A 72,089-nucleotide genomic window follows, 5' to 3' on the forward strand; every position below is an offset into this window, starting at 1 on the left:
TTTTCTTACAAAAATTTGGATGTGTCCACGTTGCGCTTTGGTGCGTTTCCTGTCGCGGGCGCTAGGCCTACCCACACAAGTGAGGTATCATTTTTATCGGGAGACTTGGGGGAACGCTGGGTGGAAGGAAATTTGTGGCTCCTCTCAGATTCCGGAACTTTCTGCTACAGAAATGTGAGGAACATGGGTTTTTTAGCCAAATTTTGAGGTTCGCAAAGGATTCTGGGTAACAGAACCTGGTCCGAGCCCCACAAATCACCCCATCTTGGATTCCCCTAGATCTTTAGTTTTCAGAAATGTTTTGGGGCGTTTCCTGTCGCGGGCGCTAGGCCTACCCACATAAGTGAGGTATCATTTTTATCGGGAGACTTGGGGGAACATAGATTTGCAAAACAAGTGTTATTGCCCCTTGTCTTTCTCTACATTTTTTCCTTCCAAATATAGGAGAGTGTGTAAAAAAGACATCTGTTTGAGAAATGCCCTGTAATTCACATGCTAGTATGGTCACACAGGAATTCAGAGATGTGCAAATAACCACTGCTCCTCAACACCTTATCTTGTGCCCTTTTTGGAAATACAAAGGTTTTCTTGATAGCAATTTTTTACTCTTTATATTTCAGCAAATGAATTGCTGTATACCCGGTATAGAATGAAAACGCACTGCAGGGTACAGCTCATTTATTGGCTCTGGGTTCCTCGGGTTCTTGATGAACCTACAAGCCCTATATATCCCCGCAACCAGAGGAGTCCAGCAGACGTAACGGTATATTGCTTTCGATAATCTGACATTGCAGGGAAAAGTTACAGAGTAAAACGTGGAGAAAAATTTATGTTTTTTTCACCTCAATTTCAATATTTTTCTTTTTCAGCTGTTATTTTCTGTAGGAAACCCTTGTAGGATCTACACAAATGACCCCTTGCTGAATTCAATATTTTGTTTACTTTTCAGAAATGTTTAGGTTTCTGGGATCCAGCATTGGTTTCATGCCCATTTCTGTCACTGACTGGAAGGAGGCTGAAAGCACAAAAAATTGCAAAAATGGGGTATGTCCCAGTAAAATGCCAGAATTGTGTTGCAAAATTGGGTTTTCTGATTCAAGTCTGCCTGTTCCTGAAAGCTGGGAAGCTGCTGAGTTTAGCACCGCAAACCCTTTGTTGATGCCATTTTCAGGGGAAAAACCACAAGCCTTCTTCTGCAGCCACTTTTTCCAATTTTTTTGAAAAAAATGAAATTTTCACTGTATTTTGGCTAATTTCTTGGCCTCCTTCAGGGGAACCCACAAAGTCTGGGTACCTCTAGAATCCCTAGGATGTTGGAAAAAAAGGACGCATATTTGGCTTGGTTAGCTTATGTGGACAAAAAGTTATGAGGGCCTAAGCGCGAACTGCCCCAAATAGGCAAAAAAAGGCCTGGCACAGGAGGGGGAAAAGGCCTGGCAGCGAAGGGGTTAACATTGGGTCCTGCCTTTGAACCAGACCCCCCAGCATACGGAAACATGCTACATTCTCAGGAGCGCCCGGGGCTGCTCCCCTGTGTCCTCAGGCTCCTCCTCTACTGCTAGGGTGTCTCCTGGCTGAAAAAACTCTTCCCCTCAACTAACTTCTCTTTAAACAACAACGACTTAAGGTGGTTTTCGAAAACAATCAACAACTGCAACAGGCAAGGGTGACAAACCTCAGATAAAAAGCGGAGCCCTAGATCGTCAAGGGAGATTCTCTGCCTGTGTTCTTGGAATGTAAATGGCCTTCTTTCTAAAGCTTTGGACCATGATGCCATCCAATACATCAGCACCTTTGACATTATACTAATGCAGGAAACTTGGCTGGATGAACCATTCCACTTGCAAGGCTATATGTGCTTCATCACCCCAGCAACCAGGAAGGCGAAGTATGGTCACCCACAAGGTGGCCTGGCCACTTGGTCTCTTTAGCACTATAGGTCAAAGTCACCCCCTTGCTCTCCACCTGCTCCTCTACCAATATCGTGACAATTGCTGCCATAAAGAGTGTGCCTACAGCAGAGCTAGTTCTCGTAAACACTTACCTTCACCCCAAACTAAAATCTAGTGAGGCTCTACTCGACTACTTATATAAGTACCAGTGGTATAGCTGATACGGCCAATGTCATAGTCTCTGGCAACTTCAATCTGCATCTACTAGGATCCTCCACAGATGAAACCTCAAATGCCCTTTCCAGCACTTGGGACCTTCCTACACAGGGGGCCAATAAACACGGCAATCCCACACAGATCAGCAGGTCTTTGCTCAATGGCTTAGAATTGTTACAGCTAAGAGCCCTGAATGGTAGATTTATTGAGGACTCGCCTCCAGCAGCAACATTTTTTCCACCACAACCTCTACCACAATTGACTACACGTTTGTCACCCTGCCACTGTTCAAACAAGTAGCGTTCTACCATCTAGTCAACAGGAGTGAGAGTGACCACTGCCCACAGGAAAAATCCATCAACCTGGAGATAACCAGAATGGAGGAAACGAGTGCTGGACAAATAACAACTTTCACCACAAACTGCGAATGGGTCAAAGGTGGGCAATCAAACATGGATCTTGTCACCGAAGCAGCAATGGATCTTGCACTTGAACTAGGAATAAACAATGATAGCGAAGTGCAGAAATGGGAACAACTCACAACCAGGCTTAGTGGAAGTTTTGCGGATACAATCATGGACAGGCGACTGGCACCTCCCTCAGCCTTAACACACTTGGCACATGCCCACAGGACAGAACTATGATACGCAAAGAGAAAAATGAACTCCAGTATGAGGTGTCTCTGTGGCAGCCCTGACAAGTATAAATATCTTGGAGTCGTTATTGACAAATCAGGGAACTTTGGGCATTAAAAAAAAAGCCTAATGGGAAAAAGTCTGGCCATAGCACTATCCTTAAAAAGGCTCAAAACATACATGAATGGGCCTTCATACACCACCCTCCTACAAGTGCTAAAAGCCAAGCTCCTGCCCACAATAACATACGGGAGCGAAGTACAAAGAGGCAGGCATCTAGACATCTTAAACCACGCTGTGAGCAAAGTCTACCAGATGATATTCACCATCCCTAGATTCAGCTCCCCCGCACAAATGAGACTGGAGTTTGGCCTACTGAACCAATCCCCGGCACGACGCAGTGCATATATAAACTTCTAGAGCAAAGCCCATGGTGCCACCACAGTCACTCTCAATTACTATATGTGGCAAGAGCTCGAACTAAGAACATTTCCCTGTTCAGAATCCACTTAGACGATTCGCTTAAGAAGACCGGGCTTACTGACCTTTGGAGGATCCCAATCCCATTCAGCGCTTTTAAGAAAGCAGTTAGGAAATCAATTAGGCTTCAGTCACTACTGGAGGACAAAGCAGCCTTCTCACCGAGGTCTCATGCATGGATGACTTTGCACCCCTACACGTCTCTGGCACCACAGTCATACCTAGGTCAAGGGTTTCTCTAGACAAACAAAGGAGCAATTCTTAAAGTATCGCTGTGGTCTATTACCACTTGCTTCAAATTCAGCCCCTTGGCTGAGGGACATAACCAATTCTATCTGCCGTCTGTGTGGTGAGGACAAGGAAGATCTCCTGCATGTCCTCTGCCCATGCAACCGTCTTGCACTGGAACGAAAAGCCCAACTAAAGAAAAAAATTAACAAAAAAGGCACATGGACACGGAGACAAGCAGTGATGGCATGCTTCGCACCTGGGGACCTGCAGCTGAACTGTGCCTTAGTGAAGGTTCTATCACTGTGGATACATAAGCCACATTTAACAATATAGCACTATCCTTCCTGTGACTCCCAAGCTCAAAAGGGAGCGCATATTGAAACGACTGAAGAATGCTCATAACACCTTGATGATGATTAGCAATGCATTTTAAAAGTGTCTGCTTCTTTTATCTTTTTTACTCTTGTTATGGTTTTAAGTAACTAAACAATAAATTAATTACTACTACTACATATTTGTGAATAACCAACTTAGCTTCACAATATAAAAAGGGTATTGGCATGTGTAACTGAAACTTAGACATGCAGATGACTTTATGAATCGGTCCATTGGTGTAGTCACACCAAGGTTGCACACCTTTTCCAGGCTTTTTAAAACAAAACCCAGGTGCACAAATGTGGTAGGGTAGGCTTGTGACCACCCTTTGAGAGAAACCACGTATTTTGTCACAGCTTCTTATTAGCTCAAAATCTAGTAATACATGTGCACAGAGTTCTTCTTTACTATGTGCATTGTTAAACAGAGGTGTAAAACACAGACCTAGCGCTCCATAAATGATTATTGATTTGAAGCAAAATCTCCTACTTGAACTTGAACAGGGGGTGAAAGTTGAGAACCACTACTGTTGGATTTAATTCCCCAAGGTTATAAATTCATTTTTAAGACTAGAAGGGAAAAACAAGATGGTGGCTTTCCCTTTTTGACAAGAGGATGTTATTTGCTGAGAGAAAGAGGGGCAAGTGATCAAGGCTCGACAGAAATTCTGTTTTCTAATTGGAAATATCTCAGATCTGAACATTTTCTAGTTTAAAATATGTCGGCTGCCGATAAAACATTTTAAAATCCTTTGCAGACAACCTAACATCTGGAGATTTCAGATTCAGATGGCTGCTGTTTACCAGGCACAACAATAATGTGACCATAGAGTCTATTATGCCCACTATTTGGTCAGACCTTATTTAATCACATTGTATGCATGGAACTGCCTCTCAATTTAAAGAACAGTAACTATGGGTAAAAAAACACAACTAGAAAGCCCTCTTTCCGTATCTACCTGGATAAATTCCAAGAGGTCTTCAATCAACTAAGCAATGAAAGACCCTATGGGGGTCATTACGACCCCGGCAGTCGGTGTACTAGTGGCGGTAGTACCGCCAACTGTCTGGCAGTACATACCGCCACTATTATGACATTGGCGGTATGGCCAAAGGCAAACCGCCAAGTTAACACACCGACCGCCACAGTACTAATGACCACCGGGTCTCCAGCCCAGCGGCCGTCACTAGGCTGCCCATGGCATTTTGACCCTGCCCACCACCATGGTTTCCGTGGTTTCTGTACAGCCACGAAAACCTGGGCAGTAGGCACTATCAGTGCCAGGGTCTTCCTTCCCTGGCACTGATAGGCGTCTCCTCTGCCCCCTCCCTAAACTCCTATCCGTCCTCCCCTCCTCCTCCCAACCCCCGACATATATACAATACACTCACATACATACACACTCATACACACACGCATTCACACATTCACACATGCATGCATACATTCATACACACTCATAGCAACACTCACTAAAATACATCCAGGCACACACGCAATCATGTGACACAACATGCACGTACACACACCCATTCATGCACACACACATTACACACGCATGCACGCATTCAAACACAGTCACACACACGCACACAACACCCCCCTCTCCTGTCGGAGAACCCGACTTACCGGCTTGCAGGGGGGTCCTCCGGTAGGAGAGGGGATACGGCGCTGCTGCCAGCAGCAGCATCAGCCAGCAAAACACCGCCAGGCCGTATCATTGCCCATGATAAGGTCGGCGGCGTTCTGCTGGTGTGGCGCTGCTGCTGGCAGCAGCGCCACATTACCGCTATCCGCTGTCATGACCGTAGCTCAAATTCCACCAGCCTTCTAGCGAAATTCCGGCTACTGTCATAATTTGGTGAATGGTCAGTAGCCACGGCGACGGTATGTTGGTGGCCATCGTCGTGGCGGTAGGCGGCATTTGCCACCAATCTTATAATGAGGGCCTTTGTGTTTTTATCTGAACTACTGGGAAAAAAATCCTACAGCCTTGATAAACTTCCTGAATCCAAGCAACATGTTAAGCCTTACAGATGTAAAACAAGCATCTGCAGTGCAATAGGTCTCGCATTTGCTTGAGTTAGAGCTATTGGCGTTGTAAATGCATAACTGGACTTTTCTTGGTCAACCCTGCTGCATAATTTGGTCCTCTCTGCCACATAATTGCAGTTGCCCTGAATATTAAGCTATAACACTTCCATTTATCTTCTTCCCCTATCTGCAGCAAAAAATGAAAATATTGCTATAATTTATTATATTTCATTATTTTGGGGTACCCCCCCACCCTATTTTGGGGACCCAGCGATGAACTAGACAGAAAGAGCATGTTGTGCTGAATGTTTTAATGGTAGTCCCATTGTCCTAGGACCACCACAAGGTGAGTTATGGGCAAAATGTTTTGATAAAGGAATGCCCTGCAAAGCATTATGAGCTGAGTTTCAAAGTCTAGGGAATATTGTAGTATCATGACTGTAATGCTCACAAGAGCCCCTAGAGGGCACCACAATAAAAATAGCATTTGGAAGAAACATGGTCATGTAACCATATAGTCAGCTCCTAGAGAACATAACCACATGGAAACAGAATGGCAGAGTGTAATGCAGTGTAACCATATATTTAGTCTCTAGAGTGTAGTGTATTACACATTTTCAAGCCTATCGGGCCTATTAAAATAATATTACAAGCAAGGCCCTTACAAAAAACTACTCCTAGCTGTAAAAGAAAAGTTCCAGCCAGAAGAGACACTGAATGGTGGGAGGGGTTATTATTTTTCCCCCCAACTTACTGTGGGGACTCAAAGATCCAAAGAGCGTGTCATGCTGAACATTTTGTTGGTGGTCCCTTTGTCCTAGCACCACCACACGTTGAGGTATGGGCAAAAATGTTTTGTAAGAGGAATGGCCTGCAAAGCATTATGGGGCGAGTTTCCGAGTGAAGCGAATATTGTAATATTCTGGACTAGACTGTAGTGGGGAGGATTGGGGTGAGGTGGATGGGGTGGATTTGATTTGGGTTGATTAGATTTGATTGGGTGGGTGGTTTGGATTGAGTGATAGGGTTGGGGTGGGTTGGATTGGAGTGGGGTGGATTGGATTGCAGTGGATTGGAGTGTAGAGGGAGGATTGGAGTAGAGTGCATTGTGTTGAGTGAGGTGGATTGGAGTGGGGTAGGCTGGATGAATTGGATTGGAGTGGTGTGGATTTCATGGGGGTAGGGTGGATTGGAGTGTGGTGGGGTGGATGGATTGGATTTAAGTGGGGTGGACTGAACTTGGATAGGGTGGGTGGATTGGATTGGGCTGGATTGGAGTGTAGAGGGAGGATTGGAGTGGAGTGCATTGTGTTGAGTGAGGTGGATTGGAGTGGGGTAGGCTGGATGAATTGGATTGGAGTGTGATGGACTGAACTGGCATGCAGTGGGATGTATTGGGTTAGACTGTGGTGGATTGGAGTGGAGTAAGATGGATTGGAGTGGGGTAGAGTGGAGTGGATTGAAAGGGGGGTGGATTGTGGTGGGGTGGACTGGGCTGGAATTGAATGGACTTTGGTGGATTGCATTGAGGTGAGGTAGATTGGATTAACATATTGTGAATTGGACTGCAGTGGGGTGGACTGGAGTGGGGTGTATCGGATTTGGGTGGAGTGGAGTGAGGTGGATTGGACTGAGTGGGGTGGATTAGACTGGGATGGGGTGGATTAGATTGAGTGTAGTGGATTAGAATGGATTGGATAGGGGTGGAGTGGGTTGGACTCGATTGAGGTGGGGTGGATTGGATTGGGGTGGATTGGGTTGGAGTGGATTGGAGTGGAGAGGATTGCAGTGGATTGGACTGGATTAGGGTGGATTGGATTGGAGTGGGGTGGATTAGATTAGTGTGAGGGTGGATTGATTGGAGAGCTGTGTACTCCAATTCAATCCACTGCAATCCAATCCACCCCACTCCAATCCAACCCACCCCAACCCTATCACTCAATCCAAACCACCCACCCAATCCAATCTAATCAACCCCAATCAAATCCACCCCATCCACCTCACCCCAATCCACCCCACTGCAGTCTAGTCCAGTCCACCCCACTCCATTCAAGACACTCCAAGCTGTGTACTGGACTGAAGTGAAGTACAATAAGGTGGTTTGGAGTGGGGTGGATTTGATTGGAGTAGGGTGGATTAATGTGGACTGGAATGGACTGAGTGGGGTATTGGAGTGGGGTGGATTGTCTTGGAGTGAGGTGGATTGGGTTGCGGTGGCGAGTTGGGTTGCGGTGGACTTGATTGGAATGGGGTGGATTGGAGTGGAGTGGGGTGGATTGAGTTGGAGTGAGGTGGGTTGGATTGGAGTAGGATGGGTTGGGTTGGACTGGGGTGAGATGATTAGAGTGGGTGGGATAAATGAAGAGGGGTGGGTTGGGTTGGAGTGGGCTAGGGTGGGTTGCTTTGGGGGAGAGTGGGTTGGATTGGAGGAGGGTGGGTTGGACTGGAGTAGGGTGGATCGGACTGCAGTGGGGGGATTGAACTGGATTGGGGTGGATTGGGGTGGGGTGGACTGGAGTGGAGTGGATTGAGGTGTGGTGGATTGGGGTGAGGTGCACTGGATTGAAGTGGGGTAGATTGGACTGGGCTGGATTAGGGTAGATTGGACTGCTGTGGGGTGGATTGGATTGGTGTGGGGTGAACTGTGTTGTAGCAGGTGAATTGTGGTGGACTGGAGTGAGGTGAATTGGGATGGAGTGGGTTGGATTGGGGTGATGTGTATTGGATTGGAGTAGGGCAGATTGTTTTGGATTGGAGTAAGCTGTTTGGCATTGTAGTAAGGCAGGTTGGAGTGGGACAGATTGGAGTGGGCAGGTTGAAATGTATGGGAGTGGAGCAGGTTGTTTTGGATTGAAGTGGAGCAGATTAAAGTGGGGCACACTGTTTTGGATTGGAGTGGGGCAGATTGTTTTGGATTGGAATGGGCCGAATGGTTTGGACTGGAGTGTGGGCAGATTGGAGGGGGAAGATTGTTTTTGATTGGAATAGGGTAAATTGGAGTGGGCCAGACTGGAGTGGGGCAGATTGTTTTGTATAGGCATGGGCAGATTGTTTTGGATTGGAGTGGGGCAGATTGTATTCAGGTGGATTGGCGTGGGGTTGACTAGGTTGGTGAGGGGTTGATTGGATGGGAATGGGTGGATTGGATTGGGGTGGATTGGGATGGATTGGGGTGAGGTGATGTGGATCGGAGTGGGACATATTGTTTTGGATTGGAGTGGGGCAGATTGGAGCGGGCAGACTATTTTTGATTAGAGTTGGTCAGACTGGAGTGTGGCGCATCCGAGAGGGGCAGATTGTTTTGGATTGGAGTGGGGCAGATTGGAGTGGGGCGAATTCAAGTGGGACAGATTGTTTTGTATTGAAGTGAGCCAGATGCGAATGGGATGGATTGGAGTGGGACAGATTGTTTTGGATCGCAGTGGGGTAGATTTGGACTGGAGTGGATGTTTGGCATTGTAGTGGGGGGAGGTTGAAATGTATGACAGTGGGGCAGGTTGTTTTGGAATGAATTGGATCAGATTGAAGTGGGCAGATTGTTTTGGATTGGAGTGGGGCAGATTGTTTTGGATTGGAGTGGGACAGATCAGTTTGGATTGGAGAGTGGGCAGATTGGAGTTGGGCAGATTGTTTTGGATTGGAATGGGGAAAATTGGAGTGGGCCAGATTGGAGTGGTGCACATTGTTTTGGATTGGAGTGGGAAGATTGTTTTAGATTGGAGTGGGGCAGATTGTACTCAGTGGATTGGAGTGTGGTGGATTAGGTTGGCATGGGGTTGATTGGATGGGAGTGAAGTGGATTGGAGTGAAGTGAATTGGGATGGAGTGGGGTGAGGCAGATTGGATCGGAGTGGGGCATATTGTTTAGGATTGGAGTGGTGCAGATTGGAGGAGTGCAGACTATTTTTCATTGGAGTGGGGCAGATTGGAGTGTGGCACATTAGAGAGGGGCAGACTGTTTTGGATTGGAGTGGGGCGGATTAGAGAGGGCTGGATTTGAGTGGGACATATTGTTTTAGATTGAAGTGAGGCAGATGCGAATGGGGTGGATTCAAGTGGGGCAGATTGTTTTGGATTGCAGTGGGGCAGATTGTTTTGGATTGTAGTGGGGCATTTCTGAGTGGGGTGGGTCAGAGTTGGGCAGATTGTTTTGGATTGGAGTCGTGCAGATTAGAGTAGGGCGGACTATTTTTCATTGGACTGGGGCAGATTGGAGTGTGGCACATTAGAGAGGGGCAGATTGTTTTGGATTGGAGTGGGGCAGATTGGAGTGGGGTGGGTTCGAGTGGGACATATTGTTTTGGATTGAAGTGGGGCAGATACAAGTGGGGTGGATTGAAGTGGGGCAGATTGTTTTGGATTGCAGTGGTACAGATTGTTTTGGATTGTAATGGGGCATTTCTGAGTGGGTGGATTGGAGTTGGGCAGATTATTTTGGATTGCAGTGGGCAGATTGTTTTGGATTGCAGTGGGGCAGATTGGAGTGGGGCAGATTGTTTTGGATTGGAGTGCAGCAGATTTCAGTGGGGCAGATTGTTTTCGATTGAAACAGATTGGAGTGGAGCATATTGTTTTGGATTAGAGTGCTGGAGATTGGAGTGGGGCCGATTGTTTTGATTGGAGTGAGGCAGATTGCTTTGGAGTGCTGCAGGTTGTTTTTGATTAGAGGGGGCGAATTGGAGTGGGGCAGATTAGATTCGGTGGGTTGGGAGGATTGAAGTGGTGTGTGTTGGAATTGACTAGATTGGAGTGGCATGGATTGGTGTGGGGTGAAGTGGGTTGGATTGGCATGGATAGTAATGGGGCGCATTTGAGTTGGGTGGATTGGGGTGTACTGCATGATTATCTGTTAAAACATCATTTCGTAGATTACGCATATGAAAAAAACACTGTCGCTTTGCAATATTTCAAACAAGTTAACTCTCATCTTTTGATAACAGCATCCAGGAGCAAAAACAAAAAACAAAACATGAGTGGAAACTGGGAAAAGACGATTTGGCAAAATAAAAGAAAGTTAGCTTTAAAAAATAAAATTTAGCAATTGTGTTTGTCATGCTGGACACGTTTTTGCCAGTCACAAGCCTTCTGTTTGCAGGGCACTAGAAGTTAAAAAGAACAAATAGTACCTCGATCACGTCGGGAGCAGCGGATGGGCGCTAATTAAGTTGAATCAATTTGTGCTTGATCCCTGCTCCACACAGAGGAAGGGAAATGATGCCAGCTGTGCTTTGACACATTACGGGCTGTAAAGAAGAGTTGCATGCAAACCAACAAACGGTGAGAGACAGGCGGGTTTCAAGCACTTTACAGAAAACAATAGTCTTGCAATTGAGACGCATGCGCTAGCGCATGCTCTCGCAGGCTCTACCCTAAAAGAGGCTGATTTTAATCAAATAGCTGTTATCAAATAGATCAAGAAAATAAAAGAAAGGGAATGCAGAATGCACTACGACTATATAAATATAATGGATTTGCAATTCAGCCTTAGATTTGCCATCAGTGTCTGCCTGTCAAGAACTTTTTATTAAAGTCACAAGTTACTTTAAGAGTAAAACGTAAAAAATATATGTGTTCTGTACTTCAAGCAGGAAGCAACTGTGAGGACGGTACCAAATGCAAGTGTTCCATTTTAGCAAGTTCCACTCGTCTCAGACAATGAGATGAAGGTTATGATCACTATACTGTTGCTGTTCACTCTTTCTACGGTGTCTGCTGTCATTAATCACTCACTGCATAAAGGCAGTGCCCCTGTGGATGTAAAACGTGCATACATAACATTGCTACTGAAAAAGCCACAGATACGCCCAATGGAGCTAAAAATCAATTTCTAATCTATCCTATCGTAGATTTTAGAGCAAACTGTTAGATCGCAGTTCTAGACATATATCTAGATTATAATCAGGGCACTGTTCATTCTCAACATAGTAATGAGGTGGTAACCGCCATCATGGGCAACATATGTATGATAGCAGATGGCGGTGGTGGCAGAGCCCTGCTTTTCTCAAATCGATCAGTATCTTTTAATACCGGAAACCACATCATGCTACTTCAAAGATTGACTGACTGTGTGATTTGGAATACCCCTTCAGCCTGTTTTGCTCATTCATTTCCATAAGAAAAGAGATAAATAGGTAGGAACCGTTCTCATGCAATGGAGTTTGTCTGAGCCGTCCCACAAGAGGCAGGTATGTTCTCTCTTCTGTTTAACATATAAGTGCAAAGCAGATGAGATGCTCAAAATCTTGAAACATCCTAATTTATTACTAAGCCACTACATCACAACTCATCTTCAAATTGGTTCCATCCTATGATGAGACAGGCAGTTATTTTGTCTCTGGTTTCTTGAAAGTGAGCAATGGACGACTCTTATCTATCTGATGTATAATCTGACCAAGACGAAGGTCACAGTGGTGGATGGCTTCTCATCTGCAATACCTCAAGAGCTACGGCACAATCATCTGGGCCACTTTTCGGAACCCACTGACAAAGTTAATCACGTAGGAATCATGGTGTCACACAGGCTTAAAAGGAGATATCAAGTATTGGCTATCATACAAACCAGCTTTTATTATCTTTGTCTGTTCAGGAGAATTTTCAAATGTATTGCCTACCATAGAACATTCAAGCAATCCTAGGCAGAGTGATGCCTCTGCTAGATTGTGCTAAAAGCACTTATCTGGGAACCCAGAACTATTTGTGACGCAAACTGCACCATTGGCAAAATACAGTAGTGCCCATAATATGCAATCTCAAGTGAAAAGATGAAATCATCTTGCCTCAGAAAATTCTGCACCTGAGGCGGAGTGAATAGATTTAAGTCATTCTGTATGGTGCACTGAGCTTAACAACTTCCTAAAACACACAAACCAACACGAAATTCACTCTCAGCTAGAAAGTCTATTGAGTCCCCTTGCTGATTGCCTAAGGAAAGGGCCAGTAGCCATGGCTCTACCTTGCACAGAATGGTATATGCGAAATGGTATATGTGAAAGGTGCCAGGCGTCTATATAGGGGAGTTCTTACAAGTAGAAAAACATCACGTAGCACAAAAAACTTTGGCTGTCTTGATTGGATATAAAAGTTATTACTGAAGTGACTAGCAAGCGACAAAACTACCCCTGAATTCAGGGAAGAGAAAAGATCCTGACACAATACATAAGATTAGAATTCAGTAGAAGTTAAAAAAAATAGGAACAATAGTAGTATCAAAGAGGTGAAAAATGAAATGAAAAGTCAAGCAATAACTGTGTTGGGATGCATCTTCCTCTTGTGATTGCCTCCTCTGTAGATGATTCAAACAGGAAAAGGCTCTGTTTCATCCTGGATTAGGAACCGTGAAATAGGGTGCTATTTCGTCAAACCTTTAAAACATTGACAAGAACTGCCATTACTGTCAATACTCAAAATGGAGTGCTCCACATTTTAATCTTGAGATTGTAAATCTGCATCCAAACTTGTCTAAACACCTCATAGATGAAAACGTGCTGAGTCATGACTCATTTTCATCACGTTCAATTACATTTCTTAAGTTCGCCCAAAAATAGCTTGTTGACTGCACATCACGTCGTTCTAGAGGGATTTAAGAAAAATGTATTTTAATTCCTTTGAATTAATCTTCTCGTAAGCCATCTTGGATTTGTTTAAGAAAGACTCAACTAGGCATACAACACAATGAGGAGGAATTACGGGCTCATCATAAGTGAACAATGGCTCGGGAAATTGGGGGGCCAGGGCATGTGCTAACTAGGATTATATGCAACAGTAAAATAATTGTGTGCAAAGAAAAATGCCCATCTAGCTTGATGACTATAAATGCATTAATGATTTCTCAAATTCGAAGTTTGCGCCGCTTTTGCGTCAAAAAGCGGCGCAAATACGGCGCTAAAAAGTATAAATATTGGCCGAAGTACTTAGGTCTTTATTTTGCTCTCAGCACTGTACTCGGCACAGGACATGGCACATAACTCAGCAGAGACATAACACAGCATGGCTTTAAATGTAGCCACTTTTATTTTAGGATGTCATCCACTTTGGACTGACGTGTCATTTAAACCGTGTGTTTTCTGAGCGAGGTCCTCATCCCCTTTGCACAGCCACCAAACGCAAATGTAAAGCCTAGAAAGGGACTGGTGCTTTAGCAATCGTACACTCTGTAAAGGGAGCTATCTTTGTGCCATTAAGGTATACAAAAGTATAAAAAACATATTTTCTGTATTTTATGCTTCCAACCTCTCCAATTCCAGCAAGTCTTCTTGAATAGTGAAGGATCTCATGGGAGCTCAACCACCGTCCATTCTACAACTGATTTGTGCAACTCTCTCACTGATTTTCTTAAACACTAAAATGTAGTAGATTTGTCTTTCTTTTGACTTCCCTCATTTCAAGGTTCTCTTTCCTTCTAACTTAATCATTTATCCTTCTCACTATCTCTTTGACTTTGTGATAGAACCACACGTTTCTAGCCCACCAATAAATTTGGTGCCCAACTTAACCCTTGCCCAGTCCCTGTTCTTGCTCTTGCTGTTGATCATATTGGCTTACCTTCATTAATGACTCCAGAGTCTCTATTATATCAGCCATGGTTACCACTGATTTGAAACAAACCCTTGCAGAACCACATGTGTGTCTATTTCTAAAGAAAAACTCGTCACCCTATTTCTATTCTTCCTCTACCTTTTAATGTTCAAGGAAATCAATCAACAAGTCTCAGAGCTTTTTAAAATGTTTTGGAGTCAGTACAGCCTAGATTGTATCAACTAAAAGAACCATAGTCACCCTCTTAGCTGTGTAGAACAAGTTTAGAATGACTAGGTATGCTGCCATGATGCTCCTGGATCTCTCCCTGGTTGTCATCACCATGGACATTCCATTCTTCTATTTTACCTGTGTCATTCTGGCATTTGTGTCAATACTCTTGCTTGGTTCAACTTGTTCCTTGCCAATGCTAAGATATCCAAATTGTCATTAGACTTAGTGATATAGCGGAAGAAGCACATTTATACTTTTGCACATGTGCTTCTGGAGTTGCAACGTGGATTAAAGCTAATTCTCTTAAACTTCACTCTGAAAAGACACATTTCCGGCATGTTGGTGGTCCCTCTACTTTTAATTGACACTCCTTCAAATCCTTCAGCGTGTTTTAAAACAAGCATGGCTTCTTCTTTGACCAGCCCCTCCTCTCTTTTTTCACTCAAATGAACTGTGTTCGTCTGTGAAAAGTTTCTTCTGTTTAAGGATGCTACACAAAATCATCCTCATTCTTCCTCTTGATTGCTTCAAACTTCAATTTTTTTTTTCTGTCATTCTAGTTTATGAAATCTCATTGTATGTCGTTCTTCCAAATTTCTTAAACTTTTAGATGGAGATTGTCCAAAATGTCTTTATTGTAGCAGCTCATTTGACAGCAATCTTCCCAACCTGCACTGGTTTCCAGCTGCCAAACATTTAATCTTGAAAGCTCTATGGAGTTGTCTCAGAGCCTTTCATAAAACACTGGGGCCATAATTATCATGGTGTTGTGTTGCCCTTGGGCCACACAAGGGGGTGCAAGGGTGACACAAAACCTAAGTCAGATTTATCAAGCCACACATGGCCACTTTGCATGGCCCTGAGTGACTTGAGAAAACATGGATTTAGGCAAGGCAGCGCAAATTGTGTCTTTTGTAACTGCCTCAGGGAGGCGTTCCATAGATGTGGCATGGGTATTGCAAGGATTTTGTCACATTCTCCGATTTACCAACAGCTGAAATGCCTTTTGCAAGCGTTAATAATATTTGTATAAACTGACCTTGAAAATTACAAATAGTGGGCATTTTATTGAAATTTCACCTCTTTTACCCCACTAATTTCATTGGATTTCTGTATCCTGCTCCTGTGGCATTAGGTACAATAGTTATCAATTAATTCTTCTGTAGCTGAAGAATATCTTTCAGTGGTGGCTGGTGAGGTTTGAGAGTGGTGGGGCTGGACTTGGTCCCGCGGGGGAGGGGTATAAGGGCATTAGGGGGGATTTCTGCTTTTTTACTGCCTAGCCACTTCTTTGCATTGGGGTCCATGCCAGCCTTGCTGCCACACCGACTACTGTGGAGGATCAACATAACTATGCTCCTGCACCAGTCATGTCTGCGACCGCCTCCACCCATGTACCAGCACCCCTTGTGCACTTTCTTGTGAAGCATGAGGCTGCTGCAAACTATGCCTACAACACTTGTAGCCCAGCAGTGTGCACTTGCAGTTATGAGTGCAACAGTGACTAATACATTCCATTGAAAAATGCACAGTGGCTCCTCTTTCGTTCTGATCCGTTGTGATTGGCATCAGCTTCTGTCATAATTTCTGCAAATTGCAATATAACTTCTATTAAAATGATGTCAATGTCACATTTAAATGGCATCACCAAATATCCAGTGTGTAAGGAAAACACGGTGAAATAGAGTATAAAGGTGAAAGGCAGAGGGGACAAAGTGCAATAGAGAACAAAAGCACACCATAGGAGCGGCCAGAGGGCGACAGCCAAGACACCAAAGGAACTACAGCGGGAAGAGAAAATACTGGCTTAACAGAGAACAGCAGGAAACTCAAAGATGATGCGTGAAGCCAGTCAACCAACCCCAACCCCCCACTTGGTTCCCCTAACTCTGTCAGCAGGTTTACAGCTTTACTAGCGGTAGCTTCTGTCTCCCTCTTGTATGCTCTGTTATGCTCCAAGTCCACCCCTACCTCATCCACCCCTGGGTGCAACAGGACAGGAACATGACCTGGCCAGCACCACCAGACAGATTACCTCCATGTAGGTCCACCGGGAGTGGAATGAAGGGGGTGGACTTGGGGCAAAAAGAGTAACAGGGTTAAAGATGCTGTGAATTTGGCACCTACCCTCTAACCCCCTGACCCTGACCTCAGAGTAGGGGAGCACGGCAGCATAACCCACAAGCAGGATATGTGGGTTCAGCACTCTCCTTCTTCATGCTCCCTGCACTCTGTCCCAATACTGCCCTTTTGGGGTCACTGCCTCCAGTGTGCTGCCCCTCTAAGTGCCCCTGACTCCTCATGCACATGACGTACGTGAGAGATGAAGGAGAGAGGGATGTGAGAGAAAGAGGCCTGGCAGGGGAGGAAGAGTGACAGGATATAGGACAGGAATTAGGAAGTGATACAGGAGAGTGAGATTCAGGGGACAACCTGGTGAGGGACATATGAGCGAGAAGTGTGTTCGTTCATTAGGTACTGGGAGCGAGTTAAGGGACATGGGAAAGGACAGAAAAGACAGGAGATCGAAAGAAAGTTCATGGAAAATGAATGAGATGTGAAAGGGGAGAGAGGAATCAAGAGAAGTGGAGAGAGGCAAACCATGGGAAATGCGAAGAGCAAATAAGTGGAAAAGAAAGTACTAAAGAACAAAGAGACACATGGGGCACAGTAAAAACAAAATAGTCCCTCCAGTGAAATGGAATGGGAAGGGTACTTGCCATCCCTTTCAAGTTCTTTAAGTTAGTTTAATACAAGTTAATATGTTTTTACTGCCAAGCTAATATCTTTTTACTGCCAGTTTAAGATCACACCCATTTCATGGCAGGCACAGAATTGGTTCAAACAAATCATTAAGCCACAATAATAACCTCAGACCATCATTCCAGCCATGTTAGCGGAGACCTGAATGTGACAAAAGTATCTTATAAATTGCCAGAGATGCCAGTGCCAGGGATCTCAAGCTCCTCCATGTTGCACATTCAATCCTAGCTATTGTTTAGTTTGCATTCTGGTACTTGTAGTTTTTGTTTTTCTCATATTAAACGCAGATCTGCGGTTTGAATTAATTAAAGAGTGAAGGGCTGGAAATCATTTATTAGTTCTGGTGACATGTTAACATTTACACAGATGTGTGTGCTTGTGCATGTATGAGTGGATGTGCGTGTGTTTAAGCAGCATGGAACAGTTTTGTACAGTCAGTAGTGTAGCCACAATGATGGTGGAGAGGCTAGTTGACCGGTGCCAAGTGTGGCACCCACAGCTTTTGTAATTTGTATACATTCTGCTAAAGGGAACCATTCTATGATGTGTGTAACATCCCCTGGAGCCACTCTTGCCATCTCCACATGGGGTTCTCAGCACTGCCCAGTGCAATATCCCAGTGTCCGAGCTGAGCTCCTCATCATCACCAGAGCTTCTTGGGACAGAGGGCCTGTTCCGTCCCTGGCACTGCCAACATGTCCCCTTCATGGACTTCGCTGGAACGAACCCCAGCTGGGCATCTCGCTTCACACTCTGGGCAGCTGGGCCAAGATGAGGCACACATCCTTTTCCATCCTGTGTCTGTGCGTCAGCATTCAACCAGAGCAGGGCAGCCTGTTTGGTAGCCTTGCTAGTCTGGGCACATGTCCCTGCCCCCTGCAGTCTCAGACCGGGCTGTATTACACCAAACCTGCCGCCAGTGCAGCTGCTCTGCCTCTTGGGTGGCTCCTCCATGCCCATAAGATTAAAAAAACATATTTATATAGCTGAGAACTAAGATGGGTGTCAGGACGTTTTTAAATATGTCTGAGAGCCCAAATATGTGCCTCATATGAAGGAAGCAGGAAACATTCATTAGGGTTGTCTCTGCGCAGCGCTTTCACTCAGCTGCTCTATGCCAACAGCAGAACCAGACCCTGAAACTGTCAACAAACAAAATGGACCTGGGCCCGGAAGGTGTCACTTTGTTTTACCTTACTCTGCCGCAGTTCCCGGTCTGTCGATTCCTTCACAGACACGACACACAACATCGGAGTCGAAGTAGAGTCACCACACAAACTTACAGTGCTTTATACAAGGACACTGCTGACTCTGCAAACTGCAGTAAATATCCAGCCATGTGTCTGAACACTCAGCCGCACACCGGAGCTAAAAGGCATCCAGCTCCAAATCATGTGCGCAAAGCAGTGTTTCTCACTCACACCACATATTGACTCAAGTCTGCGCAGACTCGATTTCTTGCCTTCCAGCCTGCAGCCAGTCTACCACACCCATTCCCATCTCGTCACAGGGTGTGGTTCCCACCCCACCATGTGACAAGTTGGGAAAGGGTGGGGTGACAATGTTTTTCAGACCCTGATTGACGTGGAGGCTTAGAGCTACAGGACTTGCATATGAAACGCCCGTGGCTAACTTTACCTCCACGTCATCAGGGGGTGGAGGCTGGGCCTTGATACTCAGTCTTTGCTGAGCTGATGACCTCACAGGCCTCAGGGCTGTGAGACTGTCAGCCTAGCAAATACTTTTGGAGAAACGCTGTGAAAGAGCGTGAGTAAGTGTCCCCACTACGATTATCAACAATCATAGCAGTAACACATCGAGTGGGACAGACAGTGCCCCAAAGCAATTTAAAATGCAGATTTTGCATTCCTCTGTTTGCCACATTTTTACTGTAAATGTAAGGAGGGCGGAGCCCCGACGCCCTTATACAGAAACCGCCACTGATATCTTTCCTATCTTCTGAGGAACATATGTCATCTTATAACACAAATGTGTTCTTGTTGGATTTACAATGTCATTCCCATCTTATATGCATGATTGTCCTCCTAGTGAGGTTTTTCGGTTGCATACTTGCTCTCTTAGTTTTATGGGATAACAAAGTAAACTAAAGCATTTGGCAAATTAACCTCTGCCCCTAATAAACTGGACTTGCCTAATCCAAGCACTGTCTCTTCTCTGAAGACTAAGGGCCTGATTTAGATCTAGGCAGTTTTACCTCCAAACCGCCGTGGTGGCAGACTTGAAAACACCGTCAAATTGACAGTGTTCTCCCTGCCATATTTAGATTATTGTGGCTATGCCGCAGACCACCACAAAGGATTTATCTTCCTGGCTGTCAAGCTGTCGCTTTTTCCTCTGACTCTAATTAGATGTTACAATCCTGCAGGTGGTGTACTGGCGGTGGATTGCTGATGTAGGAAGCCCGTTGCTGGACCCAGCGGACATCATATAATGGCAGTGGCAATGGAATAGAAGTAAGTCACACACACACTGTACCTTACCATATGTGTCCCCCTGCACAACACACTACACAACATGCCACATACACACTATACTCCATTGCCATTCCAACATCACACAAGATGTACATGCTGAAAACACACATTGCCATACATCTGATAACGCGTCCCTTTATGTTGATTTATACACATTAGGACTCGTTTTAAGCCAATTAATCTTGTGACCCAGTGGTGAGACACCGTAGGACGAGATAACTGATCAATATGTTGAGCAATATATCAATAATGTCATCAATATTCACCACCACAATAAACTTTACTTTAGTTATAGACATTAATCAAATTGTCAACGCAAACATGACCTTTCAGCCATGAAGAACCACACCTTTGATAGTATTTTATGAATTTTATTCCCTATTGATTACAATCTACTAGCAAAAGCATCAATCTCAAAACCAAGAAGCATAAGAGCATAGTCACAATATGGCAACTGTGATAACATTTCAGTAATGCAAGAATCACAAACATAAGAACATAGCACGGCGTGAACATAAATCAGAATACAAAGAATATCAGGTAAGTCTCAGTTCAGCATAGCGCAACATCAGTCTTTGTCTATTTGCATCAGTCAGAGTGATCACCTGTCCTAACCACTAATAAGCATCAGCATGTTGGGCTTCATGCAAAATAATTTAGAACATGAATTTAGAAAACATCTAACTATGGCCTCTATTCAAAAATGAGCAGTTGGTACCTAGAAAGGAAAAGCAAACAGACAAATTACAAATCGAATTGTCATAATTATCCAGCCCACAGGATCAGTCTTCGTCTTCAGGACATCAGTCGAATCGCCATCAGTCTAACCTTGTCTAAAGGACAGGGGACACTTCCCTCATAAGGAGGAGAAGTGTAAAGGGGCAGTCTATGGGTGAGGATGGTTTGTTAAGTCTCAAAGTCACCAAACAGAGTGACAGAGTTCCTGGATAAAATCAACAGCATTCCCTACCTAGTTCTATCGACCATTCTGTGACATGGGTTTTTATCCCTTTTTCGTAATACCTTCCCCCAAAATTCTATTGGACATTTACTATACCCCACTATCTTTAACCTATCAAATTAAGCATTAGGTAATTCCAATTGTCACCCCATGATAATCCATAACATTTTGATTGGTCTTCGTAATTGACGCCTTCGGAGGTGGCACATCCGGATTTTTACTTCACCATTTGGCACGTCTTCTCGGGTCATGAGTTTCCTTTGTCCATGGTTGAACGTCCTTGTACATTACATTAATCTACTTTTGTTTCAACTTTGTATTTAATTTATACTACAAAAAGAGCATGCGTGTGAGAACAGAATCTGGGTTGATACATGAAATGAAGAAAAGGAACAAATGCAGGGTCATGGCCCTTTGCGAGTCAGCACACTGAAAAACTGAGAAAAATGCTTTAATATGAGAGCTAGGCAGCTAAATCTACAACTCACGCTAACTTAAGGCCTATGAGATTTTAATACAAATGCGATTTTGTAAATGTTAATGTAAAACCATAGCATGAACAGTTTTACTCATCATTGTTAGTTCACGTATATATTGGTGACCACACACGTTATAGTCGTAATTCAGATGCGTGTTTAAGCAAAACACTAATTATTGTCATTTTCTATGCAGCATCGTTAAGCATTGATATAAGCATTTCACTTTTAGTATATGTAATATTTAAACTACGCTCTCTCAGTCCCTCCTCTGATGACGCTCGTCATCACACCAACCTTTCCCTTTGACCTTTCACTTTTAATTTTTCACCTTGCGCATAATGCGCATTTCAACATCTTGCCCTTTATGTGAACTTTCCCAAATTTCATTGAACATTTTCTCTCTTTCACTTTCTTCGTTTCTTCTGGTTCTTTTAGTCCAATTTTTCTTGATTTTGCCATTAATTTTGCATGCCCCCCACAATCCTAATAGACAGGCCAAAACAATTAATAGACCCATTAATATTTTTGCAAGCACCCCATTCCAAATATTGGTAAACCAGCTCCCAACTCTGGCAATTCCTTTTCCAAACTTTTCCCAGACCCCAAGTTCCTTCAAATCCTTCAAATCTGTACTGTCTCTAGTAAGGTTAGTAAGCATACTTCTAATCTTTTTACTATTGTCCGGAATGAACAAGTAACAATGACACTCGTTGAGCATCTTGCAGACCCCTCCACTCTTTGCTAAAAGAATGTCTAAAGCAAGCCGATTTTGAAGAGTCATAGCTCTTTCTGCAGCAAGTTCAGTATCCATCAGGAGTATAGCCCCTGTGAAATTTGTCACCATGTTATCCACAACAGTAGACAACTTTTACATTTTCATGGAATTCAAGATAACCCCCACTGAAGGGATTATAGCTCCAAATATGTCACCAATGACAGCAGCCACTGATTCTCGTTTTTGTCTAGGATGTTAATTCAGACGGTTTAAGTATTTGTTTTAAATCATCAATCTGGTAAATCTTTGGGAAAACTATTCCCAAATAACATATCCCATACCATCCCTTAGGGCAGTGGTTCCCAAACTGTGCGCCGCAGCACCCTGGTGCGCCGTTAAAAGTTGCCAGGGGCGCCACGCACATTTTGGAAACATGATATAAACATTTTTAAAAGATTTATGCGTGCAGTTTATAAATGACCTGTTTATGACGAGTTAAAAGTATTTTGCGGCCGAGTAACTCTTTAGCATTTTATGTGGGGGAGTTACATAAGCCCCACCTGTCAAGGTCTTGGCCTCTGCAGCATGGTTTCACCAAACGTGATTAGTTCTTAAATAAAAGCCTTCGTCATTGCCAGCCGGTCGGAAATTCAGAAGAGAGCACTGGAATGTTATTGCTCCCGTGGGATCCTCTTGAAGTGCGCACATCGGACGTGTTCCTTGTTGAATTTACAATAATCAGGTAATTATAGTTATTATTATTAGTATTTCTAATCTAGGGTGAGAGAGAGGGCACAGCAGGACCGGAGATCACAGGAATGTGCAGGAAATTCTCCTAAGCAGCACCGATATAGTAATTAATTATTAATAACTAATGTTCTCCCAAGGGTAGGTCGCTCCCCCTGCCGCTGCAGCTCCTCCAGGTTCCTGAGTTCCTGAGACCCACCTCACAGTAAGTATCCCCCACCTCCCAGCCCCTCGCCCTGCCCCGCGCTACTCACCCTCTCTCCTGCTCCTGCTTCTTTTCTTCTTTTCTTCTTCTCTGTTCTTCCTCCTCGCTCCTCGCCTGTAATCTTCTTCTCCCCGTCTTCTCTCTTCTTCTGTGTGCTTCTCTGCCTCTCCCGTCGCCTCTCTTCTTCTTCATCTTCTTCTGAGGTCTTCTGCCTGTCTTCTGCCTTCTGTTCTTCGTATCTTCATCTGTGATCTTCTGCTCTTCTGTGAACTTCTGCTCTTCTGAGTTCTTCTGGACTCCTGTTCTTCTGTTCTCCTGTTCTTGCGGTCTTCTGTTCTTCCGGTCTTCTGTTCTTCTGTTCTTCCGGTCTTCTGTTCTTCTGTTCTTCCGGTCTTCTGTTCTTCTGTCTTCTGTTCCTCTGTCTTCTGTTCTTCTGTCTTCTATCTTCTGTCTTCGGCTCCTCTGCCCCCTCCGTCTTCTTCTCCCCGCGCCTGCCCTCCTGCTCCTGCCTCATCCCCCTCCCTCACTCGCCTCCCCCTCTCTATCACCCCTATCTAACCCATTCGCTATCTACCTCCCTCTCTCCTCCTATCCACCTATCTCCCTATCTCACTATCTAACTCCCTCACTCTCCACCTCCTCCTATCTACCTATCTCTCTATCTATCTATTTCTCTATTGATTTCTCTATCTATCCATTTTCTCTATTTCTCTTTCTCTCCCCCCTTCCCGCCACCCCCTCTATTACCTATTCTTCCTATCCTCTCACTCTACCTCTCACCCTCACCCACCTCCACAACCCCCCTCCCCTATCTTCACAACCCTACTCCTATCTTTCTTCCTAATCTCCCAAACCTCCTAACACTCTCCCCCCTCCACCCTTAAACCCCACTCCCCCAGCTCTTCTCACTCTACCTGTCCCCCCTCCGTCGCGCTTTCCCGCCGCGACCTCCTGCACGCCCGCCCCCTCAGCTCCCATTCGCCCCCAGCTGACCCCTCCCCCCCTCTTACCTCATATGGCGGCCGCTGCGCGGCAGTGGTAGCGACCCTTGACCCAAGGGTAGGTCGCTCCCCCTGCCGCTGCAGCTCCTCCAGCTCCTCCAGGTTCCTGAGTTCCTGAGACCCACCTCACAGTAAGTACCCCCCACCTCCCAGCCCCTCGCCCTGCCCCGCGCTACTCACCCTCTCTCCTGCTCCTGCTTCTTTTCTTCTTTTCTTCTTTTCTTCTTCTCTGTTCTTCCTCCTCGCTCCTCGCCTGTAATCTTCTTCTCCCCGTCTTTTCTCTTCTTCTGTGTGCTTCTCTGCCTCTCCCGTCGCCTCTCTTCTTCTTCATCTTCTTCTGAGGTCTTCTGCCTGTCTTCTGCCTTCTGTTCTTCATATCTTCATCTGTGATCTTCTGCTCTTCTGTGAACTTCTGCTCTTCTGAGTTCTTCTGGACTTCTGTTCTCCTGTTCTTCTGTTCTCCCGGTCTTCTGTTCTTCTGTTCTTCCGGTCTTCTGTTCTTCTGTTCTTCCGGTCTTCTGTTCTTCTGTCTTCTGTTCTTCTGTCTTCTATCTTCTGTCTTCGGCTCCTCTGCCCCCTCCGTCTTCTTCTCCCCGCGCCTGCCCTCCTGCTCCTGCCTCATCCCCCTCCCTCACTCGCCTCCCCCTCTCTATCACCCCTATCTAACCCATTCGCTATCTACCTCCCTCTCTCCTCCTATCCACCTATCACTCTATCTCACTATCTAACTCCCTCACTCTCCACCTCCTCCTATCTACCTATCTCTCTATCTCTCTATTTCTCTATCGATTTCTCTATCTATCCATTTTCTCTATCTATTTCTCTATCTCTCCCCCCTTCCCGCCACCCCCTCTATTACCTATTCTTCCTATCCTCTCACTCTACCTCTCACCCTCACCCACCTCTACAACCCCCCCTCCCCTATCTTCACAACCCTACTCCTATCTCTCTTCCTAATCTCCCAAATCTCCTAACACTCTCCCCCTCCACCCTTAAACTCCCCTCCCCAGCTCTTCTCACTCTACCTGTCCCCCCCCTCCCTCACGCTTTCCCGCCGCGACCTCCTGCACGCCCCACCCCCCAGCTCCCATTCGCCCCCAGCTGACCCCTCCCCCCTCCTACCTCATATGGCGGCCGCTGCGCGACTGCGCCGCTGGCAAGCCCGTCTGCGCCCGTCCGCGCCCGTCCGCACCTGGCCCGCGCCCAGCGCCACAACCCCTGGTCCCCAGCTCTCCCAAACTCCGCTGATCCGCTACGACCCCACCACCCTCCTCGCCCTCAACCCAGGATGCTCCAACACCTGCTTCCAAGCTCACCCCAAACGCACCCATGGACCCTTCGCCTGCAACTCCTGCAAACGCATCTTCCACCACGCAGCTACCACGACCACAAGCCCACGCGCCATCAACCACCTCAAGTGCATCCTGGTCAACGCTCGATCCGTCCACAAGCACGCCGTTGAACTCTGGGACCTCCTGGACTCCACAGCACCGGACGTCGCCTTCATCACGGAGACCTGGATGAACGCCTCCTCTGCTCCAGACATCGCCACCGCCATTCCCGAAGGCTACAAGATCTCCAGAAAAGACCGCACCAACCAAGTAGGAGGAGGTATCGCCATCGTCTTCAAAGACTCCATCAGCGTCACCACCTCCACCGAAGACACCCCTCTCGCCGCTGAACACCTGCATTTTCAGATTCGCACCGACCCGAGGACCACCCTCAGAGGATCCCTCGTCTACCATCCTCCCGGACCGCACGCCCCCTTCAGCGACGCCATAGCCGACTTCATCTCCCCGCACGCCCTCGCCTCACCAGACTACATCCTCCTAGGCGACCTCAACTTCCATTTGGAACAAAACAACGACCCCAACACCACCACCCTGCTCGACAACCTCGCCAACCTCAGCCTCAAACAACTGGTGAACACCGCCACCCACATCGCCGGACACACGCTTGACCCTATCTTCTCCGCCAGCAAACAAGTCTTCTTCAGCCACACCTCCGCTCTACACTGGACCGACCACAGCTGTGTCCACTTCACATTCCGACATGAGACCCGCCACCTCCGCACTCAACCCATCCCTCGTCGACAATAGAACAAGATCCCCGAAGAGCAACTCTTCTCAGCACTCGCCGCCAACCAACCCACCCTCACCACCGACCCCAACGACGCAGCCCTCGGCCTCACAAACTGGATCTCCAACTGCGCAGACAACCTTGCTCCCCTCAAACGCACGCATCGACAGACCAACACCAAAAAACCTCTCTGGTTCTCTGACACCCTCAAAGAATCAAAGAAAACTTGTCGCGCCCTCGAGAAGGCCTGGTGCAAGGACCACACCGCTGACAACATGACCGCCCTCAAGAACGCTACCCGCGAACACCACCGCCTGATCCGCGCTGCTAAAAAGAACTTTTTCACCGACAGACTGGACAAAAACAGCCACAACAGCAGAGAACTCTTCAGCATCGTCAAGGAGTTCTCCAACCCCAACGCCGTGACGCCCTCACAGGATTTGTGCGAATCCCTCGCCACTTTCTTCCATCGCAAGATCAGCGACCTCCATGACAGCTTCGGACACCAGACCCAACATAACACCACCGAACCCGCACCCCCGGCCATTACCCTCAACAACTGGACCCACATCAACACTGAAGAAACCAAATCCATCATGAACTCTATCCACTCCGGCGCCCCTTCGGATCCCTGCCCTCACTTCATCTTTAACAAAGCCGACGACATCATCGCCCCACACCTCCAGACCGTCATCAACTCTTCTTTTTCTTCTGCTACCTTCCCCGAATGCTGGAAACACGCCGAAGTCAACGCCCTACTAAAGAAACCTACGGCTGACCCGAGCGACCTGAAAAACTTCCGCCCCATCTCTCTTCTGCCTTTCCCAGCCAAGGTAATAGAGAAGACCGTCAACAAACAGCTGACCACCTTCCTGGAAAACAACAACCTGCTTGACCCTTCACAAACCGGATTCCGAACCAACCACAGCACAGAAACCGCCCTCATCTCAGTCACTGACAACATCAGAACCCTGATGGACAACGGTGAAACAGTCGCCCTCATTCTCCTCGACCTCTCGGCTGCCTTCGACACCGTCTGTCACCGCACCCTAATCACCCGCCTCCGCTCCACCGGGATCCAAGGCCAGACCCTGGACTGGATCGCCTCCTTCCTCTCAAACCATTCCCAAAGAGTTTACCTCCCTCCGTTTCACTCAGAACCCACTGAGATCATCTGCGGCGTACCTCAAGGCTCATCGCTCAGCCCGACACTCTTCAATGTCTACATGAGCCCCCTCGCCAACATCGTTAGCAAGCACAACATCATCATCACCTCCTACGCCGACGACACCCAACTTATACTCTCCCTCACCAAGGACCCCGCCAGCGCCAAGACCAACCTACAAGAGGGTATGAAGGATGTCGCAGATTGGATGAGGCTCAGCCGCCTAAAGCTGAACTCTGAAAAAACGGAAGTCCTCATCCTCGGCAACACCCCGTCCGCCTGGGACGACTCCTGGTGGCCCACGGCCCTCGGCACCGCACCGACCCCCACAGACCACGCCCGCAACCTCGGCTTCATCTTGGACCCTCTTCTCACCATGACCAAGCAAGTCAACGCCGTGTCCTCCGCCTGCTTCCTCACCCTCCGCATACTCCGCAAGATCTTCCGCTGGATCCCCGCCGACACTAGAAAAACCGTGACCCACGCCCTCGTCACGAGCCGTCTGGACTACGGCAACACCCTCTACGCCGGGACCACAGCCAAACTCCAAAATCGCCTGCAACGCATTCAAAACGCATCGGCACGCCTCATCCTCGACGTACCCCGCAACAGCTACATCTCCGCACACCTAAGACACCTGCATTGGCTCCCAGTCAGCAAAAGGATCACCTTTCGACTTCTCACCCACGCACACAAAGCCCTCCACAACAAGGGACCGGAATACCTCAACCGACGCCTCAGCTTCTACGTCCCCACCCGCCTCCTCCGTTCCTCTGGTCTCGCACTCGCTGCCGTCCCTCGCATCCGCCGCTCCACCGCAGGTGGGAGATCTTTTTCCTTCCTGGCGGCCAAGACCTGGAACTCCCTCCCCACCAGCCTCAGGACCACCCCACTTTCCGGAGACTCCTAAAAACCTGGCTATTCGAGCAGCAGTAGCCCCCCCCTTTCCCCTAGCACCTTGAGACCCGCACGGGTGAGTAGCGCGCTTTATAAATGTTAATGATTTGATTTGATTTGAATGTTCTGTTTTTAAAACAGATGGATATTTTCCAGGGGCGAGCACAAGGCCCCTGTGTAGTTTCCGGACAGGAGAAAACTGCTAAATGCTTGATTCAGCACACACACAGAAGTTGAGTTTGTTTATTTAGGTTAGAAGACATTATTAGAATTATTAGTTCCTTGTTGATGATAAGTCCAGGGGGAAAATTTCTGCATTTCTGCTTTGTGAAAGATTAACCTTCCACCCTTTTCTTATTATTAAGCACACCTTTCCTTTTTTCCCCATTTGTGTTTACTAAATGCTAGTAAATTGTTAAAAATAAATTATAGGACCACAGTCCTCCCTCACTTGCATGCCCAAATCAGATTACTTACTGAGTCTTACTGCCAGGGGAAGGCAATTTTCGTTGGGATGCCAGAAAAACGGCTATGGGAGGTACAGACCAAGTGGAACTTGGAAAGCACAGTTATCAAAAGCTGAAGCCTTTGAAATAATTTAAGGCAGCGGTGCCTCCTAAATTCTCAAGAAACTGCAGAGTGGGAGTGTGAACGGCAGTGCTTAATTTGTAAATAAAAACGTGCCAGTGCCCAAAGTCCTCCTTTTAAACATGTGGCTGCTGCAATTAAATGTGCGAAAATGGAATACTGAGGCAGTGTAATACTGAAGCCATCTCAGGCCTCTTCAATGATTTTAAAGCCACTCCCTGCCCCTTCAGCTCACTCTTGCAGCTTTCTGTTTTCTCCCATTGTGACACTATTTCGTTTTTCTCTTCCTTGCTTAGCACCGGAAACAACAAGCACAAATTAAGCACTGGTGAATGATCAAGTATTGTTAAGTAGTTTTAGAGGAGAAAGTGTCCAGATTGAAGGCAGAATGTGTGCACCAAAGGTGAGGTGTGAGATGTGTGTGCGGTCAAGGCAATGTAATGACGTTGAAAATACGTGCATGGAGGACAGCAAGTGTGACACAGGGGGGAGATGTGGCTAAATTTTTTAGACGTTTAAGAATGAGAGGTTGAATTGGAGGAGATGTGGTCTAGCAGGGAGGAGGAAACATACAAAACATCCATGTTATGCTCGTTGATATAATTAAAGTACTCCCGAGGCTGGGCTTACATCGCCCACCCGAAAAAAAAAAAGTAACATAATGGGGAGCCGCGGGCAATGGCAAATATAGGTGAAGGGAGCCGCGGGTCGAAAAAGTTTGGGAACTACTGCCTTAAGGAGACGGTAATAAGCATTTAGCCCACAGATGTAATAGATCCCAGGGATCACTGGATCCTGTCCATTCAACATAAATGTCCATTTACTCTGAAACAAAAACACATGTCTGCATTCACTCGTTCCCACAAACAAATTGTCTTGCTCAGATTTCGGTCTATATATACAAAGCCTACCTACATGTAATGCATCTATATCTAGTTTGCCTTGTGTTTTGATTGCAGTGTAAGCATAATCATTTGCATACATGCGTTTTTCTAACCCTTTTTCTAATCTCTCCTTCAATGCTTTGCGTCTATCATCAGTATGATCTAAAAAGCTTTTCTCTACAGGTGATAGCAAGCAAGTCAAATTATTGCGATGTGCGTAAGCAGTTCCAAATGTAAGCGTTGGCTCAAAGAATCCTCTAACTACTTTTATATCGTATTCCTTAGCTAGTTTGTTCAAAAATTCAATCACAGGCACAAAAGAAAACACAACATCCAGATTTGAATAAAAGTATTGCACGTGCTCTTGATTATAGAACCTTGTTAGTAGCAAGCTGCAACTAATCCCATAAGTTAGAAGGAGGCTATGATAAGTAACTCCCTCCTGCACAGATGAAGGAATCTTAATACACACATAACAATCTTTCGCATCCATGGTTTCCACATACTCATTTAGCAAGCGATAGAAGACATTAGTAGTAAGTTCCCCTTTTGAATTAGTTCCCTCACGCAAGTGTCTTGCATCCTGCTCAAATCTTTCCCACGGTATTAGTGTTGTAGTTTCAGGTTTTGAAGTAGCATTAATGGTCTCTTTCTCTATCCATGGAATTCCCACAATCACTCCCACAATTATTATTGCACACACAACACCTATTATAAGTCCTAGCCAACCACACACCTTACTTCCCTTGTTACTACTTCTATTATAAGCCATGTCTGTATAGAATCAGATAGTAGATCAACAATCAACGTAAGGATGATTTAGAATATTCTCTTGCTTTCTGCGTACATTTACAGCGTCTCCACTTACTCCAGGACCCCCTTGTCAAATCAGGTTAGCAGCTTGTCATAATCAGGTTTCTTTAAAAGTCAATCCGGTTCTAGTGTCACTTTCGGTAATTTATAGAGTCTCTCTTTCAGTTTTCAGATTTTCAATTTTAACCAAGTTTTCTTTGGATTTGTTCAGGTACCGTAGTATTGGCCAGGTACTTCTCGATCAAAACAGAATGCTAGGAATTCTTGTTGCCATTCAGATGTTGTAGCATACGCCCATTCAGGACCTGTATATCTTCTGTTTGCGACTCTCTTTCTTTTCAGCCTTCGTTCACCTTGTTGTTCTCCTTCACTTAGGTCTTCCACTCGAGATGTATCGTTCTCCTCTGTTATTGTTTCACTTGACATGTCTCTTATCTTAAAGAGTGTTTTTTCTGGCCAGTTATCACCTATATGCGTCTTTTTTCGATGTGTCTTTTCAGGACGTTGGACAGCACCCTCCTCTTGTGATATGGTGTTTTCACTTGATGGACCTGCAGCTGGCAAAGGAGACTCTGGCGCGCTCTTATTTCTCTCTACAATTTCTCCTTCTTCTTCTTCTCCTTCTTCGTCTGGGTCTGTGCCGGGTTCGAGTTCTAACCCGTATCTGTCAACTTCTGGGAGAACCTCTCCTTGATTTAGTTCTCCTGCTGCCTCTAATGAGATAGACACTCTATCACCTCTCTCGAACTCATTCCCTCTTTGAGGGACGAGGCTGTTCTCAGTGGGCCCTCCGGCAGTCTCAGTTCCTTCTTGACTGTTTTCTGGCCCTGAGACTTCTCTTCCTGAAGCTGTTGTGCCGGAAACTTCAAGTTCCTCTTCAGCAGGACACGTTACCTTTTTTGTGTGACTGGCATGTATCCAATTTGGAACTCCGGCACACTTTACAGCAGTAGTAGTTGTCAAGATTACTTGATATGGCCCTTTCCAACGTGGTTCCAGGCACAACTTTCTCACGTACTTCTTGACAACCACCCAGTCACCAGCTTGTAGAGAGTAGCCTGGATCGCCAATCGGTGGCAATGTGTTAGCTTCCACCTGGTGAGAGAAAGAGCGAATCACATCAGCCAAACCCTTGCAGTAGTCCAACACCATATCATCTATAATATTCACTAGAGCATTTGCAGGTACTGCTGGTAATCTCATAGCTCTACCCATGAGGATTTCATGGGGGGATAATCCCGTTTTCTTGTCTGGGGTGTTTCTCATTGACATCAGCACTAAAGGCAATGCATCTGGCCATTTCATATTGGTAGCTGTGCACATTTTTGCCATTCTCGATTTTAAAGTACCGTTCATTTGCACCACTAGTCCTGATGCTTCAGGGCGGTAGCTACAATGCAGCTTTTGTTCGATGTCAAGTGCGACACACAGGAGTTTAATCACCTCATTGTCAAAGTGTCTGCCCCTATCTGACTCTACAGAGACCGGAAACCCAAACCTTGGTATCAGTTCCCTAAGTAGTAATTTTGCAACTGTAAGAATGTCATTCCTACGTGTGGGCTATGCCTCAATCCAGTGACTGAAAACACACACAATCACCAACACGTACTTCAATCCTCCACAAACAGGCATTTCAATGAAGTCCATTTGCATCTTGCTGAATGGACCGCCAGCTCTCCCAATGTGGCTCAAAGTTACCACAGTTCCTTTTCCGGCATTCATCTGTTGACAGATGATGCACCTGTGACAATGTCTGAATTTTGGATTAAACCAGTCGATTTTAAATGACCTGATCATTGCATCCCTCCCAAAGTGAGCCTGTCCATGATAAAGTCTGGCAAACTGAGATAGAAGACTGTTTGGCAAGACTAGTCTTCCTTCCTCTGAGACCCACAAATCATCGGCCCTTTGTACACATTGCATTCTTTGCCAAGAGCGTTTTTCCTCTTTGCTTGCACGACTCTGTAATGTTTTTAACTCATCTAATGTGTCAACCACCCGTAATGCAAGGTTCAGACATGTGTCATTTTCAGTTTGCGGTAACAGTTCCCATTGCTCTTTGAACGATATACAGTTCAATGCGCAAAACCTTGCGACTTGATCTGCATAACCGTTTCCCATAGACACAAAGGGGGTCATTACGACCCTGGCGGCCAGCGGTAAGCTGGCGGTAACACCGCCAATAGGCTGGCGGTGTTCCGCCAGCTATTATGACCGTGGCGCAATAGCCATGGCCATACCGCCGCCCACTCCACTATACCGCCAGGCGGTCATAATCCCCAGGGCAGCGGTGCAAGCACCGATGCCCTGGGGATTATGAGTCCCCGACCGCCAGCCTGTCCGTGGCGGTAAACACCGCCATGGAAAGGCTGGCGGTAAGGGGACTTGAGGTGCCCCTGGGGGCCCCTGCACTGTCCATGCCAAGTGCATGGGCATGGGCAGTGCAGGGGCCCCCAGGCATAGCCCCGTCGTGCATTTCACTGCCCGAATTTCAGGCAGTGAAATGCGCGACGGGTGCTACTGCACCCGCAGCACATCAGCATTGCCGCCGGCTCTATTATGAGCCGGCAGCAATGTTGATGTGACTTTTCCGCTGGGCCAGCGGACGGTAACGCTGTTACCGTCCGCTGGGCCAGCGGAAAAGTCATAATAGGGAGCCAGGAATACCGACGGCAATGGCGGTATTCTGGCTCCCGCAGCCTCGGCGGTCTTTTTGAAAGACCGCTGAGGTTGTAATGAGGCCAAAAGTCTTGTGATCTAATATGAGCACTGCATTTCACCACGGCAATTTCAAGAGGTAACTGAATTGCATGTAACAAATCCTTTATTTGTTCACCATTTTTCACAGGAGAACCAGAAGAGGTCATGAAACCTCTCTGTGACCAAAGTTGGCCAAAATCATGTACGATTCCGAATCTGTATCTGCTATCGGTGTAGATAGTGACCCTTAGATTCACAGCTGCGTGGCATGCCTTAGTAAGGGCAATTAATTCTGCCACTTGAGCGGAAAACACTCTCTCGAGCCAGGATGCTTCAACGATACCAGCTATGGTGCATACCGCATAGCCAGCTCTCAGTGTTCCAGCAGAATCTCTTAGACAGGACCCATCGACAAACATGATACAGTCATTTTCTTTCAACTGTGTGTCCTGAATGTCTGGACGAGGTTTGGTACATAGCTCAGTTACCTCAAGACAGTCATGTTCAAATTCTTCCTCATTTTTGATTTAAGTGTTTTCAACAGGAAGTAAAGTTGCCGGGTTCAATATAGTACACCGCTTGAGTGAAACATTTGGTGACCCCAATATGATTGTCTCATACCTAGTGAGACGAGCATTTGTCATGTGCTGAGATTTAGTTTGAGTCAACAGAATTTCAACTGAATGCGGAACCATTACTGTTAGGGGGTATTCCATGACTATGCCTTCACATTGTGTAAGGCTCTGACCAACTGCTGCAACTGCGCGCAAACAACCCGGTAAGGCTGCTGCAACAGGGTGCAAGGTAGCTGAAAAATATGCTACAGGGCGATTTGCATCTCCATGGACCTGTGTTAAGACAGACAAAGAACAAGCATCATGACAGAACAACAGAAAAGGTTTCGTATAGTCAGGCATTCCTAACGCTGGTGCCTTGCACATGCATTCTCTTAACTCCATAAATGACTCAAGTTCTTCCTTAGGCAAAGTTATGGTATATGGCTCATCCTTGATCTCTTTACCTGTCAGTTTTATCAAAGGTTTTGAAATGATCGAGAAGTTGGGTATCCACTGGCGACAGTAGCCCACCATTCCCAAAAACATCCTTACATCTCTTTTTGTCGTTGGAGGGTTCATTTGCAAGATGGCTGTTATTCTTTCCTTTGATATTCTCCTGGAACCTCTTTGGATCAAATGCCCTAAGTATTTCACCTCTTTCTGACAGTATTGTAGCTTCCTGGATGACACCTTATGCCCATTTTTTCCCAGATGATTCAGTAATGCAATGGTATCGTATTTACAACTGTCCCTAGTTTTGGATGCAATCAGCAAATCGTCAATGTACTGCACAAGAGTCGAATTAAAAGGCAGTACCAGGGACTCCAAATCCCTTTCAATATCTGATTGAAGATGGACGGTGATTCAGAAAACCCTTGAGGAATTCTGCACCAACTGTACACCTTATCCAGAAATTTGAAACTGAACAAAAATTGGCTATCCTCATAAAGAGGTATCGAAAAGAAGGCCTGTGACAGATCTATGACAGTAAACCATTCAGCATCACAGGGAACCTGGAACATTATTACTGCTGGATTGGGTACCACAGGGCAACACTTTACCACAATTTCATTTATTTTTCTCAAATCCTGTACAATTCGAACTTTCCCACAGGGCTTCTTTAAACCCATTATGGGAGAGTTTCATGGACTGCTCAAAACTTCTTTCAGGACTCCCTGTCTGAGAAAATCTGCAATTATTTGTGACACTTCGATGGGAACGTCTTGGGTCATAAGATATTGTGGCACTTGAGGGAATTCCGTATTTGGGGCCAGATGTATCAAGCGATTTTGCATTCGCAAACGGTGCGAATCGCAAAATTCGGCCGTTTGCAAATGCAAAAATGCTTTTCAGAATGTATGAAAGGCATTCGCAGTGCATTTTAAGAAATCGCTAAAATAGCGATTCCTTAAAATTGCGACCCCATTTAGAGAATCGCAAATTGCGATTCTCTAAATAGGAAATCGCAAATAAGGAATCCTTATTTGCGATTTCTTAAGCACATGTATCAAGCATTTCCTAAATGCGAATTGGGCATTTAGGAAATGCAATTACCACCAACAAAAGTTTGGTGGTAACCATGTGCAAATTTTAAAAATGCATTTTAAATGCATTTCTAAAATTGACATTTAGCGCACACATGCCCCTAAGGCATGTGTGTGCTTCACATGTCTGTAAGAATATTTTTGGGGTGCAGCAGAGGGGGCCTTAAGCCCCCAGCACCCTGGGATTTGCATTTCCCAAATTGCAAATTCCTAACTGGAATTCACAATTTAGGAAATGCAAAAACATTCACAACAGGCCCATAGGTGCAAATGGGGTCAGATTCTCTATTTGCGATTCGGTAATAGCATTTGCGAATTTTAAGAAATCGCTATTACCGAATCGCAAAATTCATACATACCATTTTGCATTTCTTAAATAGCGATTTCTTAAAATTCGCTATTTAAGAAATGCAATTTCGTTTTTTGATACATCTGGCCCTTGGCTTTATCTGGACTTTGACTGGTTCTACCCCTTTTATTAGTCCTACTTCCTTTCCGGTCAGGTCCCATACTTTCTCTGTTACCTTCCCCTGTAACTCGACAGGTAAATCAATCAAGGTAAGCATCGGGAACAGAGTAATCAAAGGGTAATCCTCATTAGCTATCCCTGTGTCTTCTTCTGAGAACTGTCCTTCATCTCCCTCATCATCACTATTTGTCTGCACTTCGATTCCGTCATTGGAACAGGTAATTGAACATTTTGTCTTGCACAGTAAGTCCCTTCCCAGTATGGATACCGGACTCGAGTCACAGACTACAAACCTATGTAGTCCCTGAAAGTTACCGATCTCAACCTGCACTGGATCCGTAATCGGGTTTGTCAGATACTGGTTTGCTACTCCAACCACTCTTATGGTACACCCTGAAAGTGTCAATTTTGGAACCTCTGCACTTCTGACTGTAGAGCGTGTGGCTCCTGTGTCAACCAGGAACGAGACCTTGTAACCCATCACCTTTCCTTCCACATATCGACCCCTCTGATCTACCTCTAAGGATGCTGCAAGCTTGCATTCTTCACTGTCTGAGCTATCATCTGACCATTCTCCATTCATTCCATTTTCACCTCGTAATGGGAATTGTTGTACTGTATTATTTTGACTCGTTACCTGACCTGTGACCTGTTGAGGAACCATCACCTGTTGCTGTCCCATCAGAGCCATTGGTAATTGCATTTGCTGTCTGGGTACCATAGGAATCTGCTGTTGTACTGGTTGTATTTGCACTGACTGAAAACGCGGCATTTGCATCTTTTGCATGGACTGTACCCCTTGCATTTGTACTAGATTGTTCTGAAAATTCGGGTTTTGATGCTTAATTTTCGGGCCCCACACATTTTGTAATGTACCGACATTAGCACTTTGCTGAACAACACCATCCTGCACTAGATTCGGGCACTCCCGTTTCCAGTGCCCCCCGCACGCGTGACATGGTGACATCTTTTTCGCTCCTTGTACATCAGTTTGAACCACAACAGTTTTTAAGTCTGGACCGCGATTCACAAACCCTCGACCTCGACCCCTCGGCTGTGTCTGAAACATACCATTCATTTGCGGTTGTTGCTGTATCATCTGTTGAACTCCGTTTCCCTGTATTCCTGCCTGTGCAGCCCTTATCTGCATCACCATCACTTTCTCTTTCAGCTTCTTTTGCTTCAGTTCAATCTCATCACTACAGTATTTCGCATACTGCAACACCTCATCAATCGGCTTTGCTTGCCAACAAATCAAATGATTCTTAATCATCTGGCTAACTTCTGGTCTCAACCCTTCGACGAATCTAAACACAAGATGACTCATGTCCTTCGGTTCGATAGTCTCAGTACCGCTGTAGTGTTTGAATGCCTTTAACAACCTTTCATTGTAAGCATGTATTGATTCGTTAACCTCTTGAGAGGTCCGGTCAATTTTCTGCCAATCAGTCACCTTCGGCGACACCTTTTTCTTCAAAAACTCAATCACCTTATGATAATACCTCATCACCTCTTCAGAGGGTGCCCCGGTCACCTTATCTCTTGCCGGCTCCTTCTTCGGCCAATCTACCCCTCTCTTGCACTCAAGCCACAAATCAGGCGGAACAATGATCTCAAACAAGGTATTCAAGTCTTCCCAGAGACACTTCACAAGTTTCACAAACCTATCTGTTTGCTGATACCACTCGATCGGTTTCTCTCTCAGTCTGGGATAATCGTTAGTAAAAGATAGGATGTCTCCTCTGGACCACGGTACATGGACTAAGACACCACCAGCTGTCTCTCTCATAGGTAATATTTTTACTGATTCCAGATCGGGTGAGGCCTTGGCTTGATTAGACCCTGGACTGTCACCCTTTTCCTTATCTCTTTTCTTTGCCCACCTGCCTTCCCATTTCTCCAGTGCACCCCAAATTTGTGCGCTTTGCAACAATTCTTTCAAATGTGCCTTCATTCCCGCAGACCTCATTCTCAAAGTCTTTGGAGTCAAAATCCAATCTGTAACTTCTTTTCAGATGTTTAGTATTTCCGATATCAATATTGTAGTTATCTGCCAGGTTTGGTAATCTCTGATGCACCTTGCCTACTTCTTTGGTAATTTTGGGGCATAAGAATCTTAATTCTGGTTCTGTGTATGACTTCAATCTATTTACTCCCATTGTACCTTCCACTAGATCAGCAGCTTCTGCTCCTAGTCTTACAAAGTTCAGGAATTCGTCTTGTTTTTCTTTTCCTGGTTCGACTGTAACCACTGCAGCCTTTTGTGAAGTATAAGTCTTTTCTAACCATTCATTTTGCTGTTGGACTGTGAAACCCTGTAGCGAAATTTTCCCTGCATGCATCATTGGGGAATGTGAGGTGTTTGTACTCATTGTCTGTGGAGTTAAAACTCCTAACCCTGCTTGACGCATTGCTTCGATGGGTGCTCCCACCGGACTAAGGTCCATTAAAGACCTCGGCTGTTCAATTGCTTGCTCTTCTGGTGCCATTATCTGGGGGGTTCCCATAGACCCTCCTCTTATCATGTCTTGAGTCATCACTCCCTGATCACATACACCAGTTTTACCCTGCGCATACAATGGCACTGATGGACTAACGGTAATTGGCAATGATATGGCAGCAGGTGTCTGACCTGGTCCCAGACTTTGTGGAGCAGTAACTCCATAGGTCTGTTCCAAGGTACCCAGAACAGGTACTAATGGCGGACCAGCTACTGGGATATACCCTGGTATCAGCTGTGGTTGCGGCTGGGACAGCAATTTCAGAGTTGACTCAATCTGCACTAATTTTGTTTTTGTGTATCTCGGGTCTGGCGGCACTATCAGATTTGTAGTAGTCTCAAGAACTGGAACGTCTGGGTAGATTCTCTGTATCTGCAGTGGAGGTTGCAACTGTATCGGTATGTCTGGTGCAGTGGGTACACTGACACCATTCTGTATCGAAGCCGTATCACTAGTCTGTACCGTATCAGCAACTCCCTTTTCCTGCGTCTGGTTCCCAGGATCCATGCTAGTGCTTGGAGCACCATCGCTCACCGCATAAGGTGGCGGGCGATCATGTAGTAGTCTGTCCATAAATTCCTCATCGTCTGAATCATCTTCCTCTTCCCAAGGTCTTTTATTTTTTTTAGATTTGCCTGAGTCTTTATCTGTCTTACAGGAGGCTTTCTTTCCCTGTGTTTCTTCTCCCTGTGTTATTGCTGGGAACAGTTTTAGTCCGTCAACAATTCCCCTTCTCCACATTTTATTCTCATTATCCCATCTAGCTTCAGCATAGGATTTTTCTGCCCTCCTCAGCCATCTATGGAACCTTTCTTGTCTATGTTTAAGAGCCATCAAATCCCAAATGGCTAAAGCCTCATATTGAGCTGGCCTCGGAGATGGTTTCTGTGTACTTAACATCCACCTTAAGTTTTCCAACACCTTTGGATTAAATGTCCCATGCTCCGGAAACGCTAAACATCCCTCCTTCTCTGTTAGTTTGCGCCACTGTTTCATCCATAAACATGGCGCAACACCCTTCTCTTCCATAACCATATAAGCTGGAGTACCCTCGGGTGGTGTAGGCTCCCCATCAGTTGCTACGATATATGTGTCTCCCTTCAGAGCACTCTTAAATGCTTTAACAAAATTCATTTTGCGATTTTCCCTTGTTTGTATTTTATTCAGAAGTGTCTTAGTTCCCAGGACACTCTTCACCCACCTTTCTCAACCTATTGCCTCTCACGGACGGCAGCCAATCCGTGCGCGACCCCTCTCGACAACTGACCTATCTCAGCGCGGCACCACTGACGTCACACTCACATACACTGCAGCTGACAAAGTCTTGCGGCTCGTCCGCTCCTCACTGAGTTCATACAAACTAATGCAAATTATTGCGAGCACCTTAAATGACAACACAAATCTGCCGGTTTACTACAGGAAACGGTAACACATTCGCTTCAGAACTTTACATAGATTTCACTTGAAGTTTCGGCCGCTACTTTCTCCTTATCAGTTCCCGCATACACAAGCAGAATTCAACCCGCAAATTCTTCTCTCGACTTGTCAATGGCTCATCCCAGTGCACTTTAGAACTTGCCAAATCTCCATCGAAGGTTTCACACATACATTTCAATTCAAACTCGACTTGTCAACCACGCCCGATTGACCTATTAAACCGCACAAATTACAACATAAACCCAAGTGTCTCCCACACTTGTCGATATACTCCGGAGTCTTAGACCACGACAGGTCCGTACATAAACAACCAACCACATGGATAATTTTTGAGCACCAAGCGCCACATTCATATGAAGTACGCCGACTTCCCTACTCTCATACTGCGGAGTACGCCTACTCCTACTAAACACATATTTGGCCTAAATACACACAAATCTCGCAATCACCTGCAAAAAGGCATAAGCTAGCAAGCACAAAACCCTAAACCACACACATTATGGCGCCGAGAACATCCCCAACTCACTTAGGCAGGCTCAGAGATCCCGGGAAAGTCATGGTGAACTTAGAAACCCATCATACTTCCAATTTGCATTGTCACAGAAAAACAAATTAAACAATGGTTCTCCGTCCTAGGGCCCCCAAGGGCCAAAACCGTCGCTCTGCTACCAGAACTGATAACACGTCCCTTTATGTTGATTTATACACATTAGGACTCGTTTTAGGCCAATGAATCTTGTGACCCAGTGGTGAGACACCGTAGGACGGGATAACTGATCAATATGTCGAGCAATATATCAATAATGTCATCAATATTCACCACCACAATACACTTTACTTTAGTTATAGACATTAATCAAATTGTCAACGCAAACATGACCTTTCAGCCATGAAGAACCACACCTTTGATAGAATTTTATGAATTTTATTCCCTATTGATAACAATCTACTAGCAAAAGTATCAATCTCAAAACCAAGAAGCATAAGAGCATAGTCACAATATGGCAACTGTGATAAGATTTCAGTAATGCAAGAATCACAAACATAAGAACATAGCACGGCGTGAACATAAATCAGAATACAAAGAATATCATGTAAGTCTCAGTTTAGCATAGCGCAACATCAGTCTTTGTCTATTTGCATCAGTCAGAGTGATCACCTGTCCTAACCACTTGTTGGAAAATGGGTTATTGGTAGGGCAGGTAGGTACCTACACCTAGCAACAAGCCACTAACCTCCACCTAGGTACAGTTAGGTCTCAGTAAATTAATCCCAGCTCAACCCTTGGTAGCTTGGCAACGAGCGTCAAGGCTTAACTTAGGAGACAAAGTGTAAAGCATTCAAATATCACAAAACAGTAATTAAATAAAACACAGGAAACAGTTTAAAAATCCCAAACCAATTTATAAAAATAGTTTATATTTTTATCTTTAAAATGACACAAAAACGATTAAAATCGGTTCAGGGGAACCGGAGATATGAATTTTTAAAGAATTATTACTTTTCTAGCGCTTAGAAACAAAAAGCGCCAATCGGGTCATCTGGTTGCACCTCGACCGGGGCAAAGTCAAACTTTCAGGCCGACCGCGATGGAGCCATGCTCGGCTACAGGTCGCGGGAGGCCTCGGTTAAAAAGTTACCTTCTGACTTAGGGGGTCATTACGACCCTGGCGGAACAAGTCCGCCAGGGCCGTGGGACGCGGTGGCACCGCCGACAGGCCGGCGGTGCCCCGCGGGGCATTCTGACCGCGGCGGCTCAGCCGCGGTCAGAGAAGGGAAACCGGCGGTCTCCCGCCGGTTTCCCGCTGCCCCAAAGGAATCCTCCAAGCCGGCGCAGCATGCTGCGCCGGCATGGGGATTCCGACTCCCCCTCCCGCCATCCAGTTCCTGGCGGTTCTCCCGCCGGGAACCGGATGGCGGGAGGGGGAGTCGCGGGGCCCCTGGGGGCCCCTGCCGTGCCCATGCCTATGGCATGGGCACGGCAGGGGCCCCCGTAAGAGGGCCCCTAAAAGTATTTCAGTGTCTGCAAAGCAGACACTGAAATACGCGACGGGTGCAACTGCACCCGTCGCACCTTCCCACTCCGCCGGCTCTATTACGAGCCGGCGTCATCGTGGGAAGGGAGTTTTCCCCTGGGCTGGCGGGCGGTCTTGTGAAGCTCGGAATGAGGGCCTTAGTCTTTATTTTGAAGTTTTTCTTCATCGGGACGAACCTGCCAGTTGAATCCGACCTCCTGGAGCCCTTGTCCGGATACGCGATGTGGGTTTCCTCGGTGGAGACTTTTACCTTCAGACTTAGTCGTTTTTTCGAGATGAAAATCCTTCGACCGGGGTAAACCTGGATCTTGATCCGACGTCCATGGAGCCCTTCTCGGATACGATGGCTGGGAGGTCCCGGTCAACTTTTTACCTTCGGACTTAGTCTCTTTTTTGGATGTTTTTCTTTACCGGGACGAACCACGAAGTCAGGCCGGGTCGCGGTTGAGGCAAGCCGGCTAGAATTTCCGCGGCGGGTCGGTCCCTCTCTGGAGCTTTTTTCCAAAAATTCTCAAATCTTTTCCAAACTTCTGGGGCTTCACCCAGATGTTCTTTTAAGGTTCTTTTGGGGTCCACAGCTCACCCCAAGGGTCCAGAAGTTCTGTGATGGTCCTTGGGGGGTGCGGACTTCAACTCCCAGAATGCACCTGGCGCAAACTCCTTTTTGGCCACTGGACAGTGGTCAGCTGGTCGCTTTCTTCAGGAGTTGGTGCAGGGGACTCTGGTTAGCAATTTTTCACCTGTAGCAAACAGGGAGTCCCTCCTTGAACCAGTTGAAGCCAGGCAAAGTCCTTCTTGTGGTGAAGCCCAAGTGTGCAGCTGGTGCAGTCCTTCTGAGTGCAGGTTCCAGGTGCAGGCCAGGGGTCCATCAGGGCAGTCCTTCTTCTCCTTAAGTTCTTTCTTCTTGAAATTTGGTGGGGATCTGAGGCGTGGGTGCAGGTCTGCCAGTTTTATCCTTGCTCCTGGGTGAAAAGCAGGGGGGCCCTGGTTCTCCAATCAGGGACAGGGTCGTCCCCCTGTGATGACCACTTCCTGGGAAGTGTGGCAAAAATCCATCCCAGAAGGCAACAGTCTCTAAAAATCCAACATGGATGAATCTGATTTTTGGAGGTTACATCTGGCTGAGCCCACCCACTGGTGTGGCTAAAAATCATAAACACACCCCTCTCCTGCCCTCTCCTAATCTAATCAAGGGGGCACCTAATTGTCTGGGGTTGCAGGATGTGGGGGTGTTGCTGGGTGCTGCAAATGTCCTTCTCTGCCTTTGAAGACCAGTTTGGCAGCCCTCCCCCTTCCTGCCTCACCATCTGCTGAGGCATTCTCTCCCCCAAGCACATTCCTTTGTGTGAAGCCTGGCCACTTCACACCTCATCAAGGCAGCCTGGCAGAAGCTGCTGCAGGCTGGCCAATCAGAGCACAGCAGCAAAAACATCGCAGAGCTGAAATTGGCAACTTTTTAGGTAAAGTCTAAACTTTTTACCTGAACTAGTTATATTAAATCCAACAATTGGAAGTTATAGGATGTATTACAACAATTAATTTGATACCAAATTCTTGGTATGCAACATTTAAGGAGACTTTAAAATTTAAAATAAAGTCTGCCCATTCTAGCCTATGAAGGCCATTTACTTCAATGAGGGAAAAACGAATTTGGCTGTTTTTCCCTCACCAGGGCTTATAAATCTATTTTTATAAAGTCCCTGCTTATAGTTACATGGCACCCAGCCCTAGGGGCACATAGGGCACACCTTAGGGGTGACTTATATGTAAAAATAAGGTAGTTTAAGACTTTGGAAGTACCTTTAATTCCAAAGTCGAATTTGCATATAACTTTAATTTAAAAGCAGCCAGCAAGGCAGGCTTGCTTTTAAAATGACACTGGGCACCTCATCAATGCACCTAGGTGTGCACCACCTATGCTGTGGTCCCTAAACCTACATGCCCTACCATATACTAGGGACTTATAGGTAGGTTAACTTAGCCACTAATAATTAGCCTAATTTGCATATCCATTTTACACAGAGCACAGGCCCTGGGACTGGTTAGCAGTACCCAGGGCACCTTTAAAGTCAGGAAAACACCAGCAAAAAGTGGAAAATGGGGGCAAAAAGTTATGGGGCCTCTGCAATCAGCCCTGTTTTCTCACACCACTAATTAGCATCAGCATGTTGGGCTTCATGCAAAATAATTTAGAACATCAATTTAGAAAACATCTAACTATGGCCTCTATTAAAGAATTAGCAGTTGGTACCTAGAAAGGAAAAGCAAACAGACAAATTACAAATCGAATTGTCATAATTACCCTCCAAGAATTAGGTCAGCACACAGGATCAGTCTTCGTCTTCAGGACATCAGTCGAATCGCCATCAGTCTAACCTTGTCTAAAGGACACTTCCCTCATAAGGAGGAGAAGCGTAAAGGGGCAGTCTATGGGTGAGGATGGTTTGTTAAGTCTCAAAGTCACCAAACGGAGTGACAGAGTTTCTGGATAAAATCAACAGCATTCCCTACCTAGTTCTATCGACCCTTCTGTGACATGGGTTTTTATCCCTTTTTCGTAATACCTTCCCCCAAAATTCTATTGGACATTTACTATACCCCACTATCTTTAACCTCTCAAATTAAGCATTAGGTAATTCCAATTGTCACCCCATGATAATCCATAACAATTTGATTGGTCTTCGTAATTGATGCCTTCGGAGGTGGCACATCCGGATTTTTACTTCACTATTTGGCACGTCTTCTCGGGTCATGAGTTTCCTTTGTCCATGGTTGAACGTCCTTGTACATTACATTAATCTACTTTTGTTTCAACTTTGTATTGAATTTATACTAAACAACGAGCATGCGGGTGAGAACAGAATCTGGGTTGATACATGAAATGAAGAAAAGGAACAAATGCAGGGTCATGGCCCTTTGCGAGTCAGCACACTGAAAAACAGAGAAAAATGCTTTAATATGAGAGCTAGGCAGCTAAATCTACAACTCACACTAACTTAAAGCCTATGGGATTTTAATACAAATGCGATTTTGTAAATGTTAATATAAAACCATAGCATGAACAGTTTTACTCATCATTGTTAGTTCACGTATATATTGGTGACCACACACGTTATAGTCGTAATTCAGATGCGTGTTTAAGCAAAACACTAATTATTGTCGTTTTCGATGCAGCATCATTAAGCATTGATATATGCAGTTCACTTTTAGTGTATGTAATATTTAAACTACGCTCTCTCACATCCATGACACAACACACACATTATTGACACTGCACCCACACATGACACAACCATAACAACTAACACTCAGCCACACAAACACACTCACACACAAACACAACTACACACATCACAACAACAACCACACAATAACACCAACCTGAATTATGTGTCATGTACAAGTGTGTCCTCAACCATGTGCCACACAAATGTGCTCTCGACAGATACATGGCACAGTTATTCAAAAAATCACTGTGACAATTATGTGACTGAAGTACTCCCAAATCCATATGTGGTGATCACACAACATAAACAGCCAGTGTGGGTTCACTATCTTTAAGATGGACAATGTGGGGGTCATGTTTTCTTTGTGGTCCAATGTAGCAGCAGCGATTAATGGTTATGTCCAGTGGTGTACAGTAAAATTTGGAAGTAGAATGGCAGAAAGGGTATGTTTGTACGCCATTTCCCCTCCAATTTGCCAACTCAGGTTGGTCCGCCACAGCAGCCTTGACAGTAAGGCACATCCAAATCTACTCAGAGGTAAAGATGGCTGGAGTCCTACCGTCAGTCCCTATTCCCAATGCCGCCAGAGAGGTGGCTGGAGATTCTTAACAGAGTCTGTGGGACTCAGACGTTGTTTCACCTTTAGGACCGCAACATTTAAATCGGGCAGGATTTCTGTTAAAAAATCAACAGCGGGACCATTACCCTCAAGATTTAACCCAGGCCCTAAGATCTATGATTTATAGGCTGATATTTTGTAGAGGTCTCCTACGGTTTTCATCATTCTTCTGTCATTTTTGTCTTTTATACTGATAAAGTCTGCCTTGGCTTACTAACTTATGGCTGTAGTTCAAAACTCAATGTTATGTGTTACTTTGTATTTTGAGATTCATTCATTTTTCAGTATCTTAAGGGTGTTTTTCACATCTTAGCTTTACTAATAACAGCACAATGAAATACTATATAATCAACCTGGCCCCCAAACGCACTCTCTGGGAGGTCCTTAGTGAAATGGAAGTCCCTTCTGACTGCTTAAACACTATCATTAGATTCCACCAAGCTAACTTTGCGAGGGTAAATTGGGGCCCGAGGGAGAGCTGACATCCTATTCCCATTAGCAGAGGAGTGTGCCAGGGGTGTTTACTAGCTCCCACTCTATTCTCTTTATTCATTAACGGGATAATTGACCACCTTTACATTGAGAGGGCAGATTTCCTGAAGATGTGTGGAACCAAGATACCTGTGCTCCTCTTCCCAGAAGACACTTTTCTTCTCTCTAGAATTCGTTCCGGCCTCCATCTCCTTCTAACTAAGTTTGAGGATTTCTGTGTGTCAAGAGGCTTTGAAATCAAACAACAGAAGACCAAGCTTATGGCCTCCAGACACCATAGGAACCTTAGGTCCCAGCTTACCCTCTGCTCGACTTCCCTGCAGTCGGTTCAGTCTTTGACTATCTTGGGGTAAGGATCTCCAGCTCCTTATCTTGGTCGTGCTATATTTTTAGAAGCAGCCTGTCTATTTTTCACAAAATGCACAAAAACTCTCAAATCCAGGTGACCTCCAAAGCATTGAAGGTATATAGAGCCAAAACCTAAAGGGCAGCGCTTTACGGTGCTGAGTTGTGGGAGCATTCAAAATCCAGCCTGCTAAAAACGAAGGAAGTTGAGTTCCTAAAGTTCTTTCTCAAACTTCCCCAGTCCGTCCCTACTTTACCCATCATTATTGACACCGCCCATAAACTCATAGACCATCTTGCTGCCTTAAGACCCCTTCTTTATTTGATCAGACTCTGGTCCAGTCAGGAACTGGATCTGTATAGAAGTAATGCTCTTGAAATCAGGACCCTAGATAACATGATCAAGTAGTTTACAGAACTCAAAACTGGTTTGCGAAACTGGGGCTGGATTCTTTCTACACTTCTCCCGAATGCCTTAATTTCAACTCTTAGATCATTCTAAATAGTGCTTATTAGAATTGTTTACTGGCTAAGTGGCACAGTTTAACCAATCAAGCCCCCTGTCACTCCAATTTCTGACTTGCAAGCCCATCCCGAAATTCGAGGATTACCTTGATGAGATTACCCCAATGGCAAAAAGCTTATAATTTAAATTTCATTTTGGCATTTTGCCCTTGGGGTCCTTCACCAGTAACTGTATATAAGACCCATCTTCGACGATTGACTTTAAACTAAGTGGGCACAAACATGAGGATATTGACCACTTTATATTTTTTTAGATATCACATTTGCACCTTTGACACAAATGGATTCATCCCTTGTGCCTCACCATGGGAATTGAGAGACTCCTGGTGGCTCATAGGGTCCTTACAACTCAATCAATCAATCAATCAAAGGCATTTGTATAGCGCACTGCTCACCCGGAGGGTCTCAAGGCGCTGGGGGGGGGGGGAAACGCTACTGCTCGAACAGCCAGGTCTTGAGTTGCTTCCTGAAGGCGAGATGGTCTTGCGTTGTCCGGAGGTGGATGGGGAGGGAGTTCCATGTCTTGGCTGCCAGGTAGGAGAAGGATCTTCCTCTGGCGGTGGCTCTGCGGATGCGGGGGACGGTGGCGAGAGCGAGGCTGGCGGAGCGGAGCTGGCGGGTGGGCTTGTGGAAGGTCAGGCGGCTGTTGAGGAACTTGGGGCCCAGGTCGTGGAGGGCCTTGTGTGCGTGGGTGAGGAGTCGGAACGTGATTCTTTTGTTGACGGGGAGCCAGTGCAGGTCTCTCAGGTGTTCGGAGATGTGGCTGTGTCGGGGGATGTCCAGGATGAGTCGTGCTGAGGCGTTCTGGATCCGTTGGAGTTTCTTCTGGAGTTTGGCGGCGGTGCCGGCGTAGAGGGCGTTCCCGTAGTCCAGCCGACTGGTGACGAGGGCCTGGGTGACCGTCTTCCTGGTCTCGGTGGGGATCCACCGGAAGATCTTTCGAAGCATGCGCAGGGTGTTGAAGCATGAAGATGAGACGGCGTTGACTTGTCTGGTCATCGAGAGGGAGGAGTCCAGGATGAAGCCTAGGTTGCGAGCGTGGTCCGTTGGCTTGGGGGTGGCTCCCAGGGCGGGGGGCCACCAGGAGTCGTCCCAGGCGGATGGTGATGATCCCAGGATGAGGACCTCCGTCTTGTCTGAGTTCAGTTTCAGGCGGCTGTTCTTCATCCATTCGGCGACGTCTTTCATCCCTTCGTGTAGGCTGGCTCTGGCGGCGTCCGGGTCGCTGGTGAGGGAGAGGATCAGCTGGGTGTCGTCGGCGTAGGTGATGATCTTGAGGTTGTGTTGACGTGCGATGGTTGCGAGGGGGCTCATATAGACGTTGAAGAGGGTGGGGCTGAGCGATGACCCTTGTGGAACTCCGCAGATGACTTCGGTGGCCGCTGACCGGAACGGGGGGAGGCGGACTCTCTGGGTTCTTCCGGCGAGGAATGAGGCGATCCACTCCAGGGCCTTCCCCTGGATGCCGGTGTTGTTCAGGCGCTGTACCAGGGTGCGGTGGCAGACAGTGTCGAACGCTGCGGAGAGGTCCAGGAGGATGAGGGCCGCAGTTTCCCCATTGTCCATTAGGGATCTGATGTCGTCTGTGGCTGCGATGAGGGCGGTCTCCGTGCTGTGGTTGGCTCGGAAGCCGGATTGCGAGTGGTCGAGGGATCCGTTGGTCTCGAGGAAGGCAGCTAGCTGTCTGTTGACGGTCTTCTCGATGACTTTGGCAGGAAACGGGAGGAGCGAGATGGGGCGGTAGTTCTTGAGGTCGGAGGGGTCTGCAGTTGGTTTCTTCAGCAGGGCACTGATCTCGGCGTGTTTCCAGCACTCCGGGAAGGTGGCGGTGTTGAAGGAGGCGTTGACGATGTCACGGAGGTGGGGTGCGATGATGTGGTCAGCCGTGTTGAAGATGTGGTGTGGGCAGGGGTCCGTAGGGGATCCGGAGTGGATGGTGTTCATTGTGCGTGTTGTGTCTTCGGTGCTGACTGGGGTCCAGGTGCGGAGGGTGGCGGTGGGGGGCATCGGTTCGGTGGTGGGGTTTGTGGTTGGTGGGCCGAAGCTGTTGTGAATGTTGGCGATCTTGTTGTGGAAGAAGGCTGCGAGGGAGTCGCAGAGGTCTTGCGAGGGAGTGATGTCATTGTTTCCGGCGTCGGGGTTGGAGAGCTCTTTGACGATGCTGAAGAGTTCCTTGCTGTTGTGGGTGTTGTTGTCCAGTCGTTCCTTGAAGGCTGTCTTCTTTGTGGCGCGGATCAGTTGGTGGTGTTTGCGGGTGGCGTGTTTGAGGGCCGTCATGTTGTCTGTGGTCTGGTTGGTGCGCCAGGTGTTCTCCAGGGAGCGGCAGTTCTTCTTGGAGGTGATGAGCTCGTCGGTGAACCAGGAGGCTTTCTTGCTGCTGCGTCTGCTGGGGGGGTTCTTCTTCAGTGGTGCGAGGGCGTCTGCGCAGTTGGTGATCCACTGTGTGAGGTTGTTGGCGGCTTCGTTGGGGTCCGTTGAGCTGGTGGGGGGGTTCTGGCTGAGGAAGGTGGTGAGCTGGTCGCCGGTGATCTTGTTCCAGCTCCTGCGGGGGGTTTGTTGAGGGTGGTGGTGGGTCGTCGTTTTACTGAAGCTGAAGTGGACGCAGCTGTGGTCAGTCCACTGGAGATTGGTGGAGTGGCTGAAGGTGACATATTTGCTGGATGAGAAGACTGGGTCAAGCGTGTGGCCGGCGTGGTGTGTAGGGGTGGTTACCAGTTGCTTGAGTCCGAGGTTGGCCAGGTTGTCCAGTAGAGCAGTGGTGTTGCGGTCCTTGTCGTCCTCCAGGTGGAAGTTGAGGTCCCCCAGGAGGATGTAGTCGGTGGAATTGATGGCGTGGGGGCTGACGAAGTCTGTGATGTCTTCGCTGAACTGTGTGCGTGGTCCCGGTGGTCTGTAGATGAGGGTGCCTCTGAGCGTGGTCTTGGGGTTGGTGTGTATCTGGAAGTGGAGGTGTTCGGCGGAGGTGAAGGTGTCATCAGAGTTGGTCGTGATGCGGATGGTGTTCTTGTGGATGATGGCGATGCCTCCTCCTGTCTGGTTGACGCGGTCCCTCCTGGTGATTTTGTAGCCTTCTGGGACGGCGATGGCGACGTCGGGTGCTGAGGAGGCGTTCATCCAGGTTTCTGTCAGGAAGGCGATGTCTGGTGCTGTCGAGTCGAGGAGGTTCCAGAGTTCGACGGCATGCCTGTGAACGGAGCGGGTGTTGAGCAGGATGCACATCAGGTGTTTGTTGCTGGGGCTCGGTTTAGTAGGTGCAGTGTTGGGTCGTAGGCTGGTGAAGCGGCAGGTCAGGCAGGTGAAGGGTCCGTGGGTGCGTCTCGGGGTGGCTCGGTAGCAGGCGGTGTTTCGGCCGGCGTTGAGTGCGTGGAGGGTTCTGGCATCGTAGCTGTGCAGGGTGTGCTGGCGAGGGCGAGGACCAGGGGGTCTGGCACTGGGCGCGGTCCAGGCGCGGACGGGCACAGACGGGCTTACCTTTGGCGCACCTTCGGCGCTCAGTCGGAGCTCCCGCTGCGCGCGTCCGCTGCGCGGTCGCTCTGGGGGCGTCATAAGTAAGGAGCCGGGAGGGAGGAGCAGCTGGGTGGCGGGAGCGGTCCGGCGAATGAAATCACAGGGGGGCGGGGCCGCAGGGAGGCAGCGGCGGGAAATCCCAGGAGCAGCGAGCGAGCGAAGGAATCTGCAGGCAGGAGGCGGCAAAGGCAGGCAGGAGCGGCAGCAGTGAGTGGGGCGACCAAGCCCTGTGGAGGGCTGATCCCTCCACAACTGATCCCTCAGGGACTATTGTATTCTGTGCCAGTAGATCTCTTTCTGTGGCATGGTCTATATGAGTTAGGTGTCTTTCAATAGATCCTAAGAGCTCATTCTGAACCGTGGGATTATATTGCCACTTTGCATTTTTTTACTGTATAGACATATTGATAGGCATTTTGCTGGTTCTGCATTTAACATCTATGAACTTCATTGCTCCAAAAAATGACAGAACAGTGCATGTAAGGCTCCTTTCTTGTACATACTTTTGCTTTTTCTCTTATTTTATATCCTATTTACTTTTCAGCCCCTAGCTTACTAGCCACTTGACCCATATAGATCTTAGATCCACCATTTATAGTGGCCTCAATGGATGTCTGATTTTTCCCCCAAGACCAGCTCAAGGTCTAGATCCAACAACACAATTGTAGGACCACATAGAGGACCCAGATTAGAGGTTGTTGTACTCCTTACTTGCTCTATTTACTTGCGCTTACAACTCATTTAGCTACAGTGCATTGGTCTCCGGGGTGTTATCCTTTCAATAATGTTGTCATAATTATTGTTTCGTTTATATAATGTTCTGTATAATTGAGGTATTAATTTCACGTCTGCTCTCCAACCATCATGGGTCCTTGGTGGAGCTAGTTGTATTTAACTGTCTTTGCTAGGGCCATGTTGATATGTCATTTTGCTGCTAAATCTGTCTTTGTGTTTGTCCTGCACTTTTATGGCCACAGCTGAAATAAGGTTTTACTACTACTACTACTACTACTACTACTATACATGGAAGCCTCCAATTCCTGTTTGCAAAATACCCTCTACCATACCTTAGAAGCATATTGCAAGTCATCAGAGGGTGTCTCAACCTCACAGAGGAGATTCGTCTTCAACCATGTTACTCTAAATGTCTCAAAACCCATTGGTGACTTGGACTATCCCAGTGATGTATGGCAGGGGGTACTTTACCCCATATACTTTATAGTTTTGAGGACGATTAGAATTATTTATTTTAATGTCAAATGCACTGAGGTTGATTACAATTAGTTATTGGAATGTCAAATGTCTGAGTACTCTCTCACCTTGCTAGTTTTATTGCCAAGTTAGCTTTGAAACAGACATCTGATATTTCCATGGGGCAGGCTATGACATAAAGAAAACGAAAGGTTAGTCAGAAGGTTTGCTTCTGCACATTTGAGCAAGAATAGTGGTGTTTTCATTCTTAAATATTTAAATGATATTTTTTTTAAACAAAACCTGATTTGGAAGGTACATGGGGATTACTTAATTTTAAACTAGAGGGCATGCCATTGAAAATTCTTTAAAGTTTATTGATTAACACATTTTTGGAAAAAGTAAACATTCTAATTTATGATATTACTTTTAATAATCTAACTGTCTGAGCAGATTACAACCAGGTACCAACCCATTTTGTGATGGAAGTCAAGATCAAATTTAAATATATTTATAACCAAACAAAGACAGTTTTTTTTAGAGTGATATCAAAAATAGCCTTAGTCGACCCCTGGAGAATTAGGTGGTCATTACAACCCTGGCGGTCGGTGATAAAGCGGCGGTTAGAACAACAGGCCGGCGGTAAAAAACATGGAATTACGACTGTGGCGGAAACCATCAACATAGACTGCCACTTTAACACTCAAACCGCCACGGCGGTACAAACAAACAGCTTGGCGGTCACCGCCAACAGACAGGCAGAGTACAATGTACCGCCCACAGTATCACAACCTACCAATCCGCCACCTTTTCCAGGGCGGATTCACCGTGAACAAAAACACGGCGGAAACTGGACTTCGAAGGGAAAACGCTCACCTCTACACACCCCACGAGGAACCAGGATGCCATGGAACCAGAACTTCACATTTTGCCAGCCTTTATATTTTTGCTCCTCTACCAGGAGCACGAACGCCGGCAGCGAAGACCACGGTGAGTACTGCACCTACGACACAGGGGAGGGGGGAGGGAAAAAACAGGGACACACACACGCAACAACCCCACCCCCACCCTCACCCACGACAACACACACACTAATACAGCATGATACATTACAGTTACACCCCCAAGCCCCCAGAAGAATGCTAAGACAAAAGAAAATGTTATCTATTAAAATCCAGTACGCAACAATATATATACACTATAAACAAATATATACACCAAGAATAGAAGTCCAGGTATTGCACCATTTAAGTCCGTGGAACACTGGGCCCACACTGCATGGGCGAGGCCCGCACAAGTAACCGAACATGACTGAGAGAACACTGCAGGGGCATCAGATAGAAATAAAACAGGCACCTCAGGGGGAAGGGAAAGGGGGGCACCTCAGCCGGGTGAGTGCACGACGCCAAATCCACGAGGGTGCCACATGCCCAATGTACAATCCTGGGAGTGAAAAAGCCACAGTCTCACAAGTCTCTACAGTGGGGGGTTTGCCCACTGTACAATCCTGAGGAGTGCAAAGCCACAGTCTCACAAGACTCTACAGTGGTTGGTTTGCCCACTGTACAATCCTGGGGAGTGCAAAGCCACAGTCTCACAAGTCTCTGCAGTGGGTGGTTTGCCCACTGTACAATCCTGGGGAGTGCAAAGCCACAGTCTCACAAGTCTCTACAGTGGGTGGTTTGCCCACTGTACAATCCTGGGGAGTGCAAAGCCACAGTCTCTCAAGTGGATAACAGTCTCCACTGGTTCTGGAGGGGGCTTGGTGCCCAGAGTGCTTCTTCCTGCCAAGGACAGAGGTAGTGGATGTAAATCTCCACTGGTTCTGGAGGGGGATTTGTGCCCAGAGTGCTTCATCCTGCCAATGACAGAGGTAGTGGATGTAAATCTCCACTGGTTCTGGAGTTTTTTTTTTGCCTAGAGTGCTTCATCCTGCCAAGGACAGAGGTAGTGGATGCCTTTCTCCACTGGTTGTGGAGGGGGCTTTGTGCCCAGCGTGCTTCATCCTGCCAAGGACAGAGGTAGCGGATGCCTTTCTCCACTGGTTCTGGAGGGGGCTTGGTGCCCAGAGTGCTTCATCCTACTTGTGACGGACTCAGTAGCGTCAGTGCTCTTGGCGCTCATGGGCCAGCGGTGCTTGTGGCGGCGGTGTCCTGTTCAGTGGTGCTGGTGGCGGCGGTGTCCTGTTTAGCGGTGCTGGTGGCGGCAGGTGTCCTTGCCAGCGGTGCTTGTGGCGGCGGTGTCCTGTTCAGTGGTGCTTGTTGCGGCGGTGTCCTTGGTAGCGGTGCTTATGGCGGCGGTGTCCTGTTCAGCGGTGCTTGTTGCAGCGGTGTCCTTGGCAGCTGTGCTTGTGGCGGCGGTGTCCTTGCCAGCTGTGCTTGTGGCGGCGGTGTCCTTGGCAGCGGTGCTTGTGGCGGCGGTGTCCTGGGCAGCGACTCAGCTGCTGGCGGTCCTTACAGGGCCAGCGGGGCTGCTGCTGGCGGTCCTGTCTGGTCCAGCGGGGCTGGTGCTGATAGTTGCCTCCTGGCCAGCGGGGCTGCTGCTGGTGGTCCTGTCTGGGCCAGCGGGGCTGGTGCTGGTGGTCACCTCCTGGCCAGCGGGGCTGGTGCTGGCGGTCTTGTCTGGGCCTGCGGGGCTGCTGCTGGCGATCCAGTCTGGGCCAGCGGGGCTGGTGCTGGCGGTCGCCTCTTGGCCAGTGGGGCTGGCGGTCCTGTCTGGGCCTGCAGGGATGCTGCTGGCGGTCCTGTCTGGGCCAGCAGGGCTGCTGCTGGCCGGATCCTGGGCAGCGGGGCTGATGGCAGTATTCTCTGCCGTGCTGCTCTTCCCAGACTTGCCGGGTTTCCTGTGTCCCTTCCCCACCTTGGAAGGTGTCGCAGCTGACTCCACACTCCCACCTGTACCCCTGGGAGCGGCTTTGGTGACTGGTGTCTTCCTACTCTCCCGCCGGGCAGTGGCCAACTTTTGATGCTTGACAGGTGGGGGACTGTCTGTGCTGTGGCTCCTTGCCACACTGGCTGCCCTGCTGCCTAGTGCACTCCAGAATCCGGTGACTACTGGCACCACTGGTCCCGCCACTGTTGTGGCTGAGGTGCAAGGTTGGGACCTGGAGAGACGGGCCCTAGGAGACTGACGGAGTAGGGGAGGTGAGGGAAAGAAGTCAAGGGGGGCCAGGAAAAGTTTCTTAGGAACACTGGGACGGGTAGCTGGAGGGGGTTCGGGAGTGGAGGAAGAGGTTGTGGTTGTAGGAGGTGTCCGTTTGGTGACTTTGGGTGACGGTGCATGCGCTGGTGGCTGTCGTGAGGTGGATGGCTGTTGGGTGGGTGGGTGGCTGCGTTTGTGTACCTTGGGAGGTGGTGTCACAGACACACTGGGAGAGGACACAGGGGATGTGTGAATGGTAGTGGGGGTGGTGAGTGCACGTGAGCGGGGTGTGGAGGTGGGTGTGTTGGTAATGGAAGTAGTGGGTGTAGATGTAGTGCATACAGGTGTGAGTAGAGATGAGACTGGGAGGGATGAGGGAGACGAGGAGGAGGGGGACACATTGGAGGCAGTGGATGTTGCTATGTCTGCATGTGTGTGATGCTTGCGTGAGTGCCTGTGGGATGTGTGGTGCTTATGTTTGCCTGAGCTTCCTTTGTGTGTTGAGGTGTGTGCATGCTAGTCTGATGGTGTGCTTGGGGTAGACTGAGGTGCAGGGGATTGGGTCTGGGTGGAGGAAGTTGGAGGGGGGAGGCTAGAGACAGGGACAATGGCTGCCATCAGTGCTGAGGCCAGAGTCTGAAAAGCTCGATGAAGGGCTGCCTGACCAGAATGAATGCCCTCCAGGAATGCATTGGGTTGTTGCAACTGCCTCTCTACACCCTGGATGGTAGACTGCCCAACTGTGAGGGACCTGAGGTGCCTGGGGTGAAGGAGATGCCCACCCTCCTGGGTGAGCGGGCACGGGGCAAAGGCTGCTGGGCTGCTGGGAGGGCGGTGATGGAGGGGGGTGGCGGCTGTACCTGTAGATGCGGGGAGCACAGATGGGGCCGCCACCACAAGGGAGCTCCCATCAGAGGACGAGTCCGTATCACTGGTGTCAGCTCCTGTCCCCACCGTGGAGCTCGTCTCGCCCTCCGTCCCACTGGTGGCTTCAGATTCTGTTGTCTCGCCCTCCAGGGCCATGTGGGATGCAGCTCCCTCCTGCTCCGGTGCCACTGCTCCTCTGCCTGATGATGCTAATGCACACATGTACAGGGAGACCACAAAAAGGGGGGAGGGAGACAGAAGAAAGACATGTTCAGTGCATGCAGTACCGCTACAGTTGGCGGACACGACAGACACAGAGGCCCCCTGCACTACGCTGCGCACTTGGGGTCCACTATACAATCCCTGGGACATGGCCTACGAGGCTATGGCCGATATCTGCACGCATGTATGTCACAGGAGCCTGACTAGGTGTAGTTGGCACTGTACACAGGTGGGGTGGGGTGCCACAGGGTCTGCCTGAAAAAGGGGACTTAACTAGCACACTCTCGCTGGCCTAGGGAAACACACAGCCCACCTCCCCCACCCAGACACCTCCACTGCGTGCTGAATCAGCAGAATGAGTGTGTACTCACCCCCTTGTTGCTGCTGTGATGCCCTCAAGCGCCCATCCAACTCCGGGTACGCCACCGCCAGGATCCTGAACATTAGGGGAGTCATGGTGCGATAGGCCATCCCCAGCTGGGCCTCTGCCGTCTTCTTGCTCCAGCGGCGAATGTCGTCCCATCTCTTCCGGCAGTGGGTGCTCCGTCTGTGATAGACCCCCAGGGTCCGGACGTCCTTGGCGATGGCACACCAAATATCCTTCTTCTGGTGGGCGCTGACCTACAAGAATTGTACAGTGGAAAAAGAGAAGTTTTTACTGTCACAGTCATTAGCCCGCATCCCTATCCTTGCCATGTGGCACATGCACTCTCCGTCGTTTCATGCAAGCATCATTCTCCCCTCCCCTATCTTTCATCCGCACCACTCCACACAGGCATTGCCCACACAATATTCTCCCAGTGTACTTACCTGTTTGTCTGGAGGACCGTAGAGTAGCGTGTACTGGGGGAGTACCCCATCCACGAGTTTCTCCAACTCCTCCGTGCTGAAGGCAGGGGCCATTTCCCCAGACACACAAGCCATTGTCTCTTCCAGACTGAGGTCACAGCAGCACTTGCAGTGTAGGTCCTCTTCTGTCGAAGATCAGGTATCGAGTGATCGAAGTGATAGAAAATGGCGGTCACGTCCGGCCTTGCCTCAACACTCATACAGGCAATATTCAGGGTATAAATGGTGTTCTGAGTAAGCTGTGTTTACGTACCTCTGAGTTGGTTGACTCTGTGTTCGCTGTTGTCCTTCATAGGCACCGTCCACTGGGACATGTGAGGAGATGGTGGTATCCTCCGGTGTACAGACCGATGGTGGACCTGTCGACAATGGAGGATAGACATGTGATCATCACCTACAGGCTTGATCGTGCCACAATCCTGGAACTGTGTGCACAGTTGGAGCCAGACCTGATGTCAGCTATCTGCCATCTCACAGGAATCCCCCCTCAAGTGCAGGTGCTGTCAGTACTCCATTTCCTTGCAAGTGGGTATTTTCAAACTACAGTGGTCATAGCATCAGGGATGTCCCAGCCTATGTTTTCCAACGTGTTGCCCAGAGTGTTGTCTGCCCTGCTGAAAACTATGCAGAGCTACATCGCTTTCTCTCAGGTGGAGGATTTGCCTACAGTGAAAGGTGACTTCCATGCCATGGGACATATCCCCAACATCATAGGTGCTATTGATGGGACCCATGTTGCCTTGGTCCCCCCACGCAGGAGTGAACAGGTGTACAGAAACCAGAAGAGTTATCATTCGATGAATGTGCAGATGGTGTGTTTGGCCGAGCAGTACATCTCCCATGTTAATGCCAAATTCCCTGGCTCAGTGCATGACGCTTACATCCTGCGGAATAGCAGCATCCCTTATGTGATGGGTCAACTCCAGAGGCTATTAGGTGAGCACCTGGAAGCAAGTCAGTGGGAATAGTTGTCTGGGTCTGGGGATATCATGACAGGTTAGTGTGTGTCTAACAGTTGTCCCTCACCATTTTCAGATGACTCTGGCTACCCCAACTTGTCATGGCTACTGACCTCAGTGAGGAATCCCAGGACAAGGGCAGAGGAACGCTACAATGAGGCCCATGGGCGAACTAGGAGGACTAGAACTAGGACCTTCGGCCTCCTGAATGCCAGGTTCCAGTGCCTACATATGACAGGTGGTTCCCTATTCTACTCACCAAAGAAGGTGTGCCAGATCATCGTGGCCTTCTGTATGCTTCACAACTTAGCTTTGCGATGACAGGTGCCTTTTCTGCAGGAGGATGGTCCAGATGGAGGTGTTGTGGCAGCTGTGAAGCCTGTGGACAGTGAAGACGAGGAAGCAGAAGAAGAGGACATCGACAACAGGAACTCTGTGATCCTGCAATATTTCCAGTGAGACATAGGTAAGAAGACAAACCTGCCTACTACATGTACTTTAACACTACTACCTCTCTACTGTCTGTCCTTTTCACCCAGTGTATGATCACTGAGTTGTCACTTTCCCTTACGATTTCACAGATGTGGGTCCCACTGTGTGACATCTGCTTTGTTTCCTCATGGACTAGAGCTGTGTGACATAGGTACGTTGACATTACATTTGAAAGAGCATTTTGTCACTGTAACTGCTAATACACTATTTGAAAATCACACAGACTCCAGATTGTTTTGTGCTTCAAGGGTGTTTATTTAAGTGCTCAGTATTGGAGGGTGCTGTAACATGGTGAGGGGTGATGGTGGAAGAATGTCCATGGCAGAGTCCAGTCTATTAGTCTCACAGGTGCATTGCCCAAAGGGGCATAGGAAGTGGAGCTGGGGCAGTTTGAGGACGGACAGGGTGATAAGGTGGGACAAAAGGATGACATTCAGGGCAGTCTCATTTCTTGGCGGGGGTCTTGGCATCGTTCTCTGTCTTTGTCCTGGATCTCAGGGACCATTTGCGGGGTGGTTCTCCATCTGCAGGGGGTGGGGTGCTGGTGTGGTGGTCCTGTGGCGGTGCCTCCTGTCCACTAGCGCCAGCGGAGGTGGTGGGCAGTTCATCGTCCAGGCTAGTGTTAGGGGCCCCTTGTTGTGCCACAGTGTCCCTCCTGGTGTGAGGACTTCCTTCAGCACCCCTACGATGGTGCCCAGGGTGGAATTGATGGATCTGATTTCCTACCTGAAGCCCAAATACTGTTCCTCCTACAGCCGCTGGGTCTCCTGAAACTTGGCCAGTACCGTTGCCATCATCTCCTGGGAATGATGGTACGCTCCCATGATGTTGGAGAGGTCCTCGTGGAGAGTGGGTTCCCTGGGTCTGTCCTCCCCCTGTCTCACAGCAGCCCTCCCAGTTCCCCTGTTTCCCTGGGCCTCTGTCCCCTGATCGGTGTGCCCACTGCCACTGCCCCCAGGTCCCTGTTGTTGTTGGGGTGGTGGGTTGGCCTGGGTTCCCTGTAGTGGTGGACACACTGCTGATTGACGTGTCCTGGGGACAGAGGTATGGGCCCGCTGGGTGGGTGCTGTGCTGGTGTTTCCAGAGGGGGCAAGCTCTGTGGTGGCCTGTGCCAGTGTGAGGGGAACCGACTGTCCCGAGGTCCCAGATGGGCCGGGCTGGTCATCTAGATCCAGTTGGACAGAGCTGCTGTCATCACTGTGGGCCTCTTCTGTTGGTGGTGTGGACATGTCTGGACCCTCCTGTGCTGTGACGTTGGGTAGGGGTCCTGCAGGGGTGTAAAAGCATGATTATTGCATCTGTATGTGCCATGGTGTGCAATGGGTGGGTGACCGTGTACCCCAGTGCTTGCATTCCTGTGTGGGACCTTGTGTGATGATGGTTTAGGGGGGTGTATGGGTATGTGAAGTGGCCATGCATTGGTGATGGGTGTCCATGCTTTGGTGTTGCATGCAGGGCTTGGTGTTGGGATGTGTGGTTTGTGATATTGGGACAGTTGTGAGGAGTAGAAGTGATGGGTGTGAGGGCGAGGGTGGGGGTATGTGATGGCATGCAGGTAGGGTGGGGGATATAGTAGTTAAGGTCTGACTTACCAGAGTCTATTTCTCCAGCTACCCCTTTGAGGCCCTCAGGATGCAGAATCGCCAAGATTTGCTCCTCCTATGTTGTTAGTTGTGGGGGAGGAGGTGGGGGTCTGTCGCCAGTCCTCTGTACCGCAAGGTGGTGTCTGAATACCACGGAACGCACCTTCCCCCGTAGGTCGTTCCACCTCTTCCTGATGTCATTCCTATTTCTAGGGTGCTGTCCCACTGCGTTGACCCTGTCCACTATTCTGCGCCATAGTTCCATCTTCCTAGCTATGGAGGTGTGCTGCACTTGTGATCCGAATAGCTGTGTCTCTACCCGGATGATTTCCTCCACCATGACCCTGAGCTCCTTCTCAGAGAACCTGGGGTGTCTCTGCCGTGCCATAGGGTGGTGTGTGTGATGTGTGGGGTGGTGTGTGTTGTGATTTGTGGGGTGATATTTAGTGGTGTGTTGTGTGGGGTGCGTGGATGTTATGTGGGTGATGGTGTTGTGCCTGTGGATGCTTGTTTGTAGATTGTAGTCTATCTCTCTCTCTGGCCTTCTTTCGGGATTTTGGTCATAGGGGTTTGTGGGTGATGTGGGTGTGTGTTTTATATTGTATTGGGTGTGTGGGAGTAGTGTGTGTATGTGTATCAGGTTTGTGTATTTCAATTTGTCCAATGTGGTAGTGTTTTGTAAGAGTGTGTGTATTTTGTACCGCCAATGGAATACCGCGGTTGAAAGACCGCCACGTGGATTTGTGGGTCTTGATAGTGTTGGCGTATTCATGTTGGCGTGACGGTGGAGGTTTTGTTTTCACCAGTTTATCACTGACCTTTGGTGTGGCGGACTTGTGTGGGTGTCTCAATTTTGGCGGATTCCGAGCTGTGGGTCATAATGGCCGTGGCGGATTTCCGCAGCGGTGAGTGGGTGGTCTTCTGCACGGCGGTAAGCGGCTTTTACCGCCAATGTTGTAATGACCCCCTTTGTAACTATATGAGGTGCAAATGTTTCATTCTTATTTCAGCACATGGTTCCATTTCACTTGTAGATTATATAATTTCTAGTTCAAAATTACCTAATAAATGTATACACTCTCTGATTAGAGATATTCTGATTCTGGCTCATGGTTTAATAGTCACAGACTTTTATCTTACCATCCCTGGGGTCAAATAAAGATGTATTGCTATTTTTAAAAAATGTTTGTGAGTTCTTGCCTGCAATTAGTAAATTCAATAAAGTGTTTTTGTGTCTTATCCTCTTTCAAATAACTACACATTGCAGGGGATGATTTGAAAGGATCATCATTAAATTTGATAATGAACAATCAGCCTGGGTTTGAACTGCCTGGTAACAGTAACTTTGGTCACGAGTAATTTAAAACACATTTTTCCCAATGCTTCTATCACTTAGAAAATTCCTGCTACTGCAAAGGGGGAAGGAAGTCAAAAATCAGGACTTGACAGATGGAACTCACTTTAATGTCAAACAGTCTGCTCACTTAAGAAAACAAAACACTGGTGGATAAACATTTTTTTAGCAAGTCTTTGAATAGGTTCATTGTCTTCTCCATCATTTTGAGGAACCCCCTTTTAGAGGAGGGAAGGGCTATAGGGCTATTTACATCGAAAAGATCAATATTTTTAGGATGTCCATGAAAGTAAACATTGCTTCATACCACGTCTTATCTGATGAAATGCTTGCCACAGTTTTAGGTTGAGAGTAGAAGCTCAGTTTACATACAGCTTGCTCCCAAGCCATCCATGCACAAGTCAAAACACTAGCTACACTCAATTTCTTGGGCACAGGGTCTTTCCAGAAGGCCTGTAGATGATCATGGACATTTCACAGGAAAGCCAAACAGGATGCATGTCCAGTGTACTGAAATTCATCACCAGCTAAGTGCATTGCCACGCCACTGTTGCTAGCAGAAAAACAACAGATGGCAATAGAATTTTATTTTAGTGCCCAGGTCCATTCCTTATTAAGTGCTACCAATTGTACACTTCAGCCAACCTGACACAGTGAACACCATTTCTGCAACAGACACCATTGGCACTCCATCAATGTGTAAGTTGTATGTGATACCGGGGGTCGAATCATTGATGTGTATGCTGCCTCTCCTGGGTGCACACACAATAGCTACATCTTCCAGACATCACCTCTTACACATCAGATGGTTGCTGGGGATTTCAGTGAAAAATATCTACTAGGTAAGTTAAGCTAACTTACACTGGAACTGCCTTCGAAACTGAGAAATGGTACCACTCACATAGTCAAACATAACTTCACCCCTTCACAATACAAATCCCCACATTAACAGTGTATGTATGCATATATAGAATGTGTACATTGTGTATAACACACAATTCTTATTAAAAAATACGTACTTCTCGTTTTTGAATGATGCTGGGTATGCCTCTCTCTCCATTTTCTCATGACCTCTTAATATCCGACCACGGAACCTCATAGCATTACAACAAGAAAAAACAAAGTATCAGAACAATCACTGAACAAACTTTAGCATCCTCTATGTGGCTCTTCAGAAGCCCATATTACACACAGAGCGCACCGTCTCTGTTTGCACCACAGAGCACCTTTTATGATGAATGTAGTGCCTGTGAACTCGTGTGCCCTGGAGGCAGGGCATTCAGTGATATACAGATCAGGTGATTCAAAGGCGCTCCTTGTTTCTTTGTGCAGGCAGCAATCCACCTGCAATTAAGAGGAGGGGGGGTTAGAGATCTCCTCAGAGGTGGGTGGAATGATCATAAAGGGAGGCATTACAGCAGAACTCTGTTAAAGTTATGTACCAGATTATTGTAGCCTGTCCCAAGTTGCACGTTATTTACTCTGAACGACAGTCTTATCCAGATTCCTGGGTGGAACTCTTAGAAAAAGAGCAGATACACTGGTCTACATTTCTACATATTTCAGCTTTTATGCTCCAACTGTCCTTTTCTAGTGAGAGACTTGGTCAGTTGAAATGACAAAGACAATTGTCTTTTAATATTTTGCACTGTTGCTTGCAATTTTGCAATAGACACTAGTTGGATGATGGACTTCCTGAAAGTTTGTGATTTCTTTCTAACAGAACAATTGACAATACTATTATATGTTAATATGTCAAGTAGCTGTCAAAAGACACATGAATATATTTATTCATCATTTATGAATTCACAACTGCTTTTTACGTATCACTACATGTTCCTATTTTTTTCCTTTCATTTCTTCTTTTTTACATATTCTGTTTTCTGTACCCACAATCCAAGTCAGGGTATGTCAGACCCACTCTTAATTAACCTGTGATTATCCTCTGGTAGCTCGGCAAAAAGCACTCAGGCTTAACTTAAGAGGCAATGTGTATAGTATTTATGCAATACTTAAAATAGTAAAACAGTGAAAACACAAAACAAAAATAATCCACACTAGTTTAGAAAAATACATCTTAACATAATGAACACGCCAAGACCAAAGCAATAAAAATCCAATAAGTAGAAGTTGAGATTTAAATTTTTCAAGAATATCTAATCTGCAAGCGTAGTCCTTAGAAACGTTATGCACATTTGAGACTATCCAGTCGGACTAGACTGGGGTAAATCCAAAGTTCAGGCTGACAGAGATGCAGCATGGGCCGGTTACAGGGACTCACCTTGTCCATTAACATAGTGCCTTGGATGGAGGGTTCTGTCGATGTTGAAGATCTGATGTGGGGAGCAGAGGGGGTGATGCAAAGGTGATGCGTTGGTTCCTGATCTGCACAGTCAGGGAATGAGTCATTGTCGAGCCATGCAGTTGTTGAGGCGATGTCCTCATGATGCGGTGTCAAACCCTTTGCGATGAAGGCGAGGAGTCATCATTGAGTTGCACAGTCAGTTGATGCAAAGGTGAGGCACTGGGGTTGATGAAGATGCATAATTCCTGAGCCACACAATCGGTGATGTGAACTCCTCATCCTCAGTGGTGAGGTGTCAGCATTCAGAAGAGATGCATTGGTTCAGGTTGGCACAGTGATAGGGATACATCAATTTTTGTAGGGCTGTAAAAGCCCACTTTCAAGGCCCAGGTCTGGATTAGTACCTCTTGGTAGGAAGTCTTTGATGGCTCTGACACGTCGTAATAGGAGGTAAGCCAACAAGCCCTTGGGGTCACTTGGTTCTGGGGTTGAAGAAATGCAGTTGCAGTTATTCTCACTTCCAGGAAAGTAGGGCAGCAGGGCAGGCAAACCAAAGCAGGAGTCCAACAAAGTCCAGCAGAATTCCAGCAGAGTGGCAGTCCATTCAGCCTTCTTTTGGCAGAGTATATTCAGGTGCAGAAGTGTACTGATTTGGTAGGGTCAGAAGTCCAGTTCTTATACCTAGTGGTGCCTTTGAAGTAGGTGTGACTTGAAAGAGGGGCTTTGAAGTGTAACAGGTCCTCCCTTTCCTGCCTAAGCATCAGACACACTACAGGGAAGTATGAAGCTCTTTGTGTGGGGATAAGCACAGACCTATTCAGGTGTTGGCTCTTCCCTCCCATCTAGCTAATGAAGGCCAATAAACCTGGAAATGGGCCATTAGGACGTAAATGGCACACCTCAGCTCCCTTAATGTGTGACTGTCTAGTGGGAATGCACAAAGCCCAGCTGCCACCCAACCCAGATGTATTTTGGGGGAAAGCAGCAGGCACAAAAGGCTTAAGAGCAGAAAAATGCCAACTTTCTAAAAGTGGCATTTTTAAAGTTGTAACCAGAAATCGAACTTCACCATTAAAGAGGATTTAATATTGCAAGTCCATAGGCACCAAACATGACAGTCCTACTCCTTCTCAATCAGGAATTACTATTAATAAGCAATCTCCAATGCTATCCAATGAGAGGTGCAGGCCTAACAGTAGTGACAAGTGAATTTGTGAGTCGTTCACTACCAGAGCATGCAAAACTAAAAAGTATATGTCCTGCCTTTTAGTTTCACTCTAACACAGCCTACCTCAGGGGTGTCTAATGTGTAATGAAAGGGGAGTTTAAGGCTTGGTATGGAGTTTTAATTGCGAAGTCAACATGGCAGTTAAACTACACATACAGGCTCTGCAGTGGAAAGCCAGAGGCATGTTTAAAGGGCTTCTGCTGCAGACCCACTAGTAGCATTTAACTTACTGGCAATGGGCACATATAGGGGGTCATTCTGACCCAGGCGGGCGGCGGGAGCCGCCCGCCTGGAGGGAACCGCCGAATGACCGCACCGCGGTCAAAAGACCGCAGCGGCCATTCTGGCTTTCCCGCTGGGCCGGCGGGCGACCGCCAGAAGGCCGCCCGCCGGCCCAGCAGGAAACCCCCCTCAACAATGAAGCCGGCTCCGAATGGAGCCGGCGGAGTTGTAGGGGTGCGACGGGTGCAGTGGCACCCCTCGCGATTTTCAGTGTCTGCAAAGCAGACACTGAAAATCTTTATGGGGCCCTGTTAGGGGGCCCCTGCACTGCCCATGCCATTGGCATGGGCAGTGCAGGGGCCCCCAGGGGCCCCACGACACCAGTTCCTGCCATCCTGTTCCTGGCGGTAAAAACCGCCAGGAACAGGATGGCGGGAAGGGGGTCGGAATCCCCATGGCGGCGCTGCAAGCAGCGCCGACATGGAGGATTCCCTGGGCCAGGGGTAAACCGGCGGGAAACCGCCGGTTGCCCTTTTCTGACCGCGGCTTTACCGCCGCGGTCAGAATGGCCCAGGAAGCACCGCCAGTCTGTTGGCGGTGCTTCCGCGGTCCCTGGCCCTGGCGGTCATGGACTGCCAGGGTCGGAATGACCCCCATAGTGCGCTTTACTTGGGACTTATAAGTAATTTAGAAATGCCAATTGTGGATACACCAATGTTACCATGTTTTAGTGAAGTGAGCATATGCACTTTATTACTAGTTAGCAGTGGTAAGGTGCCCAGAGTTCTATGGCCAACAAAAGCAGATCAGAAAAAAGTGGAGGATAAAAGGCAAAATGTTTGGGGGTGACCCTGCAGAGAGGGCCATTTCCAAAAACCATAATCTATAAAAAAAAATTAAAAAAGCTTAGTCGATTATTGCTTTAGTGGCCATGCTGAAAGACATTATACTGAAATATTATATTATTATATATATAATTATTCATTTGTGATAAATCATGTTTGATTAGATTACGATTATGATTGATATATTGTCTGTATTATAGGTGTATTGGTAACATGGTTGTAACTTATTTTGATCTGCTTAATAAAGCATTTTTAAACAGAAAACTGGCCTGTAGTAGTATCAGGAGCACTGTTTAGTAGAACAGGTTCTTTAATTAGCCTAAATCATTTACGTTGCACATTCTGTCTGAATGTTTGAAAATGATGGTCATTTAAGCTTTGCTAATAGCCATGTATAGAGCCTACATAGCTTTCCCTAAGCACGTGATATTATTTGTTTTAATGGTTTTTCATATGTTTATCTGCTTTCCTGGACCTGGGAATGTGATCTGGGGGAGGGAGAAACATACATATACAGTTAGCTAGCTTAAAGTTGCAAGTAGGAATTAGTCTGAAGGAATGTTTATAAGCTTGAAAAATCCATTAACAGGAAAATACATTTTTCTGGTTTAAGTGATTGTTTACTGTGAAAATGACAATGTCAACGGTGACAAATAGTACTTTGTGTAATAATTAAAATTTTAAGGATGCATGTTCCAGTGACTTTACCCTGCATTGTGTATATTAGTTTGTACAACCAATCCTGTCTTATTGTGACTATTTAATTTCTCGTTCCTATTAGCTAATATGCTTCATAATGCAGTAGTCTTTAAAAATATTAAAAACTATAATTTTATTAAAATAAAGAGCCTATTTAAATCAGCCAGAACAAGTGGAACGTTTCTGGTCATTTGTAAATTTGTAAATAGTACGTGAAAATAAAGGGTGGCACTGTGGATAGGTAATTCTGTCAGTCATCCGTACCATCTTTAACTATCCTACGAGTCTTCAGCATTTTGCTACGTCATCTACATCTCCCTCAGTTTTCTCTGATTATTTAATAAGGAGTTGCTAACAAGTATAGATTTTTAGATTTGTTTATAATAGTATAAACATAAAGAATTGATGAACAGACAAATGGTAACTGGCCTAAATACTTTTCTTACTTGTCTGGTGGAATCTTATTTAAAACATCTCAGGGGCATATTTAAGAAAAAGACATGCAGTGCAGAGCAGCAAGTTACCTTGCTGCGCCACACTGTGTTACAGGGAAAGGGCAGGAATGAGCTGCTTTTAAGGTACTATGGTGCATTCCTGCATTTTCACCTGCACTGGTGCCTTCTTGGCTTCCTAGCACCAATGCAGGTACCCTTGAACCATTGTGCAAGGATGCCACCGTTGCATGCAGGATTGTATTTGTGCAGGAAGGGGCACTCTCCTGCGCAAAACAGTCCCATGAGGCATATTCCTCTTTCTATGTGTGCTAAAAAATGCAGCACACATAGAAACAGGAAGTAACGATGAGAAAAAAAGATATTTCTCTTTGATATCTCTTACCTGGGAAGACATAGCATTTTGCCACATTCCCAGGTTTCACCACTTCTGGTACATGTAGGAATGCATCAAAATCCATGGGAGTTGCCTGGGAACACCCATGCAATGTTCATGGAACGCCTTCCTAGGGAAGAGTAATGCAACACAGCGATTTGTGCTGCATTATGTTACTCCAGATTTATTAAGACAGTCAGGGCCATGCAAAGTTGTGTTGTGTGGCTTCATAAATTGCATTTGGGGTTCTTATCACGCATGTACCACATTGTGTGGTGCAAATACGACATAAGCCGCCAAATAAATATGCCCCTGAGTACAAGGTACCATTGAATCATATGTTCATGTTTCTAGTTGTCAGAGTATGCACTCTGTACAAGCAGGATCCACCAATTCTAGTGAGGGAAAGATAGATACACACTAAGAGATAACCTGTGCTCACCCCCTGGTAGTTTGGCACAGAGTAGGCAGGCTTATCCAAAGAGGCAATGTGTAAAGTATTTGTGAGACACACACAAGAGTAACGCAAAGAAAACAGTACAAAAACACTACACAAGTTTAGAAAAATAGAGTATATTTTATGAGTAAATCAAGACCAAAATGACAAAATTCAGGTCAGTGGAAGTCGAGATAGGCAAAAAATAGTGCTTAGATGTCAATAGCGCTAAGAGGTCACTTGAGGTCGTGCTAGACTGGGGTGAATCCAAAAGTTAGACCTACCGCGATGGATGGCAGGCTAGTTACAGAACCCACGCAGGGTCTGCTGAAAAAGTGCCTTTGATGGAAGAAGCATTGACGTTGAGGGCTCAATGCGTAGAACAGTGGAGAAGACGCGTTGCTGTCAATCGAGGACATGTAAGTGATGCGTCAGTTTCAAGCTGAACACTGTTGATGCCACTTCGAAGATCAGACAGTGTTAGGTGTCAAGGCAATGGTTCATTGTCAAACTGCTGGGTTGAAGTGAGACATTGGAACCAAGCTGCGCAGAGTCAAAGATGAGTTGGAATCTGGGGGTGATGCATTGCCCAGCTGGCAATGTGGTGTCTATGATTTGTACAGCAGCAGCAATGTGTTGTGTCAAATGGAAATGCACCATTTCTGATTAATGCAATGCTGTCAATGCATGGATTTTCTTGATTTACAGCACAGATACTCACTTCCAAGGACTGGATTGGCACCACTTGGCATAGTAGGACTCACAGCAGGCACAGTCCAGGTGCTGCTTGCAGGTGGTTTTTGATGTTCCAGGGACTGCAGATCAGGGGCAAGCTAACAAGCCCTTGGAGTCACTGTGGGCCCACATGATAGGGGTCCAGTTCATCCTCAGCCAGGCAGAAACCGGCAGGCAGCAGGGTAACTCATCAAAGCAGAAAGCAGTCATTCTTGGAAAACAGTCCAGCAGAGTGGCACTCTTTGTAGCACAGCAGTTCTTACTCCTGGCAGAGCTTTACAAGTCCAGTAGTGTACTGTCTTGGTAGGGTCGGAGACCAGGTTCTTACACCCAAATGTGCTTTTGAATTGTGGTTGACATCAAAGAAGGGTCTTCAAACATGCATAGAGGTCCTTTCCTTCTCAGCCCTGGGTCCAGGCTATCAGTAAGGGGTAATCATTCCTTTGTGTGAGAACAGGCACTCCCTATGCATGTGTAAGTGTCAGCTGTCCTCCACCCTTCCTGTCCAGGAAGAGCCATCAGAATGCAGATGAAGGCAGATGAGTCCTCAGACACAACTAATCTTCCGGTGTTTGTGGCTGTCTAGAGGGAATGTACAAAGGGTAACTGTCATCCAACTCAGACCTGTATTGGAGACAGGCTGCAGGCCCACAGAGCTGTAAGAGCATAGAAATGTCCCCTCTCTGAAAGTGTCATTCCTAAAATAGTAATGTTAAATCAGTAAAGAGGATTTATCATTATCATTCCAATGATATAAAACATAAAGCTACTCCTTTCTGATTAGGAACTAAAGTTGAAAAGTGTATTAAGGATTTTCCAATGTCTTTGAGAGGAGTAGGCCTCACTGTAGTGAAATATGACTTTGGGAGTTTTTCTCTACCAGGCGATGTAAAACTTGAAAGTACATGCCCTGCCTTTTACTTACATAGCACCCTGCCCTATTGACTACCCAGGGCCTACCTTAAGGGTGACTTATATACAATAAAATGAGAGCTAAAGGTTTGGCAAGTAGTTTTAAGTGCCAAGTAGAAGTGGCAAAGAAACTGCATACATAAGCCCTGCAGTGGCAGGCCTGAGACAAGTTTAAAGGGCTACTTAAGTGGGTGGTACAACCAGTGCTGCAGGCCCAGTTGTAGCATTTAATTTACAGGCCTTAGGTATATGGTATACCATTGTATAAGGGAATAACAAGTAAATTAAGTATGCCAATTTTGTATATACATCAAGTAATACCATGTTTAGGGGAGAAGCACATGCACTTTACCACTGGTCAGCAGTGGCAAAGTTCTCAGAGGCTGACAGGTATAACAATATTTTACAGGAAAGGTTAGTTGTCATCATGCTACATGATGTGAAAGCTATTAATTAGAGAGGCCAAACGAGAAGCCACATTATCTGAAATGCACAAAGAGATAGAGGAGATAGGATAGAGCAGCTCTTAAAAGTACAGCTACATGAGTGCATCCTGCTTCGTAATATGTCACTCAGGGGCGTAGCTTTAGGGGGTTGTTTGGGGTGTTGCACCCCTCTTATGAATATATTTTCTGATGAATAGATGAGTACCAGGGCTTTCATTTGGGTATGGCGAGGTGTCTGTTGGATTTTACCTGGGATTTTTGCATACACACAAACAAAATGCATACACGCTCTCTCCCTCTTTACGTATTAAAAGTCCTCAAAAATGTTGGTCATTTTACAAAATAGAGTGTTTTCTCCCACTTAGTACTCTTACCAATCTGCATTCCTCTCCCTTTCCACTGCCCTTTAAGCCCCTCTCATGCGACCTTCTTGTCATATGTATTTTGACATTATGGGGGTAATTACGACCCTGGCGGACGGCGGTAATTTGGGGAAAGGTACTGCCAACAGGCTGGCTGTACCTTTTCCCAAATTATGATATTGGCGGTTTGTCTCAAGCCAAACCGCCAATGTACCACTCCGTCTGCCAGGGTGGTAACAGCCTCCGGGCTGGAGACTTCAGTCTCCAGCCAGGCAGCAGTCACAATCCCACCTTCTGAATTATGACCCCACCCACCGTCATGGTTTTCGTGGCAAATCAACCGCCACAAAAACCATGGTGGTAGGCACTATCAGTGCCAGGGAAATCCTTCCCTGGCACTGATAGGGGTCTCCCCTGTCCCCCTCCTCCTCCCCAGAGTCTTCCCTGACCCTGCCCCTCCCTCTCCCGACCCCCGAGACATCCACACACCCACACGCGCACACATACACACTTATACACACACGCATACCCACATCCACTCATCCATGCACACATACATACCCACAACCCGCAACACACACTAACATACATTGTAGCGCATGCACATTCACAACACACAACATACACGTACACTCACACTCATTCATTCACACATGCATTCCACGTGACCCACACACGCATGCACGCATACCAAAACAGACACACACACACCCACACAAACACAACACCCCCCTCTCCTGTCGGAGAACCCATCTTACCTGCTTGCAGGGAACCCATCTTACCTGCTTGCAGGGGGTCCTCCAGCAGGAGACAGAACACTGCCAGGCCGTACCATGGAACATGATATGGTAGGCAGTGTTTTGCTAGCGTGGCGCAGCTGCTGGCAGCAGTGCCACCTTACCGCCATCCTTCTGATGGAATTCTGCCTACGGTTATAATGTGGTTGGCGGTTGGTAGCCATGGCAACGGTATGTAGGCGGGCGTCGCCGTGGCAGTAGGCGGCATTTGCCGCCAATGTCATAATGAGGACCTATATGCCAGTGTGATTGTTGGGAAATCTAAAGCTCAACCCCCGCCCCCAATCTTCTTGACCAACCTATGTCCCAGATGTCACCCATGTGTGGAACATTATTACAGGCGAAGATGACACAATGAGTCAGAGAAAAGAAAGAGGCAGAAAAAGCCAGAATCACAAAAAACTATGATACTCATTTGAGAAGGACAAAACACCTCTTGCAGTTTCAGTTGGTCATCCAGCTAATATGAGCCACATGCATTTGGGTTTGTTGCCTGGTGTTGGCAGGCTCTTGTTCCTGCTCAGTGCTTTATTTGTAAACTATTTTGTGCTGGTGCCCAAAGCGGTGCTCAGACACCACCAACTGGTACTAAATACAAAAATGTCAGAGCTGCGAACAACAAGGGTGCGCAGTCCCAAATCCATCTCAGGCTTTTTCAATTCACTGCCAGGCACTCCCTGCCCCATTATCTCACTTTCACAGATGTCTACATTCTCCCTTGGTGACAGATTTCTGTATTTCTCTTCCCCTTTCTTTTCGTTTTGTTTTTCCCTCTGTTGGCTCTCAGAAATGTCAGATGTGCAGAAATAAGTGCCGGTCCCCACAAATATGTGCCAATGCCCTCCACCAGCAACCACCAGCTCAAATTAAGCACTGTTCCTGCTCCTATGTTGCCCAAGGGATCACGTTGACAACTATAGGCCAGAGAGTGACCCTAAATATCAATCCGTAGAATTACATTTTCATCCCTAAATTAGGGTTAGATAAGGTATTTTGTACTCCACCTCTCATAGATTTGATGAAAAGTGGAGAAACAGGTATGCAATGCAGGCAAGGGTATTTTTGTCTCCTTTCCGAGCCAATACTCGTTAAATTATACACGTGAAAAATGCACTTTTGAAAACATGTACTAATGCAGCCAATAAGAGTTTCATGAATCATTCCAAATTTGTGTATCTGAATGATTTCTTTATATGAAATGGGCGAGTGCCAATTTAAGCGTTTTTATACATGACAGAGGGCAAGCAACACACA

Source organism: Pleurodeles waltl, chromosome 5 (genome assembly GCF_031143425.1).
Source record: "Pleurodeles waltl isolate 20211129_DDA chromosome 5, aPleWal1.hap1.20221129, whole genome shotgun sequence".
NCBI lineage: Eukaryota > Metazoa > Chordata > Amphibia > Caudata > Salamandridae > Pleurodeles > Pleurodeles waltl.